Source organism: Chiloscyllium plagiosum, unplaced genomic scaffold (genome assembly GCF_037043375.1).
Source record: "Chiloscyllium plagiosum isolate Xiang-an unplaced genomic scaffold, Cpla_swu_hap1 HiC_scaffold_27, whole genome shotgun sequence".
In the NCBI taxonomy this organism is placed as follows: Eukaryota; Metazoa; Chordata; class Chondrichthyes; order Orectolobiformes; family Hemiscylliidae; genus Chiloscyllium; species Chiloscyllium plagiosum.
Window position 1 is genome coordinate 38,594,403 of NW_028270165.1, and position 72,089 is coordinate 38,666,491.

General features: G+C 45.6%; 1 protein-coding gene, 1 long non-coding RNA gene and 1 other non-coding gene across 3 annotated transcripts; 1 reads left to right on the forward strand and 2 right to left on the reverse strand.

The window, feature by feature from the left end:
- The first annotated feature begins 495 nt into the window (after window positions 1-495).
- Window positions 496-25,488, forward strand: LOC148143667 (uncharacterized). Its single transcript, XR_015751287.1, has 4 exons — window positions 496-723; window positions 8,187-8,288; window positions 16,257-16,634; window positions 25,155-25,488. It is a non-coding gene; the product is annotated as an uncharacterized LOC148143667 (long non-coding RNA).
- A 1,795-nt stretch (window positions 25,489-27,283) lies between these two features.
- Window positions 27,284-38,003, reverse strand: LOC148143668 (uncharacterized). The gene is made up of 2 exons (XM_087974444.1): window positions 37,648-38,003; window positions 27,284-28,731 (listed from the first exon to the last, which is right to left on the reverse strand). The coding sequence occupies exon 2, from the start codon at window positions 28,401-28,403 to the stop codon at window positions 27,714-27,716; it is 690 nt and encodes a 229-aa protein (XP_087830570.1). The 5' UTR covers window positions 28,404-28,731; window positions 37,648-38,003; the 3' UTR covers window positions 27,284-27,713.
- A 25,459-nt stretch (window positions 38,004-63,462) lies between these two features.
- On the reverse strand, window positions 63,463-63,534 carry trnaw-cca (transfer RNA tryptophan (anticodon CCA)). Its single transcript has one exon. It is a non-coding gene; the product is annotated as a tRNA-Trp (tRNA).
- Window positions 63,535-72,089: the final 8,555 nt, after the last annotated feature.

The following is a 72,089-nucleotide window of genomic DNA, read 5'->3' on the forward strand; positions in this document are numbered from 1 at the left end:
CGAAGTTTTACCTGCACATCCACTAATATCATTTATTGCATCTGTTGCTCCCAATGCGGTCTCCTCTACAAGGGGAGACTGGACGCCTCCTAGCAGAGCGTTTTAGGGAACATCTCCGGGACACCCGCACCAATCAACCACACCGCCCTGTGGCCCAACATTTCAACTCCCCCTCACACTCTGCCGAGGACATGGAGATCTTGGGCCTCCTTCACCGCTGCACGCCTGGAGGAAGAATGCCTCATCTTCCACCTTAGAACACTTCAACCCCAAGGCATCAATGTGGACTTCAACAGTTTCCTCATTTTCCCTTTCCCCATCTCACCCGAGTTCCAAACTTCCAGCTCAGCACTGTCCCCATGACTTGTCCTACCTGCCTATCTTCTTTTACCACCTATCCACTCCACCCACCTCCCCGCCTCCGACCAATCACCTTCATCCCCTCCCCCACTCACCTATTGTACTCTATGCTACTTTCTCCCCATCCCCACCCTCCTCTGGCTTATCTCTCCACGCTTCAGGCTCTCTGCCTTTATTCCTGATGAAGGGCTTTTGCCTGGAACGTCGATTTTGCTGCTTCTCGGATGCTGCCTGAAATGCTGTGCTCTTCCAGCACCACTAATCCAAAATTACGAGATTCTGAACTTGTTGGTGTTGCTTCTATTTCTGAATGAAGATTGAGCTTTACCCCAGACTGCAACTTCCTTCCTCTATCGAACATCTGTGAGTACAGCACTCTCTTTTCTCACCACTTTTTATACTTTTTTCCATTCTGGGCTTTAGTTGTTTATTTGCAGCAACTGCATGGAAAGGTAGTGAATCCAGGGAGGGGGCAGACTCTGGAAAATTTGGTACAAGTCAGTGTCTCAATCGGCAAACACGTGCCAAATGCTGTACCACAATGAGAAGTTATACCCTTTGCATTGAAAAAAGGATAGAAAGTGAGGGAAGAGAGGAGTGGGAGTTGTATTTTTGATAAGGTATAGTATTCCTGCTGTAGTCTGGAAGGATATTCCTGGGAGTACATCCAGGAAGGTGATTTGGGTGAAGCCTGGAGATAAAAAAGGTATGATCACATTGGGATTGTATTATAGACCATGTAATAGTCAGCAGGAACTGCAAGAAGTATCTGCAAGAATAATAGGGTGGCTATGGTAGGGAATTTTAACTTTCCAAACATAGACTGGGACTGCTTTGTGTGAAAGGTTTAGATGGAGCGAGTATTGTTACAAAGGAATTTAAGGGGCAACTTTTTCACGCAGAAGGTGGTGCATGCAAGGAAAGAGATGGCAGAGGAAGTGGTGGATGCTGGTCCAATTACATTTAAAAGACATCTGGATGGGTCTGTGAATAGGAAGGGTTGATAGGGATGTGGGCCCAATGCTGACCAAATGGGGTTAGATTAGATTAGATATCTGGTTGGCATGGACAAGCTGGACTGAAGGGGCTGTTTCTGTGCTCTGACTCTGGCTTGCCATTAACATTTGCCATATGTAGGTGTCAATACCTTGAGGTCTCATTCCAACCACCACCACCACCCCCACCACCCCCTCCACACACACACCTCCCTATCCCAGATTGACAGTGATGAATATTGTGGTGTCTTAGAGTATTTGAAAATCTGAAGACGGAAGTTTCAAAATAAACAGATGAAGGGCTTATGCCTGAAACATTGGCTCTCCTGCTCCTTGGATGCTGTGTGACCTGCTGAGCTTTTCAAGCACCGCCACTCTTCGACTCTGACTCTCCAGCGTCTGCAGTCCTTACTTTCACATCAATGTCTGACAGTCACTTAATGCATCGGGATCACAACAATTTTCGAATGTGATTCTGTGAGAAGGAGCAAAGTTTTTTGGTTCTTGTTTCAGTACATTTTCAGCATTTATGGGACTGGATGAGAGACCCTACTGTTGCAGCACACTGAGTGTGGAGTCTGAAACAAGTTATACGGCCTGGGAAGAGGAATCACGGTGGTGAGGGGGCTGTACACACCTTTTGTGTATGGCTGAATCTTTTGCCACGGAGAAACATGAGGAATCCCACCCCATGGAGAAACCATGGAAGTGTGGTGACTGTGGGAAAGGCTTCCGTGTCCCATCTGCCCTGGAGACTCATCGTCACAGTCACACTGGGGAGAGGCCCTTCGGCTGCCTGGAGTGCGGGAATGGCTTCACCCGCTTCTGCAACCTACTGGTCCACTGGCGGGTCCACACTGGGGAGAGGCCATTCAGCTGCCCTGAGTGCGGGAAGAGGTTCACTAGCTCCTCCCACCTGCTGACCCACCAGCGGATCCACATCGGTGAGAGGCCATTCCCCTGCCCCGAGTGCAGGAAGGCCTTCAGTGAACCCTCATAAAGCATAGGCAGGTCCACACAGGGGAGAGGCCCTTCAGCTGCCCCGAGTGCGAGAAGGCCTTCAGCCATTCCTCCGACTTGCTGGCCCACCGGCGAATTCACACGGGCGAGAGGCCATTTGCCTGCCCAGGGTGTGGGTGGAGGTTCACGGTGTCCTGCAACTTGCAGGGGCACCAGCGTTCTCAACAATTGGATTCCGCCGGTGATCCTGCTGTGGGTCACCCCCAGGACTGAACCTCCTGCCTGTTCTGACAGTGGGTGCGGTGGTAGAGTCAGTGGGCTTTTTTTTTTCGTTTTGTGCTGGACTGCATTCCCCACCGCCCCCCCGTTGGATTTTGGAATCCAAAGTCGGCAAGCAGTAGGCTGGGAAAACACAGCAAGCCAGACAGCACCAGAAGATGGAGGAATGAGCATTAGCCCTTCTACCAAAACGTTGACTTCTCTATCAGACATGATTTACCAGGATGTTGCTGGGGGTTGGAGGATTTGAGCTGCAGGGAGAGGCTGAATAGACTGGGGCTGTTTTCCCTGGAGTGTCGGACGTGGAGGGGTGACCTTATAAAGGATTACAAAATTATGAGGGGCATGGATAGGGTAAATAGACAATGTCTTTTCCCTGGAGGTGGGGAAGGAGCGGTGCTCCAAAAGCTTGTGTCTTCAGATAAACCTGTTAGACTCTCACCTGATGACATGTGACTTCTGACCTTGATCCAGCCCGATCCAACACCAGCACCTCTGCATCAGCGTTGACGAATGAGATCGGATTTTATTTGGCATGATTTAGTGAGATGCTCATCTGGAAACTCAACTGTCAGAGCAACAAAGAGACACGAGTCATAGAGTCTGACAGCACAGTGACAGGCCCTTTAGCCCAAACTGGTCCATGCCAACCAAAACGTCCATCAACACGAATCCCATTTCCCTACTCTTGGCCCATACCCTTCTAAACCTTTCCTATCCATGTATTTGTCCAAATTCCTTTTAAATGTAGTTAATATACCCGCCTCAACCACTTTCACTGGCAGCTCATTCCATCTGCACACCACACTGCGTTTAAAAAAAAAAGTTACCCCTCAGGTTACCTGTTATTCTTTCCCCTCTAACCATAACCTGATGTCCTCTAGTCCTCGTTTCCCAAATCCAGGAAAAAGACTGAGTGCATTCACACTATCCATGCCTCTCATGATCTTGGACACTTGTATAAGGTTCCCCCCTCAGTCTCCTATGCTCTAAAGAAGGAAGTCCTAACTTGTCAAACCTCGCCCTATAACTCAAACCCTTGAGTCCTAGCAATATCCTTGTAAATTTCTTCTGCAATCTTTCCAGTTTAATACCATCCTTGTTATAGTAAGGTGACCAAAACTGAACACAATACTCCAAGTGTGGCCTCATCGATGTCTTTGATAACTGCAACGTAGCTTCCCAACTGTTATACTCAGTGCCCTGACTGATGAAGGCCAGTATGCCAAAAGTCTTCTTCACTGTCCTGTCTACCTATGTTGTCAGAAATATAGGACTTGCTCCAAACTGTATTCACAATCCAACTGATGGGACAGGAAACTGCTTCCTTTCTTGAGACTAGTCTCCCAGTGGGAACTTGCTGGCTGACTGTCTGATGTACAGAACCTTACAGTGCTCCATTGCCCTCAGTTATCTGGAAGGGGTCCACACGCAAGCGCCCAAGGTGATGCTCGAAACCTTTATCATCTCTTTGGGATTAATCACCATTCGATGCTCTTTAATCATACAGTACGGAAACAGTATGACTCCAACCAGTCCATGATGCCCCATTAAACTAGTACCACCTACTTGCTCCAGGCCTGTATCCAGTAGTAATAGTCAGAGATGCACAGCACAGAAACAGATCCTTCAATCCAACTTGTCCATGCTGATCAGATATGCTAACCCCATTTTGTCTCAGTGTATTTTGAGATTTGTAGCTCGGGTTGAGGTTCTGGATGTAGGTTTGCTCACTGAGCTGCGAGGTTCATTTCCAGACGTTTCGTCACCCTACTAGGTAACATCTTCAGTGGGACTCATGTACATTGCTTCACCTGAGGCCCAGTGACGATGTTACCTAGTAGGGTGACGAAATTTAGATTAGATTAGATTACATTAGATTACATTACAGTGTGGAAACAGGCCCTTCAGCCCAACAAGTCCACACCGACCCGCTGAAGCACAACCCACCCATACCCTCTACATTTACCCCTTACCTAACACTACGGGCAATTTAGCATGGCCAATTCACCTGACCTGCACATCTTTGGACTGTGGGAGGAAACCGGAGCACCCGGAGGAAACCCACGCAGACACGGGGAGAATGTGCAAACTCCACACAGTCAGTCGCCTGAGGCAGGAATTAAACCCGGGTCTCTGGTGCTGTGAGGCAGCAGTGCTAACCACTGTGCCACCGTGCCGCCCATTTCTGGAAATGAACCTCCCAGCTCAGCGAGCAAACCTACATCCAGCTCATTTTGACCCATTTACATAGAACATAGAAAAATACAGCGCAGTACAGGCCCTTTGGCCCTCGATGTTGCGCCGATCCAAGCCCACCTAACCTACACTAGCCCACTATCCTCCATATGCCTATCCAATGCCCGTTTAAATGCCCATAAAGAGGGAGAGTCCACCACTGCTACTGGCAGGGCATTCCATGAACTCACGACTCGTTGAGTAAAGAATCTACCCCTAACATCTGTCCTATACCTACCACCCCTTAATTTAAAGCTATGCCCCTCGTAGTAGCTGACTCCATACTTGGAAAAGGTTCTCATGGTCAACCCTATGTAAACCCCTAATCATCTTGTACACCTCTATCAAGTCACCTCTAAACCTTCTTTTCTCCAATGAAAACAGCCCCAAGTGCCTCAGCCTTTCCTCATACGATCTTCCTACCATACCAGGCAACATCCTGGTAAACCTCCTCTGCACCCGTTCCAGTGTCTCTACATCCTTCCTATAGTATGGCGACCAAAACTGCACACAATACTCCAGATGCGGCCGCACCAGAGTCTTTATATCTCTCTAAACTCTTTATATACTTACACACATGAGGATGCCTTTTACATGTTGACATTGTACCAGCCCTTCACCGCTTTCATTGGCAGCTCATTCTGTACACACATCACCCTCTGTGAAAAGGTTGCTCCTCAGGTCCCTTTCGCCTCTCACTTAAAACCTGTTCCCTCTTTTTCTGGACTCCCCCAAACCCAAGAAATGTCCTTGACTTTTTACCCTATCCATGTCCTTCATGGTTTTATAAACCTCTATAAGGCAAACCCTCAGCTGCTGACACCCCAGGGTAAACAACCTCAGCCTATTCAGCCTCTCCCTTTCCCTCCAAACCTTTGCTATTCACGTACTTATCCAAATGTTGTAATTGTACCCATGTCCACCACTTCTGTGTAAAAAAATTGCCCCATGTCTGTTTTTCAATCTCTCTCGTCTCTGTGAGAAACTTACCACTTTGAGATCCCTTTTAAACTTTTCTTCTTTCACCCTAAAACTGCGCCTTCTCGTTCTAAACTCTCCCACCTTGAGGAAACTACCTTGCCTATTTACGCTATCAACGCCCTTTGTGGATTTTATAAACCTCTATAAGCTTAGCCCTCAGCAACCAATGCTCCAGGGAAAATAATCCCAGCCTATTCAGCCTCTTCCTCCCTCAAACACTCCAACACTGGCAACATCATTGCAAATGTTTTTTGAACCCTTTCAAGTTTCACAACTTGTTACAAACATGTCGACTTTACTCGTCTGATGCGGGAGAACTTTCTGCACAATGTGATCTGTCTGAAAGCACACTCCCCTGTGCTACAACAGAGCTACAGTGACTCTCAAAATCCTGACAAACTCAGTTATCAGTCAAAGATTCATTCGGAGAAGCCTCTCAATCACATCTGTAAATGGAGAAAGTGTGTTTAATAATGAGTTGTGAATAAAGGCTGCATTAATCTTTTATTGTGAGTTTTACTCCTCCATTCAAAACATATCTTACAAATCTGGTCACAAGTAGCGTATGCCATTCGTTTTAAGATGAGGTGAACTTAAGAGGCATTGTTTACAATTGAGAGCTCCTTGACACACAAAGAGCTGAAATCATCTCTGCGCCACTATTATCAAATTGGAATTAAGGCTGGATCGGCTGGGATGTTTTTCTGCCAAAGCAGAGACGGTTGAGAGGCGATGTTTATAAAACCACGAGGTGAATAGATAGGGTTAATGATAGTTGCCTCTTCCCAAGGATGGAGGATTTCAAGATCAGGGGACACATTTTTACAGTGAGAGGAGAGAGAGTTTGAAAAACAGACATGGGGCAAATTTTTTACACAAAGGTGGTTCGTGTGTGGCATGAACTTCCAGAGGAAGTGTTGGAGGCTGGTACAATTACAACATTTTAAAAGTATCTGGATGGGTTTATGAGCCAAATGCTGACACATGAGACGAGATTAATTTTGGATTTCTGGTCAGTATAGACGAGTTGGACTGAGGGGTCTGTTTCCCTGCTGAGTATGTCTCCGCCTCTATAACAAGACACATAGGGCCCTCGGGTTCACACACAAATAAACTGTCAGTAACATTGAGTCTCGGAGTTAGGTTGAGTCAATGTGGTCATTTTTGAGGCATACAAATGTACCTCAGGGAGACACACCCTCAGAGGAAAGGGGCGGAGACACGCCGCGATTGCGAACCTCTCCACCAATCACAAAACTTGCAGTCGGTGCGGCATGTAAGGGGCGTGTCTCCGAAAGTCGGCCGCCATTGGTCAGGTGAAGTAAGGTGCGCTCTGATTGGAGGGAGCGCGGAGACGGAAAGAAGAAGAAAAACAAAGATGGCGGCGCGAGGCTGCGGTTTTCTCATCGACTCAGCGGGCGGTTTCTGACGGAGAGAGGGGGGCAGACAGGCATTGTTTACCTCAGAAAATATCTTTAAAATACATTTCAAATTAAAGCCGGAACTTTTCAAACAAAAGTTGTGAAGAAAAGGAGACAGTCCCCGGTGGGGTTTATTGTTTATTTGTGTATAATTCCCGGGGCCCGGGAAGGGGGAGGTGACGGTTACCGGGTGAACGAGAAAACAAATTAAAAATGTCGGCGGTGGAGGAGAGAGAGCCGGCGCCCGCGGCTTCTTCGGCGGCGGCCGGAGCCCAGGAGCTCAACAACCCCCCGGAGCTGGAGGAAGGTCCGAGCTCCAAGAAGCGGGGGGTCCGGCTGGAGGCTGGATTTGCTCAAGGCTTGTATCTATTAACTTATTTAAATGGTACCTACTGTATGGGGCTATGGTTTACATTAAAACCGGAGGGTCATGTCAGAGTGTTTGTTTATATTGAGCAGTTGTAGTTGGTAAAATACACTCCCTGGAGGAGCACCTTCTATGATGCTGCATTTCTTGCCTTCTGCCCTTCCCCCATTTGTTATCTCCCATTTGATTTTACATTTTATTTGGTCAAATTTAATTTCACAATAATCGGACATTGTATTCACTGTGTGCTATCAATTTGTTTGTTGGAATATTGTAAGACAAAATTAATGGTGTAATTTCATTTCTGATGTCAGAGTTTGACATTGAATGTGCAGATGTGAATACCAGTAAGATGTGAAAATAAATCAAGAACTCATGCTTTCAACAAATGCAGTTCACTGATATTAATGGCTTTGTCTCATTTCGGGGTGCTGATTCAAGTCTGACCAACAGACTCTTTCATCCCGTCATCCAACTTAATTAAAGTCTGATAGAAAATAACTCTGGCAGGCTAAAATTTATACAATTTATTTATGAGATTTATTTACGTGTCCGTTGTGCTTGACGTGGTCTCCTTTGCATTAGGGAGACTGGACTTGCAGAACGTTCGGAGAACACCTCTGGGACAAGCGAAGTAAATGATCCACTGTCCTGTGGCTGAACACTTTAACTACCCCTCCCACTCAGGTAAGGCATGTGTGTCCTGGGCTGCCTCCATCGCCAAACTCTAGCCACCTGACACCTGGAGGAAGAACACTTCATCTTCCATTATGGGACCATCCAACAATTGGGATCAGTATAGATTTCACCAGTTTCCTCAATTCCACCCTCCCCCTCCCCCTTAACAAGCTTTATGGGATAGTTAAGTATGGGATCAGAAAAAAAAATGCATTTTCATCTTATACTTTGGTAAACATGGTAACTAGACTTAGTATACAATAATCTATAAAGAGAAAAGGATCATAAGTCACGGTAATGGAAAAATTGATAAGGAATCAAAGGGGGAATGCTAGCTAAGATACAGTGGAAATGGGGGGAATTTCATGCAAAACTAATTTAGAGGTATGTGGGAAAATATAGACACTGCAGTACTGAACATGACAGCAAACTGTCCTTTTCAGAAAGGTGCATTTGCAAGACGTCAGACAGAGATGCATAAAATTCCTACAGTGCAGAAAGAGGCCATTTGTCACATTGAGTCTGCACTGACCCACCAAAGAGCATCCCATTCAGAATCACCCCTTGCCCCTGCATTTACCATGGCTAATCCACCTAGCCTTCACATCATGGAGCAATTTAGCCTGGTCAGTCCACCCACCCTCCATATCTTTGGACTGTGGGAAGAAACGCCTGTAGACAGGGAGAACATCCAAACTCCACACAGTCGGTCACCTGAAGTTGGAATTGAACCTGGGTCCCTGGCGTTGTGAGGTAGCAGTGCTAAGCACCGTACTACCCCAATATGTTATAAAATTTGAATAAACCCACTAAGTTGTAAATTTGTTCGTATGAAGAAATTACTGCAAATGATTGGAAGCAATAGTCCAAATGAAATCTTTTTGAGTGTGATCCAAAACGTAATTCTAATCTAATGACTGAAAATGCTTCGACCTCTGGAATGGTCTGCGAGAGTATGTGTTGGAATTAGATTCAATTATGGCATTCAAAAGAGAGTTGGATCATTAAACTGAAAAGTAAAGTAATTGCAGTGTTCGGTGAAGAGAAGTACTAGGTTCTGTGGTGATTATAATGTCAGTTAGGTGGATCGCAAAGAATATGAGTTCCTTGATTGGGGCTGTTAACCTGGTCCAATCGGGGAGCCCTGGCTGACAGAAACAGCCATGTCAGAGGTTCTTTTCACTCTGAGCAAACTGGACCAGTGTGAAGGTTTCTGCACATGTAAATAAAGGGTAACATGGTGACATGCCTCTGTGGGGTTGTTTCAGGTACAATCCCCATATTTCCAGGCTGGCTGTCTCCCATTGGATAGTTGACATGTGAATCTCCTGGTCAAGGAGGCGCATGTCTGGGGATTGACCAATAGGAAGCCCAGAAGGACTGGAAGGTGCCTGCTCCTCCTACCAATCAGAGTTCCCCACCCCCTCCCCATGTCTAAATGCAGAAGTTGGACCATGAGCTTCTGAAGCTGCTGCTGCTCCTCTCTCAATGAAGATTGATCTTCACCTCAAAGTGCAACTTTCTCCCTCTGTCCAATATTTGTTGGTACAACACTTTTTTTTCGAAGGATGCCATCTTTTCTGATCATCACAGTTAAAGGGGTATTTTGCATTTGATATTCAAAGGGACGGTCAGTTAGGAAGGCAGGGTCATGTCTTGTGTTATTGTGTGGTATGTGTGAAAGCTGCAACAAGACATCTCAACTGCGATGCTCAGTGCTCTGACTGATGAAAGCAAGCGGGCCAAAAGCCTTTCCTGTCTACCTGTGACTCCACTTTCTAGGAGCTATGAACCTGCACCCTAGATCTCTCGGTTTGAATACTGCATGTGAAACAGATTCGATGCTTATTGGTAGACATTATTAGTTGGTGCTTATCTCGACTATTTCAGTACCTTATCTCGATACATAATTCCTGGCTCTCTAATCGTATACTTTTGTTATTCTTTTCTGCCTTTAATATAGCACTGAATCTATTTCACATGCAGTGTCTCCAACCAAAAACTTCGAGACACTGCATGTGACACTGCAGTGTCTCGAAGAAGTCCTAGAAAGTGGAGTCATGGGTAGACAGGGAGGTGAAGAAGACTTTCAGCATGCTTGCTTTCATTGGTCAGAGCATCGAGTATAGGAGTTGGGACATCTTGTTGCAGCTGTACAAGATGTTGGTAAGGAGTACAGCATGCAATTCTAGTCACCCTACTGTTGGAAGGATATTACTAAGTAGAAAGGATGCAGAAAAGATTTACTGGGATGCTACTTGGCTGGAAGGTTGTTATAAGGAGAGGCTGGATAGGCTAGGACTTCTTTTTTCCCCAGGAGCACAGGGGACTGAGACGTGATATAAAATCACGAGTGGCATAGATAAGGTTGACAGCCAAAGCTTTTTCCCCATGTGGGGGTCTAAACTTAGAGGACATAGGTTTAAGGTGAGTGGAGGAGAGATATAAATGGGTCCAGAGGGGCAAACGTTTACACGGAGAGAGTGGAGAATGTCTCGAACAGATTGGCAGAGGTGGTGGTGGAAGCGAATACAATTCTGTCGTAGAGTCATGGAAACAGACCCTTTGGTCCAACCCGTCCATGCTGACCAGATATCCCAACCCAATCTAGTCCCACTTGCCAGCACCGGGCCCATATCACTCCCAACCCTTCCTATTCATATACCCATCCAAATGCCTCTTAAATGTTGCAATTGTACCAGCTTCCATCACATCCTCTGGTAGCTCATTTCATACACGTACCACTCTCTGCGTGAAAATGTTGCCCCTTAGGTCTCTTTTATATCTTTCCCCTCTCACCCTAAACCTATGCCCTCTAGTTCTGGACTCTCCGACGCTAGGGAAAAGACTTTGCCTATTTATCCTATCCATGCCCCTCATAATTTTGTAAACCTCTATAAGGTCACCCCTCAGCCTCCGACGCTCCAGGGAAAACAGCCCCAGCCTGTTCAGCCTCTCCCTGTAGCTTAGATCCTCCAATCCTGGCAACATCCTTGTAAATCTTTTCTGAACCCTTTCAAGTTTCACAACATCTTTCCGATAGGAAGATCAGAATTGCATGCAATATTCCAACAGTGGCCTAACCAATGTCATGTACAGCCGCAACATGACCTCCCAACTCCTGTACTCAATCCTCTGACCAATAAAGGAAAGCATACCAAACGCCGCCTTCACTATCCTATCTACCTGCGACTCCACTTTCAAGGAACTATGAACCTGCACTCCAAGGTCTCTTTGTTCAGCAACATTCCCTAGGATCTTACCATTAAGTGTATAAGTCCTGCAAAGATTTGCTTTCCCAAATTGCAGCACCTCGCATTTATCTGAATTAAACTCCATCTGCCACGTCACAGCCCATTGGCCCATCTGGTCCAGATCCTGTTGTAATCTGAGGTCACCCTCTTTGCTGTCCACTACACCTCCAATTTTGATGTCATCTGCAAACTTACGAACTGTACCTCTCATGCTCGCATCCAAATCATTTATGTAAATGACAAAACGTAGAGGGCCCAGCACCGATCCTTGTGGCACTCCACTGGTCACAGGCCTCCAGTCTGAAAAACAACCCTCCACCACCACCCTCTGTCTTCTACTTTTGAGCCAGTTCTTATCCAAATGGCTAGTTCTCCCTATATTCCATGAGATCTAACCTTGCTAATCAGTCTCCCATGGGGAACCTTGTCGAACGCATTATTGAAGTCCATATAGATCACATCTACTGCTCTGCCCTCATCAATCTTCTTTGTTACTTCTTCAAAAAACTCAATCAAATTTGTGAGACTTGATTTCCCAAGCACAAAGCCATGTTGACTATCCCGAATCAGTATTTGCCGTTCCAAATACATGTACTTCCTGTCCCTTAGGATTCCTTCCAACAACTTGCCCACCACCGAGGTCAGGCTCACCAGTCTATAGTTCCCTGGTTTGTCTTTACCCCCCTTCTTAAACAGTGGCACCACGTTTGCCAACCTCTTGTCTTCTGGCACCTCACCTGTGACTATCGATGATACAAATATCCCAGCAAAAGGCCCAGGAATCACTTCTCTAGCTTCCCACAGAGTTCTTGGGTACACCTGATCAGGTCCTGGGGATTTATCCACTTTTAACCGTTTCAAGGCATCCAGCATTTCCTCTTCTGTAATCGGGACATTTTGCAAGATGTCACCATCTATTTCCCTACAGTTTATATCTCCCCCATTTTTTGTGGCTCCACACAAAGGCCCCCTTGCTGTTCTTTGAGGGGCCCTATTCTCTCCCTAGTTACCCTTTTGTCCTTAATATATTTGTAAAAACCTTTTGGATTCTCCTTAATTCTATTTGCCAAAGGTATCTCGTGTCCCCTTTTTGCCCTCCTGATTTCCCTTTTAAGTATACTGCTACTGCCTTTATACTCTTCTAAGGATTCACTCTATCTATCCCTGACATATGCTTCCTTCTTTTTCTTAATCAAACCCTCAATTTCTTTAGTCATCCAGCATTCTCTGTACCTACCAGCCTTCCCTTTCACCCTGACAGGAGTATACTTTCACTGGATTCCCATTTTCCAGCCGTCCCTTTACCTGCGAACATCTGCCTCCAATGAGCTTTCGAAAGTTCTTGCCTAATACCGTCAAAATTGGCATTTCTCCAATTTAGAACTTCAACTTTTAGATCTGGTCTATCCTCTTCCATCACTATTTTAAAACAAATAGAATTATGGTTGGTGGCCCCAAAATGCTCCCCCACTGACACCTCAGTCACCTTCCCTGCCTTATTTCCCAAGAGTAGGTCAAGTTTTCCACCTCCTCTAGTAGGTACATCCACATACTGAATTAGAAAATTGTCTTATACACAATTAAGAAATTCCTCTCCATATAAACCTTTAACACTATGGCAGTCCCAGTCGATGTTTGGAAAGTTAAAATCCCCTACCATAACTACCCTATTATTCTTACAGATAGCTGAGATCTCCTTACAAGTTTGTTTCTCAATTTCCCTCTGACTATTGGGGGCTGTATAATACAATCCCAATAAGATGATCATCCCTTTCTTATTTCTCAGTTCCACCCAAATAACTTCCCTGGATGTATTTCCAGGAATATCCTCCCTCAGCACAGCTGTAATGCTATCCCTTATCAAAAATGCCACGCCCCTTCCTCTCTTGCCTCCCTTTCTATCCTTCCTGTAGCATTTGTATCCTGGAACATTAAGCTGCCAGTCCTGCCCATGCATGAGCCATGTTTCTGTAATTGCTATGATATCCCAGTCCCATGTTCCTAACCATGCCCTGAGTTCATCTGCCTTCCCTGTTCGGCCCCTTGCATTGAAATAAATGCAGTTTAATTTATTAGTCCGACCTTGTCCCTGCTTGCCCTGACTGTTGACCCACTTCTGTTCTCAGCTGTACCCGTCTCAGATCGATCTCTTTCCTCACTATCTCCTTGGGTCCCCCCCCCCCTCCCTCACCTTGCTAGTTTAAATCCTCCCAAGCAGTTCTCGCAAATTACCCTGCCAGTATATTAGTCCCCTTCCAATTTAGGTGCAATCCGTCCTTCTTGTACAGCTCACTTCTACCCCAAAAGAGATTCCAATGATCCAAAAATGTGAATCCTTCTCCCATACACCAGCTCCTCAGCCATGCATTAATCTGCTCTATCCTCCTATTCCTGCCCTCACTAGCTCGTAGCACTGGGAGTAATCCAGATATTACTACCCTTGAGGGCCTCCTTCTTAAATTTCTGCCTAACTCTCTCTAATCTCCCTTCAGAGTCTCAACCTTTTCCCTTCCAATGTCATTGGTTCCAATGTGGACAATGACCTCCTGCTGGCCCATCTCCCCTGTGAGAACATTCTGCACCCTCTCTGGGACAGCCTTGATCCTGGCACCAGGGAAACAACACACCATTCTGCTTTTTCTCCACTGGCCACAGAACGTCTGTCTGTACCTCTGACTACAGAATCCCCTAACACGATTGATCTCTCATTGCATTAGAGCCAGTCTCAATACCAGAAACTTGGCTGTTCATGCTACGTTCCCCTGAGAATCCATCACCTCCTACATTTTCCAAAACAGCATACCTGTTTGAAATGGATATATCCACAAAAGACTCCTGCCCTTGGTGCCGACCTCTCTCACCCTCCCTCACCACCATCTATGTGACTGTATCTGAGACTTTCCCCCTTTCCTATAACTGCCATCCATCACATACTGTTGCTGTTGCAAATTCCTCATTGCTTCTATCTGTCTGTCCAACCGATCCACTCAATCTGATAAGATTAGCATCCAACAGCATTTATGGCAGATATAATCCGCAGTAACCCTTAAACTCTCTTTAAACTCCCACATTTGACAAGAAGTACATATCACTGCAAAGGCCATTTTTGCTCCTTCACAATCTACAGACCCAGAAAACAATACCGTTTTATTCCTCTACAAACACTGCTCCAGGTTAAATTAATAGCTATGGCTTATATTTTAGGTTTAATCAAAAGACTTGTCTCCAAAAACACATAATCAAGAAAGAATCCACTATACTCACTACTGCAGCTTTTCTCTTGAGACAGACTTAAAACAACAATTAACTTATCTAATTCTGTGCTGTGAACTTCGCCCAACAGTTCCTCCAAGATTAGTTGTGAATTTCACTGTTTGTTAATTTTCCCAGATGCACTCCGATGTCCAGCGATACACGAATTCAAACAGTCATTGAAGAAACATTTAGACAGATACATGGATGGGAGGGGTATGGAGGGATATGGCCTAAATGCAGGGAATGGGACTAACTTAATTGTGAAAACGAGGCATCATAGGAACTGTTTCCATGCTATAGACGTCTATGACTCAATTTCAAGACAGAGGGTTAGAATCGTAGAATCCCTACAATGGGGAAGCAGGCCATTCGGTCCACCAAGTTGCCACTGACCCTCCAAAGAACATCCCACTCAGATCTACCCCAACCCTGCATTTTCCATGGCTAATCCCCTGAGCTTCCTTATCCCTGGACACTGGTAATTTAGCATAGCCAATCCACCTAACCTACACATCCCTGAACACTATGGGTACTTCTGCACGGCCAATTCACCCTAACCTGCACCTCTTTGACTGTGGGAGGAAACCGATGCCGACACTGGGGTAATGTTCACACCCCACATGAACATTGCCCAAGGCTGGAATTGAACCTGGTCCCTGGTGCTGTGAGGCAGCAGTGTTAACCACTGAGCCATTGTGCTGCCCCATGGTTATTATGATACTAAAGGTTTTAATTTGATATTTTAAGTTAAGAACAACACCTGTGCCCCCTGTAACCCTGCAAGTTTATTTTTGTTTCAAATACCCATTCAGTTTTGAAATCATTGATCCTTTGACTGGTGGGGAGAGTTTCAAAGAGATTTACCAGATTTGTTGGGGATGGAGGGTTTGAGCTATGTGGATAGGATGGATCGGTTGGGACTCTTCTCACTGGAGCTTCAGACATTGAAGGTGACCTGGTAGAGGTTTATAAAATCTTGAGGGGTATAGATAAAGTGAATGAGGTGTATTTTCCATAGGCTGGGGGATTTCAAGACTATGGGGCACATTTTTAAGGTGAGAGGAGACAGAAGTGGCAAAGGTCTTTTACACAGTGGTTCATGTGTGGAATGAACTGCCAGAGGGAGTGGTGGTGCTGCTACAATTATAACATTTAAAAGGAGAGGTATGGGGGGGATATTGGGTCAGCAGCAGGCAAGTGGGACGAGTTTAGTTTGGGATTATGTTCAGCATGGACTAGTTGAACCGAAGGGTCTGTTTCCATGCCTTACAACTCGAGGAGTCATTCAGGTTACGATGGTCTGACTATCCAGATAACGCATGTGCTCACATCCCTATTAGTCTCTGATCAAATGTTACGGTATATAAGATAACAGAATGTAAAGGAAGATCTTTTGGTTTTGGGAATGTGTAAACCAGAATTGTCTGTTCTAAATCTCTGCGCTGACTTTCATAATCTCTTTATACAGGTTACAAGAAGGGAAGGATCTACAGAGAGAAGTCTGAAAGCAAAAGTCATTTCAGGTCTGAAACATACACTCAACTCGCCATGATCTGAAGATCACAAGTCTCTGGACCTCAAATGTGAAACATTTATCTATTCTGTTGGCTTCAAAGGTTTTTAAACATCAGTGCGATTGGAAATGCATGGAGTGTGAGAACACGCACAGATGTGTGTGAAAGTGTTCGACTGACCATCAGAGGAAGTATTCCCAGGAACACTACCTGAGTGAGAGTCTTCCTGTGTACTTGGCTGTGGAAGGAGCTTGAACCAGTTAGACAGATCGAATCCTCACTGCACAATTGTTACGGACCAGACCGGATCCCCGGACAAATACTTTAAGAAGGTAGCCGTGACCCTCATTTTTTCTCATTTTAAAGCCATATGTGAAATGTGACTGCTGGCCGTTAAGCAAAACATGATTTGCTTAAAGGCTGTCATTAAAATACAGCTAAAGAGAGGAATTTAGGATAATTCTGCAGACTGGAAACTTAATAGACACAGAGTAACTGTTACTAACTAACTATTCCGATACAGTAACATCCCTTTAAACACACCCTTTTTGGCAAAAAGGCGAATTCCAACACACGTTTTCACATCGTGTTCTCCAGAAGGAACAAACCAACGAGCAAATTCAGAGAGAGTAGCAGCCAAGAGACACTCACTGAAGCTTCCAACTCCTCCTGCTTAAGGCAAAAATCTAAAATAAAAGTAGGAAATGTGGTCGAGGATGCTGGACACACCCAAGCTGCTCCCATTGGTCTGTTCTGAATGTTGTGGTTGTGCTAGCCTCCGCCACTTCCTCTAATGGCACGTTCTGTGTGCGCACCACCCTCTGGGTTGGGGGTGGAGGTTGCCCATTGGGTCCTGTTTGTGTCTTTTCTCTCTCATCTTGGACCTATGCCCCATGGTTCTGGACTCCCCCATTCTTGGGGGTGGGGGGGGGGGGAATCCTTAACTATTCACCCTACCCACACCCCTCATGATTTTGTAAACCTCTATAAGGTCACCCCTCTTCTTGTAAATCTCATTAATGCAAAGCCAAAGATTCATCAATGTCCAACTGACAGATGTCCAGCTCCCAAAATAGTCTCTCATATTAATTTCCATCAGAAAGTGGTGATGCCAAGACAATGTCTTGCTCCCTCTGAGGTAAGGACTTGGCCACTTCATCCGGCCGATAGTTGTATGAATCGTAGAAGAATCATGGAATCTCTACAGTGCAGAAACAGGCCCTCAGCCCAACAATCCATACTGAGCCTCTGAAGAGTAACCCACCCACACCCATTCTTCTACCCTATTGCTCGACATTTACCCCTGACTAATGCACCGCACCGACACATCCCTGAACACTATGGGACAATTAAGCATGATCAATTCACCCTAACCAGCACATCTTTGGATTGTGGGAGGGAATGAAGCAACCAGAGGAAACCCACACAGACACTGGGAGACAACTTGGAAACTCCACACAGACAGTTGCCCCGAGGGAGGAATCGAACTCTGACTCAGCCAGCAATTAAGACCCTGGCAATTTCCACTTACTTCCAGCCTCTTGTCTCAAAAGTGACTGGAATTGAAAGATTCCATCTGAAGTTTTATTTCTCTTCAGTTCCGACCTTCACTGTCGGTCAACGAATCTCTGTTTCCTTTGTCACAATTCTGACAACCTTACAGAGGGGAGGGAGCAACTGGAGATTTATTTTCAGAGTCTAGATTTATTTTCAGAGCAACTCCAATTCACGCTGTGTCAGTCGGTTTCCCTTCGTATGATCAACCTTACCCATGTCGTCTTTTCCCCAGAGATGGGGAATTGAAGATAAGAGGGGATGGATTTGAGATGTGAGGGGAAAGACTTAGGAAGGACCTGAGGGGAAACGTCTTCATGTAGAGGGTGGTGCAACAGTTCTGGTCGCCACATTACCAAAAGGATATGGGCGCTTTGGACAGAGTTCAGAGAAGGTTTATGAGGATGTTGCCTGGTGTGGAAGGTGCTAGGTATGAAGAGAGGTTAGGTTTGTTTTCATTAGAAAAAAAGGAGATTGAGGGGGGACCTGATTGAGGTTTACAAAATCATGAAATGTATAGACAGGGTGGATAGAGATAAGCTTTTTCCCAGAGTGAAGCCCTTCACCCTGGGAAAGGTCATGCTTTCAAGGTTAGAGGTGGAAAGTTTAAAGGGGATACATGCGGCAAGTACTTTACACAGAGGGTGATGGGCACCTGGAACACATTGCCAGCAGAGGTAGTAAAGGTAGGCATGGTAGATTCATTTAAGATGCATCTAGGCAGATGCATGAGTAGGTGGGGAGCAGAGGGATACAGATGCTTAGGAAGTGGGTAACAGGTTTACACAGTAGGTTTGATCGGCTCAGGCTTGGAGGGCTGAAGGGCCTGTTCCTGGGCTGTAAATTTTCTTTGTTCTTTGTATGTGGAGTTGGCTGCCAGAGAAAGTGGTTGAGACAGATACAATAACAACGTTTAAAAGGCATCTGGATGGGTTTTTGGATCATAGAATTATAGCATCTCTACAGTGTGGCAACAGTCCCTTTGGCCCAAAACATTCACACTGGCCTTCTGAAGAGTATCTCACCCAGACCCATTCCCCTATTACTCTCCATCTTCCTCTATAAGAGTACCCTTCAGTTTCCAGAGAAAAAAATCCCAGTCTATCCAACCTCTCCCTATAACTCAATTTTTCCAGACTCGGTAGCATCCTAGTAAATCTGTTCTGCACCCTTTCTAGTTTAATAATTTCCTTTCAATAGTAGGGTGACTAGAACTGAAGGCAGTATTCTGAAAGTGGTCTCACGAAAATCTTATAAAGCTGCAACAAAATGTCCCAACTCAATAAATACTGAGAAACTGGACATTGGTAATCAGAAACAAAAACAGAAGTTGCTGGAAAAGCTCAGCAGATCTGGCAGCATCTGTGGAGAGAAATCAGAGTTAACATTTTGGGATCAGTTTTGAAGGGCACCAGACCCAAAACGTAAACTCTGATTTCTTTCCATGGGATGCTCCAATGCTCAGTGCTCTGACCAATGAAAGCAAGCGTGCTGAAAGTCATCTTCACCGCCCTGTCTACCTCTGAGTCCACGTTCAAGGAACTATGCACCTGCACCCTCTAGCTCACTTACAATTGACATGTATGTCCTGCCCTGGTTTGACCCACCAAAATGCATTGATCTAAATTAAACTCCATCTGCCAATCTTCAGTCCATGGCCCACTTAGAGTCATAGAGTAAGACAGCATGGAAACAGGCCCTTTGGCCTAAACTGGTCCATGGTGCCCACCCAGCTAGTTCCAATTAGAGTCAGAGAGATATACAGTACAGAAGTGATCCTTCAGTCTAACTCATCCATACTTAGCAGATATCCTAACCTAATCTAGTCCCATTTGCCAGCACTTAGCCCATATCTCTATAAGCACTTCCTTTATTCATATACCCATCCAGATGTCTTTTAAATGCTGCAGTTGTACCAGCCTCCACCACTTCCTATGGCAGCTCATTCCAAACACGCACCACCCTCTGCTTGAAAAAGTTGCTCCTTGGGTCCCTTCCCCTTTCACCCTATACCTATGCCATATAGTTCTGACTTTCCCACCGCAGGGAAAAGACCTTGTATATTTACCCTGTCCATGCTCCTCATGATTTTATCAACTCTAAAGTCACCCCTCAGCCTCCGATGCTCCAGGGAAAACAGCCCTCTGATTTTGGTGCAGCATCTTGTATAGTTTCAGCTGACCTCAATGTATTTCCAATGAAGTTAATCATTTCACTGAATGATAAAGAGATGGACAGGGTTGTGGTCTGGCCCCGGACCTTTGTGACGTTTCCCAGACTCTGATCTCCCTCCTTGAGGCTTTTTCACACTGGATCCTGTATTCATGTAACATTTACCTGCTGCATCGTGGCAACCGCCAATTCATTGGATACTTGCCCATCGCTTCAGGAACCTTTTAAATTCCTCATTAAAGACGATCCAAATGCATATTGATCTTTGATCAGTTCCATCAAATTTATGGTTACACCTACTGTTAGAATTCTTTAGCTAATAAGTTGTTGCTTCCCATGTTTACCAGTCACCTCTATCTTTATCCTTGGGTGTCTTATGATGTATTCATTCACCTCACATTCCAATGTCTGCTAATTTCTGTATCAATGATTCGTTCCTCTCCGTATGATATGGGGCTGCTTTCACTATCTGAAACTGGTTGGAATCTTTTCTTCTAATGCTTTAATGATTTTTTTGTTGTGCAGGTAGATCTGTAACTACTAAAGGACCTATATCTATAAATATTTGAAGGATCTTCGCGTCATAGAGATGTACAGCACAGAAACAGACCCTTTGGTCCAACCTGTCCATGCCGACCAGATATCCCAACCCAATATAGTCCCACCTGCCAGCACCCGGCCCATATCCCTCCAAACCCTTCCTATTCATATACCCATCCAAATGCCTCGTAAATGTTGCAATTGTACCAGCCTCCACCACATCCTCTGGCAGCTCATTCCATACACGTACCACCCTCTGCGTGAAAAGGTTGTCCCTTAGGTCTCTTTAATATCTTCCCCTCTCACCCTAAACCTATGCCCTCTAGTTCTGGACTCCCCAACCCCAGGGAAAAGACTTTGTCTGTTTATCCTATCCATGCCCCTCATAATTTTGTAAACCTCTATAAGGTCACCCCTCAGCCTCCGACGCTCCAGGGAAAGCAGCCCCAGCCTGTTCAGCCTCGTCCGATAGCTCAAATCCTCCAACCCTGGCAACATCCTTGTAAATCTTTTCTGAACCCTTTCAAGTTTCACAACATCTTTCTGATAGGAAGGAGACCAGAATTGCATGCGATATTCCAACAGTGGCCCAACCAATGTCCTGTACAGCCGCAACACGACCTCGCAACTCCTGTACTCAATACTCTGACCAATATAGGAAAGCATACCAAATGCCTTCTTCACTATCCTACCTACCTGTGACTCCACTTTCAAGGAGCTATGAACCTGCACTCCAAGGTTTCTTTGTTCAGCAACCTAATCTAAATATTAGAACAGATTGATTAAATAATTAAAGAGTCGACAGAGTTATTATCGTTTTACTTGTCAGAACTATCTTAAGCAAACATTTTTCCCAAGATGTCTAACTCCTGTCAACTATGTTCCGCTGCATTAACCACGGCTAGTTGTCTGTGTCCTGCTCAGTTATGGGCAGTCAGAACAGGAAAAGACCTTGGCTATTCACCCTATCTGTGCCCCTCATCATTTTATAAACTTCTGGAATTGTCTGAAGACAAGTATCTGTGATGCTGGAGATCACTGGAGGAGGCCAAGATGGATCATCCATTTGGTACTTCTGGCTGAAGATTGCTGTGAGTGCTTCAGCCTGATTTTTTTGTGCTGATGTGCTGGGCTCTTCCATCATTGAGGATGGGGATATTGGTGGAGCCACCTCCTCCAATGAGTTTGTTAATTGTCCACCACCATTCACTACTGGATAGGGTAGGACTGCAGAGCTTCGATCTGATCCATTGGTTGCATTATTATTATTCACAATTTATAATAATGATTTGGAGTTGGGGATAATGGGTCACAGGTCAAAGTTTGCAGAGGACTGTGAAACTTTGCAGAGGAACATAGATATTTTGAGTGAGTGGGCAAAGGTCTGCAGATGGAAAACAATGTTAATAAATGTGAAGTCATCCATTTTCATGGGAATAGCAGTAAAAAGGACTATGACTTAATGGTGAGAAGTTGCAGCATGCTGCTGTGCAGAGGGACCTGGGTGTCCTTGGACACGAATCAGAGGGTTGGTCTGCAGGTGCAACGAGTAATTAAGACGGCAAATGGAATTTTGTCCATCATTACTAAAGGGATTGAGTTTAAAAGGCGGGTGTTATGTTGGCCGTTCCAACAATCAAGTTTATGCCATTCCCTCCGAAGAACGTTTCTCACAGATCCCCCTCCCACCCTATCCAGTCGTTTCTGCTGGTGGGTGAGACCTGGACTAGGGGTATTGGCCTCAATATGAGGGGGAGTAGAATTCGGACAGAGATGAGGAGGAACTGTTTTTCCGGGAGAGTACTGAATCTTTGGAATTCTCTGCCCAAGGAAGCAGTAGAGGCAGCTTCATTAAGTATATTCAAGACACAACTGGATGGGTTTTTACATAATAGGGGAATTAAGGGTAGTCGGGATCATGCAGATAGGAGGAGCTGAGACAATGAATCGATCAGCCATGATTTTAATGAACGGCAGAGCAGGTTCAATGGGCCAAATGGCCTGCTCCTGCTTCTATTACTATGAAACTATAACCCTACATTTTCCATGGCTAACCCATCTAATCTGCACATCCCTGGACACAATGGGCAATTTAGCATAGCCAATCTAAATTGAGGCTTGTGAGCATTGTAGTGATGTGAATAATGAACATCAGAGAATGATAGAAGGGGACAAGGAGGATAAATGTATCAGCACTCAAAATTGGATTCTAAAAATCACAAAACTTGAAACTAAAGAGTGTGTCTGAATGTGTGCTGCATTGTCACAAAACTGAATGAATTGACTGCACACGTTGAAGAGAATAATTATGATCGGAGACTCTTTACAGCGATGCGGCTTCAGGATGACAAGGATTAGATCCTGAATATTGAGGGGGTGCCATTCAAGTCAAATGGGAAGCTAGGTAAAGGTAGAGAGTTGGCACTGCTCATCAAAGCACTGATAACATGGTAGTGTGGTGTCAGCTTGGATTTCAGGTCCTGATTTCTCGTCCTCTGTTGATCTCCCTGTTCCCACAGAGGAAGATGTCAGCTGTTCTCAGCTCTGCTGAAGCTCTGACCTTCACCCCCACCCCCACCCCCCAGCCCTAACACCTTCTGGAACAATAAAACATTCAGTCGATCAAGGCCCATTCCACAATCTCCCAGCCTTAGGTCGCTTTTAAATCTTTGCCCTCTCACCCTAAACCAATGCCCTCTGGTTTCAGACTCCCCCACCCTGGGGCATAGATGTTACCTATTTCCCCTATCCGTGCCACTCATGATTTGATAAATCTCGACAAGTTCACCCTCTGCTTCTGACGGCCCAAGGGCACCATCCCCATCCTATTCAGTCTCATTTTATACCACAAACCCTCCAACCCTGGCGACATCCTTATCAATCTATTGGAGTTTCACGATATCTTCCTATCCTATAGGAGGGAGACCAGAATCAAATGCAACATTCCAAAGGTGGCCTAACCAATGTCCTGTACAGCTGCAACTTGACCTTCCAACTCCTATACCCAATGCACTCAGTGGGTCAAATGGCCTCTTTCTGCACTGCAGGTGTTTTATGATTTTAATTGATATAATATGTAGATTTATATTAAATATAAATTGCTTCATATGGTGTAAGTCTGATATTCACTGTTGTACAAGCTGCATGGCTATGATCTTTTACCTAATATAGTAATGGAATTACATGCTGTATTTCTTGTCATCAATTTTATTTAATAGGTGAGCAGGAAGTCATTCAGCAACTTTACTGGCTTTATTTTATCAAGCAGTGGAGTTTAATTTAGATAAATGTGAGTTGCTGCATTTTGGGAAAGCAAATCTTAGCAGGACTTATGCACTTAATGGTAAAGTCCCAGAGAGTGTTGCTGAACAAAGACACCTTGGAGTGCAGGTTCATAGCTCCTTGACAGTGGAGTCACAGATAGATAGGATAGTGAAGACGGCGTTTGGTATGCTTTCCTTTATTGGTCAGAGTACAGGAGTTGGGAGGTCATGTTGCTGCTATACAGGACATTGGTTAGGCCACTGTTGAAACATTGCGTGCAGTTCTGGTCTCTTTCCTATCGGAAAGGTGTCGTGAAACTTGAAAGGATTCAGAAAAGATTTACAAGGATGTTGCCAGGGTTGGAGGATTTGAGCTATAGGAAGAGGTTGAATAAGCTGGGGCTGTTTTCCCTGGAGCGTCGGAGGCTGAGGGGTGACATTATAGAGGTTTATAAAATCATGAGGGGCACAGATAGGATGAACAGACAAAGTCTTTTCCCTGGGGTCGGGGAGTCCAGAACGAGAGGGCATAGGTTTAGGGTGACAGGGGAAATATGTAAAAGGAACCTAAGAGGCAACCTTTTCATCCGGTACATGTATGGAATGAGCTGCCAGAGGAAGTGGTGGGGGCTGGTACAATTGCAACATTTAAAAGGCATCTGGATGGGTATATGAATAGGAAGGGTTTGGAGGGATATGGCCCGGGAGCTGGCAAGTGGGACTAGATTGGGTTGGGATATCTGGTCGGCATGGACAGGTTGGACTGAAGGGTCTGTTTCTGTGCTGTAACCTGTATGACTCTATGATGTTTCATTTTCATATCCTTATTCAGTTTCATTTCCAAGTCATTGTAACCAAATGAAGTTTTCCTCAATACACACTTAAGGCTATCTGGCTGCCTGATGTGTCCTGGATAATATGTGATCAGCAGGCATCTGGTAATCTACAGGAGTTGTCATTTTTTTTAGATTAGTTTGGAAACAGGCCCTTCAGCCCAACAAGTCCACACCGACCCACCAAAGCGCAACCCACCCAGGCCTATTCTCCTACATTTACCCCTACACCTAACACTACAGGCAATTTAGCATGGCCAGTTCACCTAACCTGCACATTTTTGGACTGTGGGAGGAAACCGGAGCACCTGGAGGAAACCCACACAGACATGGGGAGAATGTCCAAACTCCACACAGTCAGTCGCCTAAGGCGGGAATTGAACCCGGGTCTCTGGCGCTGTGAGGTACCAGTGCTCACCACCATACCGCCCACATTATATTTATTTCACTGTACTGACAGTGATCACTTATTTTGTGAATTTCGTTGCAGGAAGACATGAGGAAAGAACCAAATGTTACATCAACCTCTGATGGAGCCACTTGATTTATTGGGAAAGGAAATCAAGGAAATCGTACCAAACATCATCTTCACTATCCTATCTACCTGCAACTCTGAAGGAATTATGAATCTGTACTCCAAAGTCTCTTTGTTCAGCAACACTCCCTAGGACCTTACCATTAAGTGTATAAGTCCTGATCTGATTGGTTTTTCAAAAATGCAGCACTTCGCATTCATCTGAATTAAACTCCATCTGCCACTCCACAGCCCATTGGCCCATCTCATCAAGATCCTGTTTTAATCAGAAGTAAACTTCTTCGCTGTCCACTATACCTCCAATTTTGGTGTCCTCTGCAAACTTACTCCACCTATGTTCATAGTCAAATCACTTATATAAATGATGAAAAGTAATGGACCCAGCACCGATCCTCGTGGCACACACTGGTCATAGGCCTCCTGTCTGCAAAGCACCCCTCCACCACTGTCTTCTACCTTTGAGCTAGAACTGAAAAAAATAATTCTGAGGTCAAAATGCCTTCCCTCGTTGTGGTTCTGTTCGCCGAGCTGGGAATTTGTGTTGCAGCCGTTTCGTCCCCTGTCTACGTGACATCCTCAGTGCTTGGGAGCCTCCTGTGAAGTGCTTTTGTGATCTTTCCTCCGGCATTTATAGTGGTTTGTATTTTCCGCTTCCGGTTGTCAGTTCCAGCTGTCCGCTGCAGTGGACAGATACAAATCACTATAAATGCCGGAGGAAACATCATAGAAGCGCTTCACAGGAGGCTCTCAAGCACTGAGGATGTCACCTGGATAGGGGACGAAACGTCTGCAACACAACTTCCCAGCTCGGCGAACAGAACCACAACAACGAGCACCCGAGCTACAAATCTTCTCCCAAACTTTGAATGCCTCTCCTCTTCTTCTCCTGCTCACAGTACGCTGGCTGTAGCCAGCCAGCTGAGAGTCAGTCCTCAACGGAGGAGATTCCAATCTCCTGGTATTTTTTTTTTTACTGAGGTAACTAAATCTCTTGGTTAAACTTTTTTTAAAATCCGCTCACATTTTTTTCCCCAGCACCCATGTGTGTGTGGAGGTGTGAGATAGCAGATACATTCAATTTTGCTCAAAGCACACAATCTGCAGGCAGTCAATCCATTTTTTATTTGGAAGTAGAACCAGTCTGACTCAACATTAGGAGACAGGCAGGCTCTAACCTCACACCTTAAATACATTCTCTGAGCTGAAATGTCACCTTCAAATTACATCGAGAACGTTCCTTATAAGTAGTTCTGGGATTTACATATTAATGAACTGAAACCTGCAACCCATTCTAAAAGATGAAAGACTTGACAGCAATCTAGATTTGTTCAATTCAGTTGTATGACACAGAATTTGTCCCAAAAAATTACAATGTCTTGTGATCCTGCTCCACAGCTACCTGATGAAGGAGCAGCACTTCGAAAGCTCGTCCTTCCAAATAATACCAGGTTATGTTCCAATACGTTTGTCTGATTTTTACCTTTGTTTCTCGTGAACACAGCCCACACTTTCTGCTGCAGGCAGTAACCTTTACAATGCTGATGAAATGATGCAGTACCTGCAGAGATGAAAAACTTAACAGTTTTAATTTTAATTCTGTCTTATGATCCTGCTCCATAGCTACCCGATGAAGGAGCGGTGCTCCAAAAGCCAGTACTTCCAAATAAACCTGTTGAACTATAACCTGGTGTTGTGAGACTTTTAATCTTTGTTTCTAGTGAATACAGCCCACATCTCCCACTGCTGCCAGTAACCCTTACAATGCTGATGAAACAATGAACCCGAACTCCTGAAAAATTTATAATTTCTCACAATTCTGCCACTCGTTCACTTCTGATCCAGGACATTGGAAACTTAGTGCTGGAGGTTGAAAGAAATGAGTAGCTTTAAAACAAAAACTTGTTGAATCTCTCAGCTTTCAATGAGAGTCTGAGTCTGACGGTGAATTCTGGTAACCTTTATTGCAACCCTGCTTCATTACAGTTTCAATTTTTCCCAGAAAAAAGGTGCACGAAAAGTAGCGTTTTTTAAAAAAACAGTTCAAGGTCAAAGCGCACACACTCCCCATCCCCCACTTTCTTTACTATTGGTCAGCACCAAATTATCCCTTTGTAACTGGATCCTTGGAACAGCCTTCACCTGGAGGAAGTATTGCCTCACTCAGCAGTTTCAGCCTACACTCTGTATACAAGTTAGTTTCTCCAGCTCATTTGCAGGAGGGAGGTGCAATCATGAGTCAACCACACTGCTGTGGGTGTGGAGTCACGGGTAGGCCAGACCGGGTAAAGGATGCAACTGGGATGACAGTGAATCCTTTCCTGCAAAGGTAGCTTCATTCTCTAAAAAGGACTTGAGTGAATAAGATGGGGTTTTTCTTCCCCTGAAAATGGTTTCATCATTTGATTCTGAACTCCAGATTTCAATTGCGCCATCTACCATGGTGGGATTCAAACCTGGGAGACCCCAGAACTGGGTTGATTGTCTAGTCGAAAATGGTACTTATCCGTCACTCCTTCAATTTCTCTGTGATGGCACGTGAACTCGTTGATGTCTCTGGAGGTAGGAGGAGCAGGTGAAGCCCTTCCTGCACTTGGAGCAGGTGAATGGCCTCTCCCCAGTGTGGATCCGCTGGTGGGTCAGCAGGTGGGAAGAATTGGTAAATCCCTTCCCACACTCAGGGCAGGTGAATGGCCTCTCCCCTGTGTGGACCCGCTTATGCTGCCGCAAATTGCTCAAATGATTGAATCCTTTCCCACACACAGAGCAGGTGAATGGTCTTTCCCCTGTGTGGATCCGCTGGTGGTTCAGCAGGCTGGAAGAATCAATGAATCCCTTCCCACACTCTCGGCAGGTGAACGGCCTCTCCCCCGTGTGGAGCCGTTCATGCTTCCTCAAGTTGCTCACACGACGGAAAGCCTTCCCGCACTCTGAGCAACCGAACGGCCTCTCCCCAGTGTGGACCCGCTGGTGGGTCAGCAGTGCAGATGAATGCGTGAACCCCTTCCCGCACACCAAGCACGTGAACGGCTTCTCTCCCGTGTGGACCCACTGGTGCGCCCGCAGGTTGGAAGAATTTGCGAATCCCTTCCCACACACTGAGCAGATGAACGGCTTCTCCCCGGTGTGAACGCGTCTGTGAATTTCCAGCACTGAGGGGGAAGGGAATCCTTTCCCACAGTCCCCACATTTCCACGGTTTCCCCATGGGGAGAGTATTCCTTGTGTCACTCTGGGTTTGAAATTACAAACAGAACGGGTACACAGTCTGTCCCCACCGTGAGGGGTGTGATTTTGATTCCCCCAAGCTGAGGAAATGGTTTGAAGCACTTTTTCACAGTCAGCACACTGAATCTCCCTCACTCCCTCACTTAGTATTCTTCCTGCCACACTCGTGTCCAAAACCTCTCAAGCAGACCAAAGCAAACATTTCCTCTCAACTTGAATGGCTGCTGATATTCAAGTCCCAATGAATCAATGAGCTCTGCCAGAAGTTGATGTATCAATTGCTTTCAAATTTCTTTCCCCATGTCTTCCTGCAAAAATAAACTCACAAAATAAGTGATCACGGTCAGTACAGTTAAGTAAAGATACATTGATGGCAATTCCTGTAGATTGCCAGGTGCCTGCTGATCACATTATCCAGGTCACAGAAACCTGAAAACCCTCATGCAGCCAGATAGCCTTAAGTGTGTATGGAGGAAAACTTCATTTAGGGGACAATGACCTAGAACAAGCTGCCTACAAAGGTGCTGGATCAAGATATGAAAATAAACTGTCAAGGCTGCTTGCAGAAAGAAAGCCAGGAAAGTTGCTGAATGAGTAAGGTGGGGGATAGGTCCCAGGGAAATAGTGAGGAAAGAGATTAACCCGAGATTCGTACAGTTGGGAAAGGGAGTGAATCAAACAGTCAGGGCAGGAAGGAATAATGCAGAGAACAACGTAGGACTGAAGTTATACTGCATTTACATCAAAGCAAGAGACCTAACAGGGAAGGCAGATGAAATCAGGGTTCATGGTCAAAAACATGGGACTGGGACATCATAGCAATTACAGAAATGTGGCCCAGAGATGGACAGCTCAATGTTCCAGGATACAAATGCCATAGGAAAGATACAGGGGGGACAAGAGAGGTGGGGAGTGGTGTTTTGATAAGGGATAGTATTACAGCTGTACTTAGGGAGGATATTCCTGGGAATACATCCAGGGGAATTATTTGGGTGGAATTGAGAAATAAGAAAGGGATGATCACCTTATTGGGATTGTAATATAAACCTCTAATAATCAGCACGAAATTGAGATACAAATTTGTAAGGAGATTTCAGTTATCTGTAAGAATAATAGGGTGGTTATGGTAGGGGATTTTAACTTTCCAAACATTGACTAGGACTGCCAGCGTTCAGGGTTTAGATCAAGAGGAATTTGTTAAACGTGGACAAGACAATTTTCTGAGGCAGTATGTGGATGTTCCTACTAGAGAAGGTGCAAAACCTGACCTACTTTCAGGAAATAAGGCAGGGAAGGTGACTGAGGTGTCAGTGCTGGACCACTTTGGGAAAGGGACAGACCGGATCTAAAAGTTGAAGTTCTAAATTGGAGGAAGCCTAATTTTGATGGTATTAGGCAAAAACTTTCAAACGTTGATTGGGAGGCAGATGTTCACGGGTAAAGGGATGGCTGAAAAATGGGAAGCCTTCAGATATGAGATAATAAGAGTCCAGAGACAGTATGTTCCTGTTAGGGTGAAAGAAAAGGCTAGTAGGTGCAGGGAATGCTGGATGACTAGAGAAATTGAGGAGCTGGCTAACAACAAGAAGGAAGCATATGACAAGTATGGACAGAACAAATCGAATGACTCCTTAGAAGAATATAAAGGTGGTAGGAGTATGCTTAAGAGTGAAATCAGGAGGCAAAAAGGGACATGAGATAGTTTTGGCAAATAGGGTTAAGGAGAATTAGAAGGGTTTTTATAAATTAAGGACAAAAGGGTAATTGGGAGAGAATAGGGCCCCTCAAAGATCAACAAGGCAGCCGATGTGTGGAGCCGGAGTAGATGAGGGAAATACTAAATGAGTATTTTGCATCAGTGTTTACTGTGAAGGAGGACATGGAAGATATAGAATGTGGGGACATAGATGGTGACGTCTTGATGGTGACGTCTTGAAAAATGTCCACATTACAGAGGAGGTAGAGCTGGATGTCTTGAAACACATAAAAGTGGATAAATCCTCAGAAGCTAGGCAAGTGACTCTTGGGCTCCTTGCTGAGATATTTGTATCATCGATAGTCACAGGTGAGGTGTCGGAAGACTGGAGTGGCTAATGTGGTGCCACTATTTAAGAACGGTGGTAAGGAAAAGCCAGGGAACTATAGACCAGCGAGCCGGACATCGGTGATAGGCAAGTTGTTGGAGGGAATCCTGAGAAACAGGATTTACATGTATTTGGAAAGGCAAGGACTAATTAGGGATAGTCAGCATGGCTTTGTGCTTGGTAAATCAATCAAACAAAGTTCCTCATGGAAGACTCATTAGCAAGGTAAGATCTTATGAAATACAGGGAGAACTAGTCAACCGGATACTGAACTGGCTTGAAGGTAAAAGAAAGAGGATGGTGGTGGAGAGTTCCTTTTCAGTCTGGAGCCTGTGACCAGTGGTGCCACAACGATCGGTGCTGAATCCACGACTTTTTGTCATTTATATAAATGATTTGGATGTGAACATAGCAGGTATAGTTAATAAGTTTGCAGATGACACCAAAATTGGAGATTCAGTGGACAGCGAAGAAGGTTGCCTCTTATTAAAATAGGATCTTGGGCTGAGGAGTGGCAGATGGAGTTTAATTCAGATAAATGCGAGGTGCTGCATTTTGGAAATTGCAAATCAGATCAGGACTTATTCAACCTCAATGTCATGGAGATGTACAGCATGGAAACAGCCCCTTCGGTCCAACTTGCCCATGCTGACCAGATATCCAAAATTTATCTAGCTGCATTTACCAGCCCATCTCTCTCTTGACCTTTCCTATTCAAACACCCATCCAGAGGCCTTGTAAATGTTGTCATTGTACCAGCCTCCACCACTTCCTCTGACAGCTCATTCAATACATGCACCACCCTCCGCATGGAACTTTACATCGTTCCACTCTCATTCTCAACCTCTGCCCTCTACTTCTGGACTTCCCTACGCCAGGAAAGAGACCTTGTCTATTTACCCTATCCATGCCTCTCATGAATTTACAGTAAGATCACCCCTCAGCCTCCAACACTCCAGGGAAAACAGCCCAATCTATTCAGCCGCTCCCTGTAGCTCAAACCCTCCAACCCTGGAAACTTCCTTGTAAAGCTTTTCTGAACCTTTCCATCCTTGCTACTCAAATACTAATTTTACACAGAGGGTGGTTCATGTGTGGAATGAACTTCCTGAGAAAGTGGTGGATGCCGGTAGAATTAAAAGACATTTGTTTCAGTACATGAATAGGAAAGGTTTAGAGGGATACAGTCCAAGAGCAGGCAGGAGAGACTGGTTTAATGTGGGATTATGGTTGGAATGGACTGGTTGGACTGAAGGTCTGTTTCCATGCTGTATGACTCTATGGCAGGCTTTCAGTTCTTGAAAGTGGAGTCACAGGTAGACAGGACAGTGAAGGTGGTGTTTGGTACACTTCACAGGACATTAGTTAGGCCACTTTTGTAGTATTGCATGCAATTTGGTAACAGTGATCCCACCCTGACATGCCATGCACTAGAGATAATGACTAAAATTGACTGGGTCACAGAATAAAATCATAAAACCCCTGCAGTGCACAAAAAGGCTATTTGGTCCATTGAATGCATCGGGTATAGGAATTGGGAGGTCATGATGCAGCTGTACAGGACATTTGTTAGGCTACTTTTGGAATATTGCATTCGATTCTGGTCTCCCTGCTACAGGGTAGGAAGGATGTTGTGAAAGTTGGAAGGATGTTGTGAAACTTGAAAGGATGCAGGACAGATTGATAAGGATGTCGCCAAGGTTGGAGGGCTTGTGGTATAAAGAGAGGCTGTTTCCTTGGTGCATCAGAGGCCGAGGGATAACCTTGTCAATGTTTATAAAATCATGAGGGGCATGAATAGAATAAATAGGGAAGCATACTTCCCCAGGGTGGGGGTGTCCAAAACCAGAGGTCATAGGTTTAGGGTGGGAGGGGAAATATTTAAAAGTGACCTAAGGGTCAATGTTTTCACACAGAGGGTGGTGCGTTTATGCACTGAGCTGCCAGAGGAAGTGGTCAGTACAATTATATTTAAAAGGCATCCAGATGGGTATGTGAATAGGAAGGGTTTGGAGGGATAAAGGCCAAATGCTGGCAAATGGACCTAAATTTACATAGGATACCTTGTCTGCAAGGATGTGTTGGATCGCAGTCTATTTCCGTGCTGTATGTCTCGATGTCTATTTGATAACAGATGCTTTATTTCTGTTGATGCAAATATTTTTATCAATCATGCCTGGGTGGTAATACTTAGAGTCATAGAGATGTACAGCATGGAAACAGACCCTTCGGTCCAACCTGTCCATGCCGACTAGACATCCCAACACAATCTAGTCCCACCTGCCAGCACCTGGCATAGATGTAAGGGAGCGAGAATTCCTCAATTAGGGCACTATAAGAACCCTGGGAGACACCGATTTCTGGTTTACGACCTAACGAGCAAACATTAAGTACAAGCACCTATTTATTCTCAATTTTGTTTCATTTTTCTTGTTTTATTCCCTGCTACGATGATTCTCTCTGTCTGGATGGTTGACAGGCTGGGAGATTGTGAGTTGGGCCTTGATTGACTGAATGTTTTATTGTTCCGGAAGGTGTAAAAGGGGGGGGGGGGGGGGGGTGGAGTCAAGGCTTCCTGCAGAGCTGAGAACAGACTGACATTTTACTCTGTGGAAACAGGGAGATCAACAGACGGCAGAGAAATCAGGACCTGAAATCTGAGCTGACACCAGACTACCCTGTGATCAGTGCTTTGATTGGCAGTGCCTCTACCTTTACCTAGTTTCTCATTTGACTAGAATGCCACGTACCCCTTCAATATTCAGGATCCAATCCTTGGCACCCTGAAGCCATGTCTGTAAGGAGTCTCAGATCAGAATCATTCTGTTCGATGTGTGCAGTCTATTCATTCACTTTTGTTATGATGCAGCACACCTTCAGACACACAGTCTTCAGTTACAATTTTTGTGATCTATAGAATCCAGCTTTGATTGCTGGGACATTTACTCTCCTTGTCCCTTTCTATCATACTCTGATGTTCATTTTCACATCACAACATTGTTCACCTGCCTTGATTTGGACTGGCCATGCTAAATTGCCCAGGGATGTGCAGGTTAGCTGGGTTAGCCATGGGAAATGCAGGGTTATAGTTTCATAGTAATTGAAGCAGGAGTAGGCCATTCGGCCTGTCAAGCCTGCTGTGCCATTCATTAAGATCATAACTGATCTATCCATTGTCTCAGCTCCTCCTACCTGCATTATCCCAACTACCCTTAATTCCCCACCATGCAAATACTTACTCAACTGTGTCTTGAACATTCTTAGTGAAGCTGTCTCTACAGGTTCCATAGGCAGAGAATTTCATGGAGTCACTACTTTCGGGGAAAAGGAGTTCCTCCTCATCTGTGTCTTAAACCGATTCCCTCTAATCTCGAGGCCATGACCTCTAGTCCTAATCTCACCCACCAGCAGAAATTACTGGATTGGTTGGTGGTGGTGATGGTGGGGTGGGGGCGGGATGAGGGGGAAGCATTTCGGAGGGACCAACGTGGACTTGAGGGGCTGAACAGCCTACTTCCACACTGTAGGACTTCTATGATTTACCGCACTTATTTTTGCCTTGGATCACAGCTCCCAGAACCTCCCAGCTTCTGCAAATTAAAAGACAAGTCCCATTCTGCCCTCTCGTATGTCTATTATTTAACTGCTTTATCATTTCTAGTGAATATAGCCCACACCTCTCACTGCTGCCAGTAATGATTAGATTAGATTACTTACAATGTGGAAACAGGCCCTTCGGCCCAACAAGTCCACACCAACCCTCCAAAGAGCAATACAATGCTGATGAAACAATGCAATACCTGCAGTACTGAAATCCGTAAGGCTTCTAACGATACCAGTTACTGATTCACCGCTCCTTCTGATGCACAGCATTGGAAATACAATGTTGAAGGCTGAATGAAATGAGCAGTTTAACTCAAAAATCCACCTAACCCTTCACTAGGCTCCCCGCTCAGCCCACTTTACTTACTGCTGGTAAACCTTAAACCACTTCATCCCCACAGTGCAATGAATTCCCACTTTCCACCGAAATCCTAGACGTACCCATGTACTCAGTTGCTTTCTCACAATTGAAAGATTTCATTGTAACTTCTTCTGCTTCCAGTAAAGGCAAAACATCTTTGAAAGCTGCTCTCAAAGTTCAGTCTTCACAATCACACTTCTGCTTTCACGGAAGATGATTAGAGTCATACAGCACAGAAACTGAGCCCTCAGTCCAACTCATCCATGCCGGCCAGATATCCTAAATTAATCTAGTCCCATTTGCCAGCATTTGGCCCGTATCCCTCTAAACCCTTCTTATTCATGTACCCATCCAGATGCCTTTTAAATGTTGTAATTGTAGCAGCCTCCACCACTTCCTCTGGCAGCTCATTCCAAACATGCACTACCCTCTGTGTGAAAAAGTTGCCCCTCAGGTCCGTTTTAAATCTTTCCCCTCTCACATGAAACCTATGCCTTCCAGTTTTGGATTCGCCTGCCATGGGGAAAAGATTTTGGCTATTCACCCTATCCATACCCCTTATAAAATTCTGTAAGGTCACCCCTCAGCCTCCGATGCTGCAGAGAAATTATCCCTGGCCTATTCAGCATCTCCCTATAGCTCTAACCCTCCAGCTCTGCCAACATCCTTGTAAATTTTTCCTGAACTCTTTCAAGTTTCACAACATTGTTCCATAGGAGGGGGCCCAGAATTGCACACACTATTCCAAAAGTGGCCTAACCAATGTCCTGTGCGGCCATGACAATGACCTCCCACCTCCTATATTCAATGCTCTGACCAGTAAAGGAGAGCGTACCAAATGCTTTCTTCACTATCCTGTCTCCCTGCAATTCCACTTTCAAGGAACTAGAACCTGCAAGGTCTCTTTGTTTAGCAACATTCCCCATTAACTGTGTAAGTCCTGCCCTGATTTGCCTTACAAAATGCAACACCTCATTTATCTAAATTAAACTCATTCTACCACTCCTTGGCCCATCAGCCCATCCTATCAATTCTAATTTATATTGAACTTTCTTTCCTCTCTCAGCCCCGAAAAGCTGAAAAATCTCCATCCAACACACACTCCCTCCATTCTGACTTTGCTGAACGTAATTCCTGCTGTACCTCAACCTGAAGGGTCTGGTTCATGCTGATCAACAGGCCCACACTCGGGAGGGGGGGGCAGGGGGTGGAATCTAGTTGAAACAGACAGAACACTGAAAGGCCTGGACAGAATGCACATGGGGAAAATGTTTCCATTGGTAGGAGAGACTAGCACCTGAGGGCACAGCATTAGAATAAAAGGAAAACCTTTTAGAACAAAGATAAAGAGAAATTGTTTCAGCCAGAGAGTGGTGAACATGTGGAAGTGACTGCTACAGAAGGCTGTGGATGCTAGTCACTGAGTATATTTAAGACGGAGGTAGATAGGTTCTTGAGTATCAAGGGGGAAATCGAGGGTTACGGGGAGGAAGTGGGAGAATGGGATTGAGAAACTTACCAGCCATGATTTAATGGCAGAGCAGCCCCAATGGGCTGAGACACCTAATTTATTCTCCTGTGTTTTATGGTCTCTTGCTTTTCTGGACACAGAGAAAGAATTGGGAGCAGGAACAGACTGTTTAGCCTGTCGAGCCTGCACCAACATAAGTGGATATGAAGATACCTACATCTAGGTGGATAGGCTGGAAATATTTCCACTGGAGCAGAGGAGGTTGAGAGGTGACCTTATCGAGGATTATAAAATCATGAGGGGTATAGATAAGGTGAATGGCGGATATCTTTTCCCTTGGTGGGGGTTCAAGATTAGGCAGCAAATTTGAAGGTGAGAGGAGAAAGATTTTAAAAAGGCATAACGGGCACTTATTTTTAAAAACACAAAGTGGTTTGTGTGTGAAATGCATGTCCAGACGAAGGGGTGGACACAGGTACAGTTAGAACATTTAAAAGACATTAGGATAAGTACATGAATGATGAAGTTGAATTCAGATAAATGCGAGGTGCTGCATTTTGGAAAAACAAATCAGTGCAGGACTTATACACTTTATGGTGAGGTCCTGGGGAATGTTGCTGAACAAAGAAACCTTGGAGTGCAGTTCATAGTTCCTTGAAGGTAAAGTCGCAGATAGATAGGATAGTGAAGGCAGTATTTGGTATGCTGTCCTTTATTGGTTAGAGCATTAAGTAAAGGAGTTGGGAGGTGATGTTGCATCTGTACAGGACATTGGTGAGGCCACATTTGAAATATTGCATGCAACTCTGGTCTTCTTGCCATCAGAAGGATGTTGTGAAACTTGAAAGAGTTCAGAAAAGATTCACCGGGATGTTACCAGGTTTGAAAGATTTGAGCTCTTGGGTGAGGCTAAATAGGCTGAGGGTGTTTTCCTTGGAGTGTCAGAGGCTGAGGGGTGACCTTACAGAGGGGCATGGATAGGGCAAATAGACAATGTCTTCTCTGTGAGGTGGGGAGTCCAGAACTAAAAGTTTAGGGTGAGAGGGGAAAGACATAATAGGGACCGAAGGGGAGCTTTTTCACAGGAGAGTAGTGCGTGTATGGAATGACCAGCCAGAGGAAGTGGAGGAGGCTGGTATAATTACAGCATTTAAAAGGCGTCTGGATTGGTCTATAAATAGGAAGGGTTTAAAGGGATATGGATCAAGTGCTGGCAAATAGGACGAGATTATGATAATTGATCATCATGGACTAGATGGACTGAAGGGTCTGTTTCTGTAACCAATCTATACTGGTCTTAAAACCATTTTTTTGCCTTCCCCCATAACCATCCACTTCTTTGTTGTTCAAAAATCAGATGAACTCAGCCTTGGACGTATTCAATGACGCCCTAACTGCAGGAAGGCATCCCCACCTCTCAGCTCAATTCCTCCTCCTAATACACCACTTGCCTTGCTTGCTGCATCTGTCTGACAACTGGCACTGACTGGTGTAGAATGACATCTACATCTGTACATCTACACATCATTTCTGATAAAAGGTTCCTGCATTTACCCTGTGTTTTTCAATTGAGACACAGAACTGAACTAACTTTCCCAGAATCTGTCCCCTCCCTGGATTCACTCCATTTCGCTTCAATGTCTGCAAGTCAACAGCTGAACCCCGGAATGGAAAATGGGGTGAGAAAAGAGAACACTGTACTCACAGATGTTGGACAGAGGAAGAAAGTTGCAGTCTGGGCTGAAGCTCAATCTTAATTCAGAGAGAGAGAGAGAGAGAGAAAAACAGCACCAACCTCAGAAGCACATGGTCCTACTTCCGCATCCAGTCTATAGGTTTGCTGTGATTGGCAGGAGGACCAGTCCCCATCCGGTTCTCCAGAGCGTCCCATTGGCACACCAAAACAAGATCGTGGGGCGTTTCCCCGTGTCGCATGACCAACACGCGAAGTTGCTGACACCGAGTAGCATGCGCAGTATGGAGACGCTGGTTATTACTGACAGATTTTCAAAGTTAAAAATCACACAATGCCAAATTATAGTCCAACCGTTTATTTATTGATTTCCAATTTATTTGGAATCACTAGCTTTCGAAGCGCTGCTTCCTCATCGGGTGGTTGTGGAGCAGAATCATAATACACAGACTCTTTAGCAACAGGATTGCAGAGTCATGGAATGTAATATTAAACAAATTTAGCTTACCTCTATCATCTTTTAGAATGACCATGTTAGTTTCGATTCCTTCGTATGTAAATCCCAAAACTTTTTAAAAGTTATGTTCTCAAGATAGGTTTTAACAATAGGTGTCATCTCAATCAGATAATGCATTGAAGGTGTTAAGTTAAAGTCAGTCTGTGTCCCAACGTTACGTCAGACTGATTCTATTTCTATCGAGACGCATGTGTCCAAAAATGAGACAGATACTAAAGAGTAGTCCATGGTGAGTGTGATGGTGGGATGAAACTTGTTAATATCAGTGTCATTAGTTCAGTGACTCCTCGCCATGGGGTCCAGAGGAAGAAAGATCATCAATATATCTGGTGTATAGTGTTGGTTGAAGGTCCTGTGCAGGAAAGAAAGACATAAGACTATGGGGTGAATTTGCATTTGCAGAAATATATTTGTAGATACATTTTATTTTGCTCAAAAAATGCACAATCTGCAGGCAATCACTTCATGTAATACTTTATAAATTCCTACTTTGGAAATAGAACCATTCTGGCTCAAACCTCACACCTTTCATGCATTGACAGAGCTGAGATGTCACCTCTTTTTATAAAACCTTCAGTTATCTCGAGACTGTGACTTAAAAGAAGTTCTGGAATTTATATATTAATGAACTGAAATCTGAAACCCATTCTAAAGATGAAACACTTCAAAGCAATCTAGGTTCGTTCAATATATCATTCAATGTCCTTTTGCTACAAATACTGTGTCTTATGATCCTGCTCCACAGCTACCCAATGAAGTAGCAGCGCTCCAAAAGCTAGTGCTTCCAAATAAACCTGTTGGACTATAACTTGGTATTGTGTGATTTTTAACTTTGTTTCTAATGAAAACAGCCCACACCTCCCACTGGTGCCAGTAAACTTTACAATGCTGAGGAAATGATGAACCTGCAGTCCTGAAAATGAACAATTTCGAATAATACGAGCTACACATTGACTGCTCCTTCTAATATATGGCATTAGAAACCTCGCACTGGAGATTGAAAGAAACGAGCAGCTTTCAAAAAAAAAAACCTGTTGGATCTCATAGCCTTCCATGTCTGAGTCCTTCAGGAAGTTCAGGTAACCTTTATTGTGGCAAAAGTGAGGATTGCAGATGCTAGAGATCAGAGTTTGGATTAGAGTGGTGCTAGAAAAGCACAGCAGGTCAGGCAGCATCCGAGGAGCATGAAAATCGACATTTCGGGCAAAAGCCCTTCATCAGGAATCAGATTCCTGATGAATGGCTTTTGCCTGGAACGTCGATTTTCCTGCTCCTCAGATGCTGCCTAACTTTTATTGTGACCCACTTTGTTACAGCTTCAGATCTCCCCAGCAAAAAGGCATAGAAAGAGTAGCTTATTTGCATTTTTAACAGCTCAAGGTCAAAGCGTACACACTCCCCTGCACCCCACTTTCTTCACTGTTGGTCAGCTGAGTTGTCCCTTTGTAATTGGATCCTTGGAACAGCCTTAACCTGGAGGTAGTATTGCTTCACTCAGCAATTGCAACCCATACCCTGTATCCAAGTAAGATTCTCCCTGCTCATTTGCCGAGGGGCTGTCAAGCATCAACCACACTGCTGTGGATCTGGAGTCACGTGTAGACCAGACCAGGTAAAGGATGCAGCTGGGACGACTGAGTGAATCCTTTCCAACAACAGCAGTTTCCTTCCCTAAAACATGAGTGAATCAGATAGGGATGTTTTTCTCATCATGAGGTTCTGAACTCCAGATATTTGACTGAATTCCAATTCCACCATCTGCTATTCAAACCCGGGAGTCCCCAGAACTGGGTTATTAGTCCAGTCAATAATGGCACTCGGCTGAAGCTCCTTCAATCCCCCTGCAATGGCACGTGAACTCACTGGTGTCTCTGCAGGTGGGAGGAGCGGGTGAAACCCTTCCCGCAGGGAGAGCAAGTGAATGGCCTCTCCCCGGTTTGAACCTGCTGGTGGGCCAGCAGTATAGATGATGGAGTGAACTCCCTCCTGCACATGGAGCACTTGAACGGCTTCTCTTCCACATGAACACGCTGGTGCTTCTGCAGATGGCCCATCTCACTAAATCCCTGTCCGCACACGGAGTGGGTGAACAGCCTCTCCCCTTTCCTCCATGTGAACGCGTCTGTAGGTTTCCAGCATCGATAGGAAAGGGAATCTTCTCCCACAGTACCAACATTTCCACATGGGGGGAAGCTTTCCTTGTGTCACTCTGTGTTTCAAATTACAAACAGAAAGGGTACACAGTCTCTCCCCACCGTGAGTGGTAAGATTTTGATCCTCCAAGCTGAGTAAATGGTATGAAGCACTTTCCACAGTCAGCGCACTGGATCTCCCTCACTCGGGTGTCTCAGTATTCTTCCTGCCGCACCAGTGTCCAAAATCTCTCACCCAGGCAAAAGGAAACATTTCTTCTCGATGTGAATGGCTGCTGACGTTAAAGTCCCAGTGAATCAAGTGGCTCTGTCAGAAGTTGATGTATCTTTTGGTTTCAGATTTCTTTCCCCATGTCTTCCTGCAAATAAAATCACGAAATAAGTCACAGTCAGTACAGTCAAATAAACATAACATCGGTGACAATTCCTGTAGATTACCAGATGCCTGCTGATCATATATTTTCCATGACACAAAAACCCAAAAACCCTCACGCAGCCAGGTAGCGTGAAGTATACATTAAGAGGAAAACTTCATTTAGGTGACAATGACCTGGAACAACCTTTCTATAAAGTTGCAATGGAGCTGAGTCAAGGTTTTGAAAATGAAATGTCAAGGCTGTTTCAGAAAAGGAAGCCAGTAAAGTTGCTGAATGACTTCCTGCTGACCTATTAAATAAAAATGATTACAAGAAATACAGGATGTAATTCCATTACTATATTAAAAGGTGAAAAATCATAGCCATGCAGCTTGTACAACAGTGAATATCAGATATACACTATATGAAGCAATCATAAAATCCCTGCAGTGCAGAAAAAGGCCATTTGGCCCATTGAATGCATTGGGTGTAGGAGTTGGGAGGTCACGCTGCAGCTGTGTAGGACTCTGGTTCGGCCACTTTTGAAATATTGCATTCGATTCTGGTTTCCCTGCTATAGGATAGGAAGGATGTTGTAAAACTTGAAAGGGTGCAGGACAGATTGATAAGGATGTCGCCAGTGTTGGTGGATTTGTGGTATAAGGAGAGGCTGAATAGGATGGGGCTGTTGCCCCTGGAGTGTCGGAGGCTGAGGGTGACCGGATAGAGGTTCATACAATCCTGAAGGGTGGATAGAGTAAATAGGCCAGCGTGGTGGTGGAGGCTGGTACAATTACAACATTTAAAAGGCATCTGGATGGGTGGGCGAATAGGAAGGGTTTGGAGGGATATGGGCCAAATGCTGGCAAATGGGACACTAGATTTATGTGTTGGATCAAAAAGTCTATTTCCGTGTTGTATATTTCTATGTCTTTTTGATAACAGATGATTTATTTCTGTTGATGAAAATATTGTTATAAATCATAGCTGGGTACTAATACTTAGATGTAAGGGAGTGGGAATTCCACAAGTAGGGCACAATAAGAATCCTGGGAGACCCCAATTCTGGTTTACTATCTAATGAGCAACCATTAAGCACGAGCACCAAATGTGCATTTATGTCTAATTTTGTTTTATTTTTCTTGTTTTATTCCCTGCTATTGTTAAAGTACAGATTTTACATGGCCGAGGGAAGCCCTTATGGACTCAGACCTGTAAAACCTCTCTCTTGTTTCGTCCCAAAGATCGTACTCTTTGGAAGTCTGGAATAAAAACCTCTTACAGACAGTTTAGTATAATTTTAGTTATGCCCTTTATTCACTAGTAGCATCACTGTTACAACATAACACTGATACCTATACGCTAAACTAACTAGGTTCTAATAACCTAGGAGTGTTGGGTACCAGCTCTTCAAGTGCCCCAACAGGCTACTGCAATGTACTGATACAAAGTGGCTTCCTTTATACAAAAGTTTACAAAAACATTGCATGTTCTTAATTATACAGATAACAGTGAAAGACAATAATTTGCAATGAAGAGAAGTTAATTGACAGATCTGTGTGTGCTTGACTGATCACTCCTAAAGGCCTTGAGCTATCCATCAGGTGGGAAAAACAAATCCAACCGAGTTAGGCGTCTGGTGGCGAGATAAGTTCCTATAAAGAAGTACCAGTCTAAATTAAGTGGGAGATGTCATAAGGTAACCTTGCACAGGTCGCATGTCTGATACAATTGTTTTACAAAATGGCTTTTTAGCAGGGAGGGCAAACTTTTGACCATAAAATGGCTTCCTGACAGATTGTGTCAGAATCTCTTCAATGTTAGGTTTAGAATAGTTTTACGCTGGGAGCAGATTCCTGCTTTTTATCTTAAGCACAAAATTGTTCTGTACCTGAGGCTCAAACGGTACTGCAAGGTTGTATTTAAAATGATTAGTCTTGAATGAAACATGCCTTCTTTTCAAGTTTGTGATTGAAATTCAAATAAGACATAAGATCTGATTAGTTAGAATTGACAGTGGGGCAGTCTGTAAGGTCTGTAAAAACAGCAAGTAAGTTAAAGCTTTATCAGTATTTCCTTTTAGAGTTTGCATTTCATAACCAGAATTGGCTACTCAAAATCATCATAAATTCTCAAAGTGCAATTAAATTCAATCCATAGCAGCTAAGCACTAAGAGTTAATTGTCTACTGGATTCAACGGCCTCAGCACTAAAATGGTGTCTCTCTCTAGTGTCCTTTTGAACTCTCAAGTCAGGGTTTTGTAACAGCAAAGATTTATTTTCTCTGTGACTGCCCCGCATGCAATGGGTAATAAGAATCCATTATAATTGACAGCAACTGACCATTAATTACAACGTTTTTGATAGTACCGAGTTTTGTTTCAGGGTCAGAATCAAACACTGTCATTAATTTCACAAGGGAATGGCTGTGAATGTTATCACTTGGTGTCTTGTTCACGCAGATTCACCGATGCTGAGGCAAATGTTCTTAATTGTCTTACAGCATCCTTTTATCACTTGGAAAGCCCAGATGTCCCTATCTTTTGCATTCTTTAAGGTCCCCCCTTTTCTGAGCCTTGCTGCCTGTCTATTTTCTAGTGCAGTAAATGTGTTCTATAATTCAGCATTACATTTAGTCTAACTGTTTAAAGACAAGTTTTAAGGCTATAGACTTTCTCACTATGATGACTCTCGCGGTCTGGATGGTTGACAGGCTGGGAGATTGTGGGTTGGGCCTTGATCGACTGAATGTTTTATTGTTCTGGAATGAGTAAAAGGGGCTCAAAATTTCAGCAGAAAGCCAGCTGAGCTGAGGACAGATGACACCTTACTCTGTGGGAACAGGGAGGCCAACAGGAGGACAGAGAAATCAGGACCTGAAATCCGAGCTGACACCAGACTACCATGTTTTTACAGCTTTGATTAGCAGTGCCAACCCTCTACCTTTACCTAGCTTCCCATTTGACTTGAATGCCATGTAACCCCTCGATATTCAGAATCCAATCCTTGTCATTCATGAAGCCATGTCTCTGGAAGGAGTCTTAGATCATATTCTCTTCAATGTGTGCAGTCAATTCATTCACTTTTGTTACAATGCAGCACACATTCAGCCATACAGTCTTCAGGTTCAATTTTTGTGATTTGTAGAATCCAGTTTTGATTGCTGGTACATTTACTCTCCGTGTCCCTTTCTATCATTCTCTGATGTTCATTTTCCACATCACTACATTGCTCACCTGCCTTGATTCGGATTGCCCATGAGAAATGCAGGTTTATACATTCACAGCAATAGAAGCAGGAGTAAGCCACTTGGCCCATCGAGCCTACTCTGCCATTCTTTAAGATTATGTCTGATCTATCCATCATCTCAGCTCCTCTTTACCTGCATTATCCTGACTACCCTAAATTCACCTACCATACAAAATCCCATCGAACTGTGTCTCGAATATGCCTGCTTCTATTGCTTCCTTGGGCAAAGAATTCCATAGATTCACCACTCTCGAGTTCCTCCTCCTCTGTCTTAAACGTACCCTTAATCTTGTTACCTAGTCTCACCCACCAGCAGAAAGGACTAGATAGGGTGGTCTGGGCGACATGCTGTTTGGATAGGTCAGTGTGGACTTGATGGGATGAATGGCCTGCTTCCACGCTATAGGGATTCCAAGATTTACCACAGTTGTGCTTGCCCCAGACCACAGCACCCAGAACCTCCCACCTTCTGCAAATCGAAAGACAAGTCCTGCCCTGTTCTCTTGTGTGTTATCTAACTGCTTAATGATTTCTAGTGAATACAGCCCACACCTCCCACTGCTGCCAGTAACCTTTACAAAGCTGATGAGACAATGCAATACCTGCAGTACTGAAAATCATAAGGTTTCTAACGATACCAGTTACTGATTCACCGCTCCCAGTGATGGACAGCATTGGAAATAAAATGTCAACACTTCTGTTTTCCCTCAGTCCAAATTGTCCATGCTGACCAGATATCCCAAATTAACATAGTCCCATTTGCCAGCAATTAGCCCATATCCCTCTCAATGCTCCCTATTACCAGATGCCATTTAAAATGCTGTAATTATACCAGCCTCCACCACTTCCTCTGGTAGCATATTCCATACACGCAATACCTCTGTGTGAGAAAGTTGCCCATAAGGTTCCTTTTAAATCTTTCCCCTCTCACCTCAGACCTATACCCTATAGTTTTTGACTCCTCTACTCTGGGGAAATGATTTTGGCTATTCACCCTATCCATGCTCCTTATGAACTTCTATAAAGTCACACCTCAGCCTGCAATGATCCAGAGAAAACAGCCCCAGCCTATTCAGCCTCTCCGTTTCTGCGGTCAACCAAGTGTGCGCAGTGCTTTGCTGACACTGGCGGTCATGTGCATTGCTTGCTGACACCGCGGAGCATGCTCAGTGTGCAGGAATTTGTTACAAACTGTTAAAAATCATAAAACATCTGGTTACAGTCCAACAGGCTTATTTGGAAGCACGGGGTTTTTGGAGCGCTGCTCCTTCATCAGATGATTGTGGAGTATAATATGGTAACACAGAATTTATGATCTTATATTCCATAACCACCTGATGAAGGAGCAGCGCTCCGAAAGTTAGTGCTTCCAAACAAGCCTATTCGACTGTAACCTGGTGTTGTGTGATTTTTAACTTCATACATCAATATGGGCACCTCCAGATCATGACAAATTTCAAGTGTCCAAATGCGAATACGAGAGAAAAATGCCGAAGCCAACTTTTTTTGCCGAAATTTTTTTCCCCTGTGCCTCGATATTTTATTTCATTTGCATTTTGTCTGGCTGCTCAACGTTTCTGTCTTTTCCCCAGGATAGAGGTATTCCAAAACTAGATGGTAAAGGTTTAGGGTGTGGGGGAAAGATTTTAAAAGATCAAAAAGACTAGGAATAGAACATTCACCCCTTACTGGGCGAAAGTGAGGACTACAGATGCTGGAGATTAGGGTCGAGTGTGTGGAGCTGGAAAAGCACAGCAGGTCAGGCATCATACGAGGAGCAGGAGACTCGACATGTCGGGCAAAACCCTTCGTCAGGAAATAGCCATGGGGAACTGCAGGTTTGTAGCGTAAACGAGTGAGTCTGCATGGGATGCTGTTGGGAAGGTCGGTGTGAATGGCCTGTAGGGATGATATGATTCCACTACCTTAGCCACGTGTATATTGAGAAATGATTGCCCCAAGTCTGCTGTGGGAGGAGTACGTTCGTGGGACACTGACACCCTGTCAGCGCTGTCTCTCTCTTCACATTCTGCCCCCCTGTCCATTTTCTCCCCACCCACTGCCCCCTGCCCATTCTCTCTCCTCACACTGCACCCCCTATTCTATCCCCGAACCCTCTGAACCCCAGTCTGACCCCTGTCCATTTCTCTCCCTTCTCCACCACCACCAGCGAACCCCCCCCCCCCCCCCCCATCCTTTCTCCTGCCTCAGCCCTCTTTGATCGCTGTATGAAGCCCTTCTAAGGAGAGAGAGAGAATGGTTGATGATGACTCTACCTGGGAAACAGGGAATGTGAGAAATAGCTGATTTTTAAAATTGAGAATAACTCAAATCATATATTCAGAAGCTTCGTTAAAATCGGGAAGAATGTTATTTTATTTTTAAAAAGCTGCAGAAATCTTTCTGAAACTTGCATTGATGTATTTGCACAACAACGGACAGGCTGTAAGGAGTGAATGAGTGAATAAAAGACAAGTCCCACCTTGCCCTCGAGGAGAAAGTGAGAACTGCAGATGTTGGAGAGCACAGTTGAGTGTGGTGCTGGAAAAGCACAGCAGGTCCGGCAGCATCCAAGGAGCAGGAGAATCGACGTTTCGTGCATAAGCACTTGGCATTCGGCCATCGCTCCTTCCCTCCCCCTGTGATGGCGCGTGAACGCGCTGGTGCCTCCCCAGGTGGGAGGAGCAGGTGACGCCCTTCCGGCACTGACAGCAGGTGAACGGCCTCTCTCCGGTGTGGACCAACTGGTGGGTCAGCAGTGCAGCTGACTGAGTGAACCCCCTCCCGTACATGGGGCACGTGAATGGCTTCTCTCCCTTGTGGACTCACTCATGCGTCTCCAGATGGCTGATCCGACTGAAGCCCTTTCCACACACTGAGCAGGTGAATGGCCTCTCCCGGTGTGAATGCATCTGTGGGTTTCCAGCAAGGATGGGGAAGGGAATCCTTTCCCATAGACCCCACATTTCCACGGTTTCTCCATTGGGGGAGCTTTACTTTTGTTGCTCTGGGTTTGAAATTACAATCAGAACGGGGTGAGACTTTGATTCCTCCAAGCTGAGTAACTGGTTTGAAGCACTTTGCACAGTCAGCGCACTGAATCTCCCTCACTCTGGTGTCTCAGTATTCTTCCTGCCGCACCAGTGTCCAAAATCCTTCAAGCAAACAAAAGCAAACATGTCTTCTTGATTGGAATGGCTGCTGATATTCAAGTCCCAATGAATCCAGTGGCTCTGTCAGAAGTTGATGTATCATTTGTTTTCAGATTTCTTTCTGCACATCTTCCTGCAAAAAAAAAACACAAAATAAGTGATCACTGTCAGTACAGTTAATGAACATAACATTGGTGGCAATTCCTGTAGATTGCCAGATGCCTGCTGATCACATAATACTCAGCACACAGAAACCTGAAAACCCTCATGTCGCCAGATAGCCTTAAGTGTGTATGGAGGAAAACTTCATTTCGGCGACAATAACATGGAAAAAAAAACTGTCCTGTACAGCCGCAACATGACTGCCCAACTCCTGTAATCAATACTCTGACCAATAAACAAAAGCATACCAAACGCCTTCTTCATTTTCCTATCTACCTGTGACTCCACTTTCAAGGAGCTATGAACCTGCACTCCAAGGTCTCTGTTCAGCAACTCTCCCTCGGACCTTACCATTAAGTGTATAAGTCCTGCTAAGATTTGCTTTCCCAAATTGCAGCACCTCGCATTTATCTGAATCAAACTCCTTCTTCAGAAAACTCAATCAAGTTCGTGAGACATGATTTCCCATGCACAAAGCCATGTTGACTATCGCTAACCAATTCTTTCTTTTCCAAATGCACGTAAATCTTATCTCCCAAATTCTCTCCAACAACTAGTCTACCACGGATGTTAGGCTTACTGGTCTTTCATTCCCTGGCTTTTCCTTACCACTTTCTTAAATAGTGGCATCACGATAGCTACCCTCCAGTCCTCCAGCACCTCACCTGTGACTATCTATGATACAAATATCTCAGCAAGAGGCCCAACAATGCTTTCCGTTGCTTTCCACAGAGTTCTAGGGTACAACTGATAAGGTACTGGGGATGTACCCACTTTTATGCATTTCAAGACATCCTTCACCTCCTCCTCTGTAATGTGGACATTTTCCAATATGTCACCATCTATTTCCCCACAGTCTATATCTTCCACGCCCTTCTCCACATTAAAAACTGACGCAAAATATTCGTTCAGCATCTCCTCCATCTACTGCAGCTCCACACATAATCCGCCTTGCTGATATTTGAGGGGCCCTATTCTCTCCCTTGCTACCCTTTTGTCCTTAATGTATTTATAAAAACCCTTTGGAATCTCCTGAATTCTATTTGCCAAAGCTATCTCATGTCCCCTTTTTGCCCTCATGACTTCTCTCTTAAGTATGCTCGTATTGCCTTTATACTCTAACGATTCACTCGATCCCTCTGTCTATACCTGACATATGCTTCCTTGTTTTTCTTAACCAAAATCTCATTTTCTCTAGTCATCCAGCATTCCCCAACCTACCAGCCTTTCCTTTCACCCTAACAGGAATATACTGTGTCTGGACACTTGTTATCTCATAAGTGAAGGCTTCCCATTTTCCAGCAGTCCCTTAACCTGCGAACATCTGCCCCCATCAGCTTTTGAAAGATCTTGCCTAATACCTGAATGTTCCTCCAATTTAGAACTTCAACTTTTAGATCTGATATATTATTTTCAATCACTATTCTAATGTTAATAGAATTGTGGTTGTTGGCTCTTAGGTTTTGCACCATCTCTAGTATATACATCCACATTGTGAATTAGAAAATGTCCTTATACACACTTAACAAATTCCTCTATTTGGCAGATAGGTAAATGGGCAGGAGTTATACCTTGGGTCCACTTTTCCTTCACTCCCGTCAACCCTACCCCCATTCCTACCCCAATAGTCCAACGGTTCTTTCCCCTGCAACTGCCGAATGTGTGACACCAGCCCATTTATCTGCTCCCTCCTCACTATCCAAGGGCCCAAACTTACCTTCCAGGTGAAGCAGCACATTACCTGCATTTCCCACAACCCAGTCTACTGCATTTGCTGCTCACAATGTGGTCTCATCTGCAATGGGGAAACCAAAGCATAAACTGAGTGACTGCTTCGCAGAACATCTACGTTCTACCTGCAAAAAAGACCCTGAATTTCCAATTGCCTGCCAATTCCATACCCCACCCTGTTCCCTGGCCAACATCTCTGTCTCAGGTTTGCTGTAGTGTTCCAGCGAAGCTCCGCACCAGCAGAACGAAGAGCACCGAATATTACATCCCTCCGGTCCCAATATCGAATTCAATAATTCTAGGGCCTGAACTCCATAATATCCTCGTCCCTACCACACACACCAAGCCTTGTTATCACATACTGGATTAGTGGTGCTGGAAAAGCACAGCAGTTCAGGCAGCATCCAAGGAGCAGTAAAATCAACGTTTCGGGCAATAGCCCTTCATCAGGAATACAGGTTTCCAGCATCTGCAGTCATTGTTTTCACCTTGTTATCACATAGTCTGTCATTACACACTGCCTTTCTTAGACACGAATAGTCCCCAATAACAGTTATTCACCCTCCAACGCAGATTGTTATCAACTCCCTTTCCTGTCCAACAGTTCTTCCCTCGCTTTGGGCTCTGTCCTGATCTATCATTTACTGCATCCGCCTCCCTCCCACAATATTTTTCGCATATAAACCGACATTTTCCCAATCGATATCAGTTCTGTGGAAGGGTCACCGGCAACTACTGTTTTTCTTGTTTCTGATATACAGCGTCCGCAGTTCTTTCAGCTTTTTGTTGAGGTAGAGTTAGAAATTGTTTCGAGAGACACAAGGAGAGGGGGGAGAGACAGAACAGACATGAATGTTGATCTCCGTTGTTACTCATAACGTAAAATCATTGTAGTGCGATCGCTTCCCTTAACCGTGAATAGAAGCGCGTCGGGCCTTGTGAGCTTGTCGCGCAACGTAAGCGCGTTTGACTCCCCATCCGAAAGTTGCGCGTTCAAGTCGTGTCAGGCTCTCTGAAGTTAACTTCGCCTAATCCAAATCAAGAAAAGCGTGCGCTCACTCCGGGAATCTGCTGAGTCAAGTCTTCTTTCTGGAAACTTTCGATCACACGCGTGAAGCTTTGCTGTCAGTTTGATTTGTGAGCCCTGTGTCAGAGAGGTGGCGTGCCCATTGGTTGGGTAAATGCTCAGCTCCCCCAATGTGAGAAATAAAACTACCCGGTAACTCTCCCACGTCTGCTTATGCGAGAAGACTCAAAGGTGGAATCATACCCCGAGAACAATGAACAACCTGCCAAGGGTGCAGCGAACTCCTGAAACAGCTGAGATTGCTCAGTACGAAATACATTGTGCATTGCTTCCAGAATTACAAGCAGCAAAGAGTTTCAAGAACATCTGTCTCCCTGCTCCCAGGACGCTGCTGTTTGTCCCGTCCCCAGGGACCGGGCTCTCTCCACTGGTGGATAATTGAAACATTTTGTTTCTACTTGCAAGCTGTACTGGTGGAAGACAGAGTCCAGTCGCTCTTCTGCTCTCTTTCTCTCACTATCATTTGGGGTAGGAGACGTCAGTTACAGTAATGCGTAAGAAATGGGCAACTTTGAACTTGTTCCAAAGGTCCTGTTAAGGGAGAGACAGAAAGATGCTGTGCTGCCAGGACAAAGAGGAATGGACACCGGAGACTCTTCCCTCAGGTAAATTGGTATGAGTGCATTTTTGTGCAGCCTGCTTGGTGTTCAGAATTTGTCTTGACACAGCAATCCTGCAGAAAGTCTTTTGTTACACGGGCGTTAGTTTCTTTACTGTGGGAAGTGGACAAAAACAGCAAGTCACGTGTTTCAACTTCAGTTCATTGCCATCTGAGAGAAGTGGTTTCACACTTGAGATCAGAACACACCGACAGAAACCAGGACAAGACAACTCAGAGCTCCACAAGCGTGCCACCGCAACTGTGTAAATTTGACTCGTGTATCGAAATGACATATTTAGTTCAGATACCCGAAGTTTTGGGAAGCAAGGTAAGGGAAAGGCAAGGGAAAGAGCAGAGCACCGTTGTACGGGAAAGTTGCGAAAGGTGACATTAAGCGAATTGCAGGGGATGGTTATGCTCCATCAACTGCTGGATTATGGTCCCAGCACTCTCCCGCAGCATCACGTTACGACAATGCACCAAAGCACATCCAGAGAAGAATTCAGCTTTTCCTCTGGTGCGTGGCATGCACGTTCGGGAATGATGTCAAAGATGTTGCTGCGCGCACGTGTCATATGCTGTTGAGCGCACGTGTGGAGGCTGTGTAAATATAAACTTTGTCGAAATTCCCATATTCTGTTGGTCGAACTGTGATTTCACTCTGAATCACAACATGTATCACAGCGCAGATGGAAGCAAAGCGGCCCACCTTTTCTCTGTTGGTTCCACATAGGAAGTAAACGAGTGTCTCCACTCGTATCATTCTCTTGGCTGAGAGACATAGACTCATAAGAGATGCACAGCATGGAAACAGACCCTTCGGTCCATCCCGTCCATGCTAACCAGATAGCCCGACCCAATCTCGTCCCACCTGCCAGCGCCCGGCCCATATTCCTCCAAACCCTTCCTATTCATATACCCATCCAAATGCCTTTTAAATGCTGCAATTGTACCAGCCTCCACCACTTCCTCTGGCAGCTCATTCCATACACGTACGTGAAAAGGTTGCCCCTTAGGTCTCTTTTATATCTTTCCCTCTCACCCTAAACCTATGCCCTCGAGTTCTGGACTCCCCCACCCCAGAGAAAAGACTTTGCCTATTTACCCTATCCACGCCCCTCAAAATTTTGTAAACTTCTAGAAGGTCGCCCCTCAGCCTCCGACGCTCCAGGGAAAACAGCCCCAGCCTGTTCAGACTCTCCCTGTAGCTCAAATGCTCCAAACCTGGCAAGTCTGCACATTGTTAGGTCGAACACGAAAACCGAATTCCTTCCTCTTTGTCAGTGTCAGACAGGGACTTACTGACCCTAACCAGTCCCTGTACGAAAACGTTCTTCCTAATGTCACTTTTACTTCTTTTCCTCGTGACTTTAAAACTCTGCCGAATCGTTGTGGATCCTTTCAGGTGTGGGAGCATTTTCACAACATTATTTCCTGTTTCTAGGTCCCTCATGACTTGGAAAACTTCGGTTCTCCGAGCAGAGCTGTCCCAATTTTCCAATCTACCTTCATTGCTGACATTCCTCAAACACCGCACCACTCACGTCAACTTGTTCAACGCTATCTCCAACCATTTCACTTCCCTGTTCTCTGTCCCATTCGTACTCCAGGGAGCCTAACCTCGTTTCACGAAGGTGTTTTTTGAGAAAATTAACCACGCATTTTTGGACACGTCAAGTTAAGACAGGCGGGCGCATGCGGGATTTGAACACGGGACCTCTCGCAAGTCGGTGCAGTAAAAGACCTTAAGCGAGAATCATACGCCTCGACCAACGAGCCAGACAACAAACACACACTCAACTCCCCACGCCTCTTGAGCGACCTGAGACTTGCTCAGTATGAAATACATTTGAGATTGCTCTGAGGATTGCAAGCGGCAAAGAGTTTCCCGAACAGCTGCTTCTCATTCAGTCTCCCTGCTGCTATTTGATTCCACTGCATTCGCTGCTCACAGCGTCGTTTCCCCAATGTAGCATGAAGCATAAACTGGGTGACTGCTTCGCAGAACATCCCGGTTCTGCCCGCAGGAAAAAGGCCCTGACCTTGCGGTTGCCTGCCACTTTAACACATCACCCTGTTCCCTGGCCAACATCTCTGTCTCAGGCTTGCAGCTGTGCTCCAGCTCCAGATGAAAGAACAACACCTCATTTTCCACTTGGAGACCTTACAGCCCTCCGGTCTTCAATATCGAGTTCCATAACTTTAGGGCCTGAACTCCCCCATGTCCTTGACCACTACCACACAAACGACTCCTTGTTATCACCTCGTCTGCTGTGACACACTACGTATTGTTAGCCGCTAACAGTCTCCATTAACAGTTATTCGCCCTCTCACGCGGATCGTTATTCACTCCTACGTCCTTCCTATTGTTCTCTCTCTGAGCTGGCGGCAAACACAGCAATGTACATCGGAGACTCTGAGCCAGCTGAAACTTGCTCAGTGTGAAGTAGCAAGTGTGAAGTAGCATTGCTCCAAGAATTGCAAGCAGCAAAGCGTTTCCAGAACATCTGCTTGTCATTCTGTCCCCGGGGCGCTGATATTTGTCTCATCCCCAGGAACTGGACTACCTCCACTAGTGGATAATTAAACCATTTTATTTCTACTTGCACGTTGTTCTGGGGGGGGGGGGGGTGTAGGCTGGGGGGAGGGCAGAGTGCATTCGCTCTTCTGCTATCTCTCTCTCTCTCTCTCTCTGAAATCCTTGGGGTGAGAGGTATCAGTTACACGAATGCGTGGGTGGGACAGAGAGAAATGGACACCGAAGACTCTTCGCCCAGGTAAATTCACATTGTTGTGCAGCCTTCTTGGTGTTCAGAGTTCGTCTTCACGCAGCAATCTTTGGAAAGTCTATTGCAAAGTGGGCATCGCTTTCTTTGCTGCGACCGCGCAGCAGTTAACATCTGAGCCCCAAGTGTCCCAGATGAAGAGAATCCGAAAGGAACCTTCACTCACTGAGAGTCATCCCCACGGCCCTGAGCTGAGGGACTGCAGGCAGTCCAACACGGAAGGGACGATAAAAATGAACCAGTTTTGCTCCCTCAGCCTCTCTGTCCCAGAGACAGGCAGTGGGACGGCATAAACACGTAGCATCATTCTCGCGCAGACAGAAGCCGTTCAGCCCATCGAGTCCACGGCGATTCTCTGTCACTTGCCTCTCCCTGAGGTTATTCACAATCGGTGATCTGTCCTAATCGTGGGGGAATGTGTCTGAGTCGTAATGCGGTTTCTGACAAGCCGACCGTTTTATTATTCACGTCCGAACCGGCATGGCGAATTACTGCAGGGAATGGACAAAAACGTAAGGCATGTGTTTCAACTTTATCAGCTCATTGACATCGCAGAAAAGTGGTTTTACAATTCGCTTCAGAGGAACTCGACGGAGAACAGGAGAAGACCACTCAGACCTCCAGAAGCGAGTCACTTCGCCTGCGTGAATTTGGCGAGTGTATCAGTATGATACATGTTACTCAGACACTCGAAGTTTTAGGGAGCAGGTGCAATGTGAAGATATAGAACAGAGGCTCATGACAAAGGAAAGCTGCTCAAGGAGAGTTTGAGCAATAGCAATAGAGGATGGTTTCGAGCTATGGGCCTCTGGGTTGTGGGGCCCGCACGCTGTCGTTGCGTCACTCTGTGTTTAGTATGCCGTGCGTTTTCTCAGAACCCTTCAGCTTTTCGACAGGCACCTGGCATGCACGTTCCAGACTCATATCAAAGATCTCCACTGCTGTTATGTAATATACTGCTGCGCAGGGGTGTGGAGGCTGTGTTAATATGAACATTCTGTTGGTCGAACATGACCACCGAATTCAATTTTGTGTCCATTGAATCTGCCTCTTTGTCACTGTCAGAGAGGGATTTACTGACCCTAACCACTCCCTGTACGAAAACGTTCTTCCGAATATCACTTTTACTTCTTTTCCTCATGAATTTAAAACGCTGCCGAATCGTTCTCGATCCTTTCAGGCGTGGGAACACTTTCACGACATTATTTCCAATCTCTAGTCCCCTCATGACTTGGAAAACTTGCCACGCCGTATTTCAAACTTCTGTTCTCCGAGGAGAGCTGTCCCAATTTTCCAAACTACCTTCATTGCTGACCTTCCTCAAACACGGGACCACTCACGTCAACCTGTTCAACACTATCTCCAATCATTTCACTTCCCCGCTTCCTTCCCCATTCGTACTCCAGGGAGCCCAGCATCGTTTAACGAAGGTGCTTTTTGAGAAGTTTAATCGTACATTTTTGCACAAGTCAAGAAAGCCAGGATCTCTCGCAAGTCTGCCCGTTAGAAGACCCAATGCGAGAATCATACCCCTAGACCAACGAGCCATAGGCCGCTGGCTCCAGCACCTCCTGAACTAGCTGAGACTTGCTCAGTGTGAAATACATTCGCCATTGCTCTCAGAATTGCAAGCAGCAAAAGAGTTTCCAGAACAGCGCTTCTCATTCTGTCTCCCTGCTCATTTTGTTCATTTTCAAATGAACAAAACCACCAGGTCTAGTTCTAGTCCATCTGTGGAGAGAAAGGAGAGATAATGTTTTGAGCCCAACGATCCGTCTTCGGAACTGATGGAATGAGTGGGCGGGTAAAGACCGTGGAAGAAGGTGGGCAGGTTCTAAAATGATTGAACTCGGCGTTGGGTCCTGAAGGCAGCGCGGTCTCTCAGGAGAAAATGAGGTTTCGCTCTTCCAGCTTGCGCTGTGCCTTGTGGGAGCACTGCAGCAAATCAGAGACTGAAATGTTGTCATGGGAACACAGTGGGAGGTTGAAGTGACAGGAAACTGGAAACTGACGGTTTATGGGAGAAAGGACACAGAACGGGGGATGTGCTACAAAAGTGTACAGAAAAGCCACACCCCCAGACCAGACCCTGAACTACAACCATCAAAACACAGACAAGAGAAGCTGCATTAGGACGCTGTTCAAAAGGGTGACTACACACTGCAGCACTGCCGACCTGTGACTGAAGAAGAACACGTCTACAGAGGCTTCACCAGGAACGGATATGCCCGCAACTTCATCCACAAGGGCCGAGCAGACAAACAACGGGACAAGGACCTGCCACGACCCAACACACTCACCACTTTACCTTATATAATAAACCTCACAGAACTTACAGCCAGACATCTCCGACCACCCGGATTCATGGCAGCCCATAAACTGACAGCCACGCTCAGACAACAACTCACCAGAACAAAAGACCCAAGGACATCATGTGGAAAACAAATATAGTTTACAAGATTCCATGCAAAGGCTGCACGAAAACTAAACAGTACAGGACAAACAGGCAGACAACTAGCAATCTGTAACCATGAACAACATCTACCCATTAAACACTGTCTCTGGTACCCACACAAACACAGATGATAAGGACGATAAAATCGACAGAGACAGCACAACGGTCATAGTACAACTAAACAGAGGTCAGCCAGAGAAATTCAACAAACACGGCACTCATCCAGGAACTCCACCAATAAACACATTGACACATGCCAATCACTGCGAACAAACAACCAGAACCGTCAAACAAAAGCAACAGAAACAGAACCAAATACATTCCAGAAGACACAGTACAGCAGCGCTTCACAGGAGGCTCCAACGCACTGAAGATGTCACCAAGACAGAGGATGTAACGCCTGCAAATCAACTTCCCAGCTCGGCGAGCTGCGACAATCGGCAGCCGAGCTACAAAGCTTTCCGCAAATCTTATACTGAAGTGTAATTCCTATCGAAATTTGAGAGCATCCTGTTTATGTCATTCAGTTCCTGCAAGCAAAAACTTTGTTGTGGTTCTGTTCGCCGAGCTGGGAATTTGTGTTGCAGACGTTTCGTCCCCTGTCTAGGTGACATCCTCAGTGCTTGGGAGCCTCCTGTGAAGCGCTTCTGTGAAATTTCCTCCGGCATTTATAGTGGTTTGTACCTGCCGCTTCCGGTTGTCAGTTCCAGATGTCCGCTGCAGTGGCCGGTATATTGGGTCCAGGTCGATGTGCTTGTTGATAGAATCTGTGGATGAGTGCCACGTCTCTAGGAATTCCCTGGCTGTTCTCTGTTTTGGCTTGTCCTATAATAGTAGTGTTGTTCCAGTCAAACTCATGTTTCCTGTCATCTGAGAGAGATCCCGGATTCAAATCGCCGTTTCGGACGTGAATGACAAGACGATCCGCATGTCAGAAACCGCATCCCGGGGACAGAATGACAAGCAGATGTTCTGGAAACTCTTTGCTGCTTGCAATTCTTGGAGCAAAGTGGAATGGATTTCACACTGAGCAAGTTTCAGCTGGCTCAGAGTCTCCAGTGTACATTGCTCTCTTTCCCGCCAGCTCAGAGAGAGAACAATAGGAGGGACAAAGGAGTGAATAACGATCCGTGTGGGAGGGTGAATAACTGTTAATGGAGACCGTTAGTGGCTAACAATAAGTAGTGTGTCGTAACAGACTATGTGATAACAAGGGCTCGTATGTGTGTGGTAAGGGTCAAGGACATGGGGGATTTCAGGCCCTAAAGTCATGCAACTCGATCTTGAAGACCGGAGGGCTGTCGGGTTTTGAAGTGGAATATGAGGCGTTGTTCTTCCATCTGGAGCTGAGCTTTGCTGGAGCACTGCTGCAAGCCTGAGACAGAGATGTTGGCCAGGGAACAGGGTGGTGTGTTAAAGTGGCAGGAAAGCAGAAGCTCAGGACCTTTATTTGCGGGCAGAACCAAGATGTTCTGCGAAGCAGTCATCCAGTTTATACTTCATGCTCCGTTGGGGAAACGACACTATGAGCAGCGAATGCAGGAGACTGGGTTGCGGCAAATGTGCAGGTAAAGTGCTGCTTCACCTGGAAGATATGTTCGAGCCTGGAAGGATATTCAGGAGGGAGCGGGTAAATTGTGCTTCTGAGTGAAGTCACGGTTCGTAAAAACAGAATGTGGCAATTTAGACAGAGTTAATATTTGCTTGTCGGCGATATGTCTGCCGGTGCGTGATGGGAGCATAACCCAGAAGGGAAACCATCTTTCCTATTCACTCAATGTCGTCTTTAGCAGCTTTCCCGTATAACGGCGCACTGTTGTGCATCTCGCCTTCTCATCTGCTTCCCAAAAAACTTCGACGTAAATATTTCACATTGATATACTGGCCCAATGTGCACAGTTGAGATGACCCACTCGTGGAGGTCTGCGGGGTCTTCTCCTGTTCTCTGTACCCTATGTTAAGGAGGGCAATGCTTGTCACTGGTCACTCCGGTGTCAGAGAAAAGTTTAGAAAGAAAACGGTTTAATTTTCTGCCAGTGGAGAGGGCCCTGTTCCTGGGGACTGGCAAACGGCAGCAGAGAGACAGAATGAGAAGCAGCTGTTCAAAGAGTCATAGAGATGTACAGCATGGAAACAGACCCTTCGGTCTCACCCGTCCATGCCGATCAGATATCCCACCCCAATCTAGTCCCACCTGCCAGCACCCGGCCCATATACCTCCAAACACTTCCTATTCATATATCCATCCAAACGCCTCTTAAATGTTGCAATTGTACCAGCCTCCGACACTTTCTCTGGCAGCTCATTCCATGCACGCACCACCCTCTGCGTGAAAATGTTGCCCCTTAGGTCTCTTTTATATCTTTCTCCTCTCACCCTAAATCTATGCCCTCTAGTTCTTGACTCCCCGACCCCAGGGAAAAGACTTTGCCTATTTATCCTATCCATGCTCCTCATAATTTTGCATGAAGTCACCCTTCAGCCTCCGACGTTCCAGAGAAAACAGCCCCAGTCTGTTCAATTTCAACTGTACTTCACTCTGAGCAAGACTCCGCTGGTTCAAGAGGTAGAGTGGGGGCGCAGGGGCGCCAGTTGGCTGGCTCGTTGGTCTAGGGGTATGATTCTTGCTTTGGGTCTTCGTCGACTCAGACGTGCGAGAGATCCCGGGGTAAAATCCCGGACGAGCCCGCGTTTTGTGACTTATGCAAACGTGCCTGCTTAATTTTCTCAAAAAGCACCTTCGTTAAACCAGGTTGGGCTCCCTGGCGTACCAATGGGACAGAAAGCAGCGAAGTGAAATGATTGGCGATACCGTTGAATAGGTTGACGTGAGTGGTGCGATGTTTGAGGGCTGTCAGCGATGAGGGTCGATTGGAAATTTGGGACAGCTCTCTTCGGAGAACAGAAGTTTCAAATCTGGCCCGATTGAAGCTTTCCAAGTCATGCGACGTCGAGACAGAGAAAGTAATGTAGTCAAAATGCTCCCACGCCTGAAAGGATCGGCAACGATTCGGCAGAGTTTTAAAGTCATGGGGAAAAGAACCAAAAGTGACATTAGGGAGAACGCTTTCGTACAGGGAGTGGTGGTTGGGGTCAGTAAATCCCTAACTGACACTGACAAAGAGGCAGATTCATTAGACGCAAACGGGAATTCGGTGGTCATGTTTAAAGTAACAATGTGCAGAATTACATGGAGAAGGCAAGAGAATGATACGAATAGAGACCCACGTTTACTTACTGTGTCGACCCAGCAGAGCGAAGGTGGGCCGCATGGCGTCTATTCAGAGTGAAATCACAGTTCGACCAACAGAATGTGGGAAGTTAGAAAAAGTTTATATGTACACAGCCTCCATACGTCTGCGCAACACTATATAAGACGACAGCAGTGGAGATCTTTGACATCAGTCTCGAACTTCCTGAAGAAGGGCTTATGCCCGAAACGTCGATTCTCCTGTTCCCTGGATGCTGCCTGACCTGCTGTGCTTTTCCAGCAACACATTTTCAGCTCTGATCTCCAGCATCTGCAGACCTCACAGTCTCGAACGTGCATGCCAGGCGCCAGACGAAAGGCTGAAGGGACCTGTGGAATAGGGCGCTGTGCGTAAGAGCAGAGTGGCGCAGCGGGAGTGCGCTCGGCCCATAACTCAGAGGTCGATGGTTCCAAACCATCCTCTGCTATTGTTCAGTGTCTTCTACAGCAACTGTCCTTTGTGATAGCACTCTGCTCAGCATCTTGCCTTTCAAACGACTGTCTGAATGCCCCGGATCATCCCGAAACTCACACCGTTCAAGTAACTTGGTTTTCGAAGTCTGAGTGGTCTTCTCCTGTTTTTCGTCGGCTTCCTACGAACTGAATCGCAAACCCACTTCTCTGAGATGCCAGTGAGCTGAGACGCATACCTTGTGATTTCGTGCCTTGCCTGCTGTAATTCGCCACGCCGGTTCGTACGTGAATGACAAGACGATCAGCATGTCAGAAACGGTGTCACCATTCAGACACAGCCCCTTAGTATTCGGACAGATATCACTCATTGTGAATCACCTCAGAGAGAGACAAGTGGCAGCGAGTCGCCGTGGACACGATGGGCTGGACCGCCTCTGTCGGCGGGAGAACGATGGTACGTGTTTATGCCGTCCCACTGCCTGTCTATGGGACAGAGAGGCTGAGGGAGCGACAATGGTTCATTTAACCGTCCCTTCCGTGTTGGACTGCCTGCAGTCCCGCAGCTCAGTGCCGTGGGGATGACTCTCAGTGAGTGAAGGTTTCACTCGGATTCTCTTCATCTGAGGCACTTAGGCTCAGATGTTAACTGCTGCGCGGTCGCAGCGATGAAAGCGATGCCCACTTTGTGAGAGATTTTCTGTAAGATTGCTGCGTGAAGACGAATTCTGAACACCAAGCAGACTGCACAACAATGTACTCATATGAATCTACTTGAGGGAAGAGTCCTCGGTGTCCATTTCTCTCTGCTCCGCCAGCACAGCATCTTTATATCTCTCCAATAACAGAAGTTTGGAGGAAATTCACAATCAAAGTTACTCACTTCCCACTCATTAGATTACTTACAGTGTGGAAACAGGCCCTTCGGCCCAACAAGTCCACACTGACCCGCCGAAGCCCAACTCACCCATACCCCTACATGTACCCCTTACCTAACACTACGGGGAATTTAGCATGGTCAATTCACCTGACCTGCACATCTTTGGACTGTGGGAGGAAACCGGAGCACCCGGAGGAAACCCACGCAGACACGGGGAGAACGTGCAAACTCCACACAGTCAGTCACCTGAGGCGGGAATTTAACCCGGGTCTCTAGCGCTGTGAGGCAGCAGTGCTAACCACTGTGCCACCGTGCCGCCCACAAAGTGTAAGTGATACCTCTCACCCCAAGGGATTGGGAGTTAAAAAGCAGAAGAGCGAATGGACTCTTCCCTCCCTCCAGAAAAGCGGACAAGTAGAAACAAATTGGTTTAATTACCCACCAGTGGAGATAGACCAGTTCCTGGGGATGAGACAAACATCAGCGCCCCTGGGACAGAATGACAAGCAGATGTTCTGGAAACAATTTGCTGCTTGCAATTCTTGGAGCAATGTGGAATGTATTTCACACTGAGCAAGTTTCAGCTGGCTCAGAGTCTCTAGTGTACATTACTCTCTGAGTTTATATTTGCACATCGGCGACATGTCTGCACAACAGCACATGACACTACAGCAGTGAAGATCTTTTGACGTCATTCTCGAACATGCAAGTCACACGCCAGATGAAAAGCTGAATACTTCTCTGTAAAAGCTACTGTGCAATGCAGGAGAATGGCACAGCGAGTGCATGATGGGATCATAACCCAGAAGCGAAACCATTTTTTCCTACTCACTTAATGTCTTTCGTAGCTTTCCCGTATAACGGCGCTCTGTTCTTTTCCTTGCCATGTCATTTGTTTCCCAAAACAAATCTGGGTATCTGAGCTCAATATATCACATCGATCCACAAGTCAAATTTACACAGTTGCGCTGGCACCCTTGTGGAGCTCTGAGTTGTCTTGTCCTGTTCTCTGACGGTGTGTCCTGATCTCGTGTGAAACCTCTTCTCTCAGATGGCAATGAACCGGTGAAGTTGAAACACATGACTTGCTGTTTTAGTCCATTGCCCGCAGTAAAGAAACCAACGGTGTAACAAAAGACTTCCTGCAGGATTGTTGTGTTAAGACAAATTCTGAACACCAAGCAGGCTGCACAAAAATGCACTGATATCAATTTACCTGAGGGAAGAGTCTCCGGTGTCCATTTCTCTCTGTCCCGACAGCACAGCATCTTTCTATCTCTCCGTTAACAGGACCTTTGGATCACGTTCAAAGTTGCCCATTTCCTCCGCATGACTGTAACTGACTTCTCCTGCCTCACGTAATAGTGTGAGAGAGCAGAAGAGTGAATGGGCTCTGCCTTCCACCAGCACATTTTGCAAGTAGAAACGAAATGGTTCAATTATCCACCAGTGGAGAGAGCCCGGTCCCTGGGGACTGGACAAACAGCAGCGTCCTGGAAGCAGCGAGACAGATTGAGAAGCAGATGTTCTTGAAACTCTTCCTTACTTGCAATTCTGGGAGCAATGCACAATGGATTTCATACTGAGCAAGTCTCAGCTGCTTCCGGAGGTGGCTCGTTAGTCTGGGATCTGATTCTAGCTTTGGGTCTTCGAGCATATGCAGCCGTGTGAGAATTCCCGGGTTCCAATCCCAGGCGAACCATCATTCCTTAAATTGACCTGAGCAAAAATACCTGATGAATTTTCTCAAAAAGCCGCTTCGTTAAATAAGATCGGACTGCCTGAATTAGGGACGGCGCAGAGCTGCCATTGCAGTGAACACGGCGAAGGGAAACACTTGTTCAAAGTGAAAACAAGTATTGCAGATTTTTCGCCCGCGCAATCCGAGTCTGAATGAATCCTCCACCTGTATTACGCTCAATTCTGAGGGTGACACTTCAGGAAGCGGGGAAGTGAAGTGATTGCAGACGGCGCTGAACAGGTTAACGTGAATAGTGCCGTCCTGAGGAATGTCAGCAATGAAGGGAGATTGGAAAGTTTGGGGCAGCTGTCTTTGGTGAACAGAAGACTGAAAGCTGGTCTGATTGAAGTTTTCCACGTCATGAGGGTTTTAGACAGAGGAAATAATGCAGTGCAAATGCTCCCAGGCCTGAAAGGATCGAGAATAATTTGGCAGAGATTTAAAGTCATCAGGAAAATAAGTAAAAGTGACATTAGGAAGAACGTTTTCGCACAGGGAGTGGGGTCAGTAAGTCGCTGTCTGACAGTGACAAAGAGGCAGATTCAATGGACACAAATGGGAATTCGGTGGGGCATGTTCAATGTAACAATGTGCAGATTTACAGGGAGAAGGCGACAGAATGAGACACTTATTTACATATTGTGTTGAGCCTGGTGAAGGTGAAACACATCAGTTGCGGTGTGTCCCATGCGCAGGAGGCCCTGCAGTAATTCCCCACGCTGTTTCGCACAGCAGCATCCTCTCGGTGAATTACTCTTGGCAAAAAAAATCGATTGAACCAAATCAGTGTCCGCCACTGGATTTTACTGACACCGTTTATAAAATTCAGGCTCACCGTTAATGTGGAGAGAGGCCATCAGACTAGAGTTTCCGCTCCTTCTGTTGAATAAAGATAATTTTAACTGTGTCCAGTGAGAGGAAAGGATTTGCAGTTGGTGGGAAACATTTCTATCTGAACTCGCTAACACTCTCCTGATAGATTGAAACATAAAGCTGGGAGTCTCTGGACTATGTTGTAAAACTATCGGTATTACGTTATTCACACCGCGCTGTCACCAACTGATTGAAGCGGCTGCCCAGAGGGAGACGGCTGTGTTTAAATCCCGTAATGAACTGGGGGAGCTGAGCATTTACCCAGACAAGGGGCACACCACCTCCCTGACACAGTGTTCACAAATCAAACAGACAGCAAAGCTTCACGTGTGATCGAAAATTTCCGCAAAGAAGATTTGGCTCAACAGATATCCGGAGTGAAGTACTCCTTTCTTGATTTGAAACGGAGGAAGTTGACGTCAGTGAACCTGACGTGATTCGAACACGCAACTTTCTGATCTGGAGTCAGACGCGCTACCGTTGCGCCACAAGCTCACGCATAGCCCGCAACCTCTATTCATGCTTAAGGGAAGTGATCGCACTGCAATGATTTTACGTTATGAGTAACAACGGAGATCAACAGTTCATGGGTGTTCTTCTCTGCCCCCTCTCCTTCTGTCTCCCGAAGTAATTTCCAAATCTACCTCAATAAAAAGGTGAAAGAACTGTGGATGCTGTATATCTGAAACAAAAAACAGGAGTAGCCGGTGACCCTTCCACAGAACTGATGGTGATTGGGAAAACGTTGGTTTATATGCAGGAGATATTTTGGGAAAACGTTGGTTTATATGGGAGGAAGGCGGACGCAGTTAATGATAGATCAGGACAGAGCCCAAAGCGAGGGAAGAACTGTGGACAGGAAAGGAAGTTGATAACGATCTGCGTGGGAGGGTGAATGGAGACTGTTCGTGGCTAAGAATAGGTAGTGTGTAATGACAGACTATGTGATAACAAGGCTTGGTGTGTGTGGAAGGGACGAGGATACTATGGAGTTCAGGCCCGAGACTTATTGAATTTGATATTGGGACCAGAGGGATGTATGCTCCCCAAGTGTAATATTCGGTGCTCTTCGTTCTGCTGGTGCTGAGCTTCGCTGGAACACTACAGCAAACCTGAGACAGAGATGTTGGCCAGGGAACAGGGTGGGGTGTGGAATTGGCAGGCAACTGGAAGCTCAGGGTCTTTTTTGCAGGCATAACGTAGATGTTCTGTGCAGCAGTCACCCAGTTTATGCTTCGTTTTCCCCAATGTAGATGAGACCACATTATGAGCAGCAACTGCAGTCGACTGGGTTGTGGGAAGTGCAGGTCAAGTGCTGCTTCACCTGGAAGGTAAGTTTGGACCCTTGGATAGAGAGGAGGGAGCAGGTAAATGGGCTGGTGTCACACATTCGGCAGTTGCAGGGGAAAGTGCCATTGGACTATTGGGGTGGGAATGGGGTTAGGCTTGGTGGGAATGAAGGAAGAGTGGACCCAAGGTATAACTCCTGCCCATTTTCCTATCTGCCAAATAGAGGAATTTGTTAAGTGTGTACAAGGACATTTTATAATTCACAATGTGGATGTACATACTGGCGTGGGTGCAAAACCTAAGGGTAAACCATAATTCTATTAACTTTAGAACAGTGATTGAAAAATAATGTATCAGATCTAAAAGTTGAGGTCCTAAATTGGAGGAAGACTCAGGTATTAGGCAAAATTTTTCAAAAGCTGATTGGGGGCAGATGTTCGCAGGTTAAAGGACTGCTGGAAAATGGGAAGCCTTCAAATATGAGATAACAAGAGTTCAGGCACAGTATATTCCTGATTCGGAGATGCCGGTGTTGGACTGGGGAGTACAAAGTTAAAAAATCACACCACACCAGGTTATAGTCCAACAGGTTTACTTGGAAGCACACTAGCTTTCTGAGCGACGCTCCTTCATCTGAGTATATTCCTGTTCGGGTGAAAGGAAAGGCTGGTAGCTTGGGGAATGCTAGATGACTAGAGAAAATGAGATTTTGGTTAAGATAAAAAAGGATGTATATATCAGGTATCGGCAGAGAGATCGAGCGAATCCTTAGAGGAAAAGGCAGTACGAGCATACTTAAGAGGGAAATCATGAGGGCAAAAAAGGGGACATGAGATAGCTTTGGCAAATAGTCATGGATAACCCAAAGGATTTTTATAAATACGTTAAGGACAAAAGGATAACAAGGGAGAGAATAGGGCCCGTCAAAGATCAGCAAGGCGGCCTTTGTGGAGCTGCAGTAGAATGGGGGGGCGGGCGAGATACTGAACGGATATCGTGCATCAGTGTTTACTGTGGAGAAGGCCATGGAAGATCTAGAATGTGAGAAAGTAGATGGTGACATGTTGAAAAAATGCCCATATTTCAGATGAGAAATTGCTGGATATCTTGAGATGCAGAAAAGTGGATAAATCCCAAGGACCTGATCAGGAGTACCCGAGAACTCTGTGGGAAACTCGGGAAGTGATTGCTGGGCCTCTTTCTGAGATATTTGTATCATCAATAGTCACAGGTGAGGTGCCAGAAGGCTAGAGGGTGGCTAACGTGGTGCCTCTATTTAAGAAAGGTGGTAAGGAAAAGCCAGGGAACTATAAACCAGTGAACCTGACATCCGCGATGGGCAAGGTTTTGGAGAGAATCCTAAGAGACAGGATTTACATGTATTTGGAAAGGCAAGAATTGATTAGGGATAGTCAGCATGGCTTTATGCTTGGGAAATCATGTCTCATGAACATGATTGGGTTTTTTGAAGAAGTAACAAAGTGGATTGATGAGGGCAGAGCGATGGACGTGATCTATATGGACTTCAGGAAGGCGGTCATCAAGGTTCCTCAAGGTGAGCAAGGTTTAATCTCATGGCATGCAGGGACAACTAGCCATTTGGATACAAACTGGCTAGAAGGCAGAAGACAGAGGGTGGTGATGGAGGTTGCTTTTCAGACTGAAGGCCTGTGACCAATGGTGTGTCACAAGGATTGATGCTGGGTCCGCTACTTTTTGTCATTTATATAAATGATTTGTATGTAAACGGAGGAGGTATAGTTAGCAAGTTTGTAGATGACACCAAAATTGGAGGTGGAGTGGACAGTAAAGAAAGTTACCTCAGATCACAACGGAACCTTGATCAGATGGACCAATGGGCTGAGGAATGGCAGTTGGAGGTTAATGTAGATAAATATGAGGTGCTGCATTTTGGAAAATCAAATCAGAGCAGGACTTTTACACTTAATGGTAAGTTCCTTGGAAGTGTTGCTGAACAAAGAGACCTTGGAGTTCAGGTTGATAGTTCCTTAAAAGTAGAGACGCAGGCAGATTGGATAGTAAAGAAGGCGTTTGGTGTGCTTTCCTTTGTTGGTCAGAGCATCGAGGATAGATGTTGGGAGCTCATGTTGCCACTGTACAGAACATTGGTCAGGCCACGTTTGGAATATTGCATGTAATTTTGGTCTGCTTCCTATCGGAAAGATGTTGTGAAACTAGAAACGGTGTAGAAAAGATTTACAGGGATGTTGCCAGGGTTGGAGGTTGGAGGGTAGGAAGGTTTTATGGGGATTTGGGCCAAGTGCTGGCAATTGGGACTAGATTAGGTTAGGATATCTGGGCTGCATGGATGAGTTGCACCGAAGGGTCTGTTTCCGTGCTGTACATCTGTGTCACTCTGTGAGACTCCATGGGATTCTCTGCCCAAGAGAGCAGTTGAGACAGCTTCATGAAGTTTATTGAAGACGCAGTTGGATGGGTGTTTGCATGGTAGGGGAATTAAGGGTAGTCGGGATAGTCCAGGTTGGTGGAGCTGTGATCTGAATGAATGACGGAGCAGGCTTGACCAAATGCTCTACTCCTGCTTCTGTTACTTTGAATCTGTAACACTGCATTTCCCGCGGCCGGAGTTTTCCCAAGGCACAAAGGAGGTGTTCTATAGTATATTTAAACCCCTTGCTTTGCTTGAACTCAATCTGCATGGACTTGGAGGAGAATGGGATTTGCAAAGTGCCCTCCCCTCCACACGTGCCTCATCTGCAGGACAGCTATCCGGCCCGCCCTCCATTGTTGACGTCACAATGCGGATGCAGCCCTGTCAGTTTCAGAGTGAAACTCCCTCCCTCTGGGCAACATCTGGGAGCAAAGCAATGTCTCCCCCTTTCCATATACCATCCTCCAGCAGCGAGGGGGAAGGGGAGGTCGGGGTGGGTGAAACACTGTTCACTTGTAGCAACTGGAGTGAATCCTGGGAGGGAGCAGACACTCCAAAGGTGCTCAAATACTTTCTATCTCTCTTAAAGCTATTTTCCTTGTGTGTTCCCTCAGTTTGGCACGTATACAGTTGCACCCTAGAAAAGGATTGGTCCTTTCCTCATGTTCACAACTAAAAGGTTAGATTCTCAAGGAACTGAGTAGCAGTTAAGGGATTGGCACATTGCTCAAAAAATGTAGGGCGCCTGCGGCCTGTGGCTCGTTGGTCTAGGGGTATGATTCTTGCTTCGGGTTTTCTGATACGTGGGGTTGTGAGAGATCCCGGGTTCAAATCCCGGACGAGCCCTTGTTTCTTACACTGCCTTGTGCAAAAACGGCCAATCAATACTCTCAAAAAGCAGCTTCATTAAACGAGATCCAACTGCCTGAATTAGGGATGGGGCAGAGCTACCGTTACAATGAACGCGGCAAGGGCAGCACTTATTCAAAGCGAAAACGCGTTTTACTTCACACAGAGGGTGGAGGGCGTTTGGAACGCGTTGCCAGCAGAGGTTGTCGAGGCATGCACGGTCGATACATGAAAGATGCGTCTGGATAAATGCATGAGTGGGTGGGGAGTAGAGGGATACAGATGCTAAGGAATTGACCGACAGGTTTAGACAGTACATTTGGATCGGCTCAGGCTTGAAGGTCCTGTTCCTGGGCTGTAAACTTTCTTTGTTCTTTGTTCTATATGGTGTATATCTGATATTGTTGGCTGTTGTAAAAGTTTCTGTTGTAATTATTATTCACCTTCTAATGTAGTAATGGAGTTACGTCCTTTTTTTGTCATAATTTTTTATTTAATAGGTCAGCAGGAAGTCATTCAGCAATTTTACTGCCTTTCTTTTCTCAAGCAGCCTTAACATTTCATTTTCATATCCTTGATTCAGCTCCATTTCCAGCATCTTTGTAGGCAGTTTGTTCCATGTTATTGTCACTGAAATGAAGTTTTCCTCCATGCACAGCTAAGCCGATCTGGCAGCATGAGGGTTTTCAGGTTTCTGTGGCCTGGATAATATGTGATCAGCAGACATCTCGCAGTCTACAGGAAGCGCCACCAATGTTATGTTCATTAACTGCACTGACAGTGATCACTTATTTTGTGATTTTTCTTTGCAAGAAGACGTGCAGAAAGAAATCTTATAGCAAATTATACATCAACTTCTGACAGAGCCGCTTGATTCATTGGGACTTGAATATCAGCAGCCATTCCAATCAAGAAGGCATGTTTGCTTTTGTTTGTTTGTTTGAGAGATTTTGGACAGTCCTGTGGCAGGAAGAATACTGAGACACCGAGTGAGGGAGATTCAGTGCGCTGACTGTGAAAAGTGCTTCAAACCATTTACTCAGCTTGGAGGAATCAAAGTCTCACCCCTCAAGGTGGGAAAGGCTATGTACCTGTTCTGATTGTAATTTCAATCCCAGAGCAACACAAGGAAAGTTCTCTCCAAAGGGGAAACATTGGAAATGTGGGGTCTTTGGGAAAGGATTCCCTTCCCCATCCCTGCTGGAAACCCACAGACGGATTCACACCGGGAGAGGCCATTCACCTGCTCAGTGTGTAGGAAAGGCTTCAGTCGGATCAGCCATCAGCAGACGCATGAGTGAGTCCACAAGGGAGAGAAGCCATTCACGTGCCCCATGTGCGGGAGGGGTTTCACTCAGTCAGCTGCACTGCTGACCCACCAGCGGGTCCACCCTGGAGAGAGGCAATTCACCTGCTGTATGTGCCGGAAGGGATTCACCTGCTCCTCCCACCTGCGGAGGCACCAGCGAGTTCACGCGCCATCACAGGGGGGTTGAAGGAGCGATGGCCGAGTGCCAAGTGCTCATGCACGAAACGTCGATTCTCCTGCTCCTTGGATGCTGCCTGACCTGCTGTGCTTTTCCAACACCACACTCTCGACTCTGATCTCCAGCATCTGCATTTTTCACTTTCTCCTCGAGGGCAAGGTTGGACTTGTCTTTTATTCACTCATTCACTCCTTACAGCCTGTCATTTGTTGTGGCCTAACTGCACAAACATCAATGCAAGTTTCAGAAAGATTTCTGCAGCTGTTTTTTGAAAAAAATAACATTTTTCCCGACTTTAACGAAGTTTCTGAATATATGGTTTTAGTTATTCTCAATTTTAAAAATCAGCTATTTCTCACATGCCGTGTCTCCCAGGTAAAGTCATCACCATCCATTCTCTCTCTCCCCTGAGAAAGACTTCATAAAGCGATCAAAGAGGGCTGAGGCACGAGAAAGGACGATTGTTGGGGGCGTGTGTTGGGGGGTCGCTGGTGGTTGTGGAGAAGGGAGGGAAATGGACAGGGGAACAGGCTGGGGTTCAGATGGTTGGGGGAGAATAGAGGGTGCGGTGTGAGGAGAGAGAATAGGCAGGGGGCAGTGGATGGGGAGAAAATGGACAGGGGGGCAAAATGTGAAGAGAGAGACAGCACAAATGCCACCTTCTCCAGGACTCGTGTCAGTGTCCCATGAACTGGAACCCACTCCTCCCACACTTCTCAAAAGACGCGTGGTTCAGGCAGTGGAACCATATCATCCCTACAGGCCATTCACACCGACCTTCCAAACAGCATCCCACTTAGACTCACTCGTTTACGCTACAGCCCTGCAGTTCCCCATGGCTATTTCCTGACGAAGGGTTTTGCCCGAAACGTCGAGTCTCCTGCTCCTCGGATGCTGCCTGACCTGCTGTGCTTTTCCAGCTGCACACTCTCGACCCTAATCTCCAGCATCTGCAGTCCTCACTTTCGCCCAGTAAGGGGTGAATGTTCTATTCACAGTCTTTTGGATCTTTTAAAATCTTTCCCCCACACCCTTAACCTTTGCTCTCTAGTTTTGGAATACCTCTACCCTGGGGAAAAGACAGAAACGTTGAGCAGCCAAACAAAATGCAAAAGAAATAAATTGTCGAGGCACAGGGGGAAAAAATCGGCAAAATAAAATAGCTTCGGCATTTTTCTCTCGTATTCGCCTTTGGACGCTTAATATTTGTCATGATATGGAGGTGCCCGTGTTGGACTAAGGTGTACGAAGTTAAAAATCACACAACACCAGGTTACAGTCCAATCGGCTTGTTTGGAAGCACTAGCTTTCGGAGCGCTGCTACTTCATCAGGTGGTTGTGGAATATAAGATCATAAATTCTGTGTCTTACGATGTTATACTCTACAATCAGCTGATGAAGGAGCAGGGCTCCGAAAGCTAGTTCTCCAAATAGGTCTGTTGGACGATCACCTGGTGCTTTGTGATTTTTAACTTTAAAATTTGAAACAAATTCCTGCACACTGAGCATGCTCCGCGGTGTCAGCAATTACTGCGCATGATCGCCAGTGTCAGCAAAGCACTGCGCATACTCTTGGGAGAGCGCGAGCTCCTTTCCATGGAGCAGTGGAGAACCTTGGAGGACCGGAAGGAGTCTGTCCTCCTGCCAGTCAGAGCCGGCCATTGTGGAAATGCGGAGGTTGGACCGTGAGTTCTGAAGCTGCTGCTGCTTTTTTCTCTCTGCATAAGGTTAAACTTCACCCCAGACTGTAACTTCCTTCCTCTGTCTAACATTTGTGAGTACAACAGTGTTTTTCTCATCACGTTTTCATTCTGGGGTTCAAGAGTGAACCGAAGGAGGGGCCAGACTCTGGAAAATTTGATCCAGGTCTGTGTGTCAACTTGCAAACACATGGCAAATGCAGTACCACAATGTGAAGTTCTAGCCTTTGCAGTGTAAAAAAAATAGCAGAAAGGAGGTGCATTGTTTAAATGGTGATATGTTGAGATGTGGCGAAAGTGAGATGCTGGAGATCAGAGTTGAATATTGTGGCGCTGGAAAACCACAGTCGGTCAGGCAGCAACTGAGGAGGAGGAGAGTCAACGTTTCGGGCACGAGCCCTTCATCAGGAGTGATGTGTGGATAGACAAAGGGCCCTCAGTGTCCTTCTACACCAGTCACTGCCAGTTGTCAGAAAGTGCAGCAAGCAATGAGCAAAGCAAGTGGTATATCATCAAGAGGAATTGAGTTCAGAAGTGGGGATGTCTTCCTGCAGTTAGGTCGATTATTGAATGTATTCAAGGCTGAGTTCATGTGACTTTGAAGAACAAAGAAGTTATGGGAGAATGCAAGAAAATGGTTTTAAGACCAGTACAGAACAGTTACAGAGTCATACAGCACAGAAACAGACCATTCAGTTGAACTAGTCCATGCTGGCGGTGTTCTGAAACTAAACTGGTCCCACCTGCCAATGATTGACCTATATCCCTCCGAACCTTTCTTATTCATGGACTTATCCAAATGTCTTTTAAACATTGTAACTGTACCTGCATCCAGCAACTCCTCTGGACATTGATTGCTCAAACGAACTACTCTTTATCTTTAAAAAAAGGTGCCCCTCATGTCTTTTTAAAATATTTCTTTCTTCACCTTCAAAATTTGCTCCCTCATCTTGAACCACCCACACTAGGGAAAGAATACCTGCCGTTCACCTCATCCATACCCCTCATGATTTTATAATCCTCTCTAAGGTCACCTCTCAACCTCTGATGCTCCAGTGAAAAAAGTCCTAGCCTATCCATCTAGATGCAGTATATTTATATCGAGTTATGAACTGTTCAATACTGGCGAAAGCTGGAAAGACAAATGACGTATTCCTGCTTCCAATTCTCTCAGTGTGTCCAGGACAGCAAGAGACCATACGACATAGGCGCAGAAATTAAGCCATTTAGTCCATCAGATCTGCTCCACCATTCAATCACGGCTTATACATTTCTCGACCCCATTTTGAAATATAGATTTTGGAAAGGCAG

Coding starts and splice junctions, on each gene's coding strand:
- LOC148143668 (XM_087974444.1), bottom strand. CDS start 28,403: ATGGGGAAACCGTGGAAATGTGGGGACTGTGGGAAAGGATTCCCTTCC.